This window comes from Corvus moneduloides, chromosome 8 (genome assembly GCF_009650955.1).
Source record: "Corvus moneduloides isolate bCorMon1 chromosome 8, bCorMon1.pri, whole genome shotgun sequence".
Classification (NCBI taxonomy): domain Eukaryota; kingdom Metazoa; phylum Chordata; class Aves; order Passeriformes; family Corvidae; genus Corvus; species Corvus moneduloides.
Window position 1 is genome coordinate 16957301 of NC_045483.1, and position 68667 is coordinate 17025967.

Below are 68667 nucleotides of genomic sequence, written 5' to 3' on the forward strand. Positions count from 1 at the left end.
ACAAGGGAAATGACACCTGCTATTTAATTTCACAGATAAGATAGATGACAGGCTTGAGAAAGCCCACATAAATTTGACAATTCCTTCAACACACTCTGTATCTCTATGTAGATGAGTAGCAGGCTGGAGAAAAGCCTGTTGATTTTGCCATGAGTTTGAAATTATCCACACTGAAAAGTGAGTCAGAAATAATCCACATACTAAAGCATCAAAAAGGGATATGACTAATGTTGCTTCTGCATACATACGGCAAAAAGGCAAATGCAAAACACACGCATACCCATTTCTTGAAATCAATCACTTAGTTTCTGTCAGTGTCACCAAGATCAGCATTCAAACCTTTCTGAAATGGGATAGTTTCACTACAAAGCACAGCAGGCAGGCCCCTATTTTGGCTAAACCATTTATGAATCATTAATGTGGTTGAGCGAGTCCTCCAGCACAGACAGCACCATCAGTTCAGCCACTGATTTGCCAACATGGCAATGAGGGAAAATAAAAACACCCTTGCCACACAAGCTCCTCTTCATGCATTGGACAAAGAAGCTAAAACCCCAATGACTTGCTCTGTAAGGTCTCAGACCTTTTGGAGAATATGCATCAACAAGAGCTTAGTTCATCAAACGCACACGCTCCTTAGAGGAGCTTACAAGTGCTTACCTCCATGCAGCATGGTGGCTCTGCAGTTGGTGGACACAGCTGCCTTTGCTTCGCTTTCTGACAGGCCAAACAGCAAACCTCTGTCACTGCTGCTCAGGATCAAAACACATGGAAGCAACAAACAGAACAGGGAAGTCTCTCTGCACGATAGGTTTGCTTACTCTGCAAATAACTGGGAATTAGCGAAGCTGTAACTCAAAGTGACATTTTGCATAAGGTTACCCAGAGGCGGTGAAATGAGGCACCCAATTCTCCTGGCTGCAGTTCCCCAGCAGCCCTCCTGGAAAGCTCCTGGCAGCGTTGTGTCTTTCCAGACAAGAAGCTGTACTTTTGAAAATAAGAGACTGTCGACGCAGGAACATTTTAGATGTGCATAATCAAGCAAAAAAATTACCCCACAGAAAATTTCAGTTTTGGGGACATGGCACTGTCTGATACAAAAGCATTAAGCTGAAGTTTCCAGCCACCTTAGCAGGGATGACATCACATTAGCTATGTTAATTTGGGTTGAGCCTGACTGCTCATTTTAAGAGGGAAGAAAATGTTGTGCATAAAATCCTTCCAGGCCACACAGCCTCCCACACAGTTCTCATGACTCAGAGCATGCTCCTTCACTTTGAGGGACAGGCCAGATATGTGCTTCTGGGGTGGGAGAGTAATAAAAATGCATCTGAACTCCTAAGAGGAGGGAAGAAAAGACACTCTCCTTTGTTTCTAGAACACAACCTCTTATTTAACATTACATGGGTACCTAAGGACTGGAAAATTCAGAACAGAAGTAGTTACTGCTCAGATGGAAACTTCTAATTTTACATAAATACAATTTTATAGCTTCTGCTACCAAAAATGTGGCACTTAGGAGATACTAAGTAATAATTTCTTGTTTGGTTCACAGTGTCCATAGATTTTTATAGGTTTTATTCATTTCTCTACTTATACCCACCCAACATTAATGCATATCACAACAAAACATTCCTGTAGCTGAACACAAACATCATTATTTACAGTGACTGCTCATGCCACCTCATGACCAAGATCTGCTGCCCCTTCCACACACAGAGCTCTGATTCAGTGAATTGGTCACCAACAAGTACCACTGTATAAAGTTCAAGGACTGTAAAGGATGAAAAGAATTTCAACACCACTTCAAAGTTTCAAATGTTACTACTAACTGCTGCCTTTGACTTCAGAAAAGGATACAGATTAGCAACATCGTAAGGACCTCGGAGTTCTAGAGGCTAAAACAAAACAAAGAAGTTTGGATATGTGAGTGCCCTCGCTTGCAGGCTGACAGTGTGAGCAGGCAGGGCAAGGCTATCAGACAGGCAAGATTAAATGCTATATAATAGCAAGCTACTGAAGGTACTAGGAAATCAAGCAAATGTCACTATTTTGGCAAACAGAGTCACTCTGTCTGGGAGAAAACTGTCATGGAAAATGCATTTTTTTGCAGCAGCAAAAAAATCCCCCAAAAACCAACAAAACAAACCAACCAACCAAAAAAATCCCCAAACCCACAATACAATTCTTTGGTAATGGCAATCATATTTAAACTTACAAATTTTATATGTTTAATATGTAATTAAAGCTGTATTTTCAGCCACAGATAAATCTTCAAATTGTTCTGACTTTAAAAAAAAAATCTGGGACTTACCCTTTCAGCTGCACTAGATATAACTATGTTCTGGAAAACAAAAGAAAACAAACATTCATCTGTCAGACAGCATCAATAAATGAAAAAAAAAAATTAGCAAGAAGCAAAGGCTTCATGAGCACTAGCTAAGTTCAGGCTCAGGGCCCACTTGAACATCAGAGTATCTGATGCCCTCAGATGAAGTGAGCTCTATTCAGGGTGGGCATCTTAATTTGGGGACACAACTAAACTCAGTTATTGCCCTGTCCCCTACACAAAGAGGGGCACAGGCACAAGCCCTCCCTTGTAATTACAAACCTCTCACAGCCAGACAGGAGATGAATAAGTACAGCACCTTTTAGAGGGACAGACTAAGCAGTGTAAGTGTCAAGAGTGATGGTATTAAGCAAGCACCTATTAGCCTGTATCTCTCATAGAGGACTTCAAAGCGCCCTTAAGGGTAAAGAAAAAATGCAAAGCTGCAGGCACTGTGTTAAGAAGTGTCCCCTTTATTTACAACAGCTGAAAGAGGCCCAATACAAACAACTCACCCTGAGCTGTAACAGAAATGGATTTAGGAGTCCAGAATCCCCCAGAAGGAGCTTACAGATGGTGCCTTGAGACAGTTTGGTGCTCCCAAATTTTCAGCCTATACTGTTGCAGTATAACTCAATGCTAAGCACTCACGTTGGCCTTGACCATACTCACACTGCTTCCGGAAATGTATCTACACCTAGGCAGTGGCTGCCTCTTTGCGCCACACACTCATTTCCCTCAACACTGGCACCCCTGTGAAAATCACCAGGCAAAGAAATCCTTCTCCCTTCTCTCACAAAAGGTTTCTGCAGAACACGTATGTGACTACACAGGGGCTGGCAGATCCCACAGCTCAGCTGCCAGAACTCTTCTGATGTTAAGCTTCCAAGGATGCTCACCTAGGGGAAGCCTGTTTTGCATAGCTGGTAACTCTGCAGCAGCAAAATCTCCTTGCACCTTTTATGATACTGAATAAAAGGCTTTCGGAATTCTTGCTTGAGTGGGTGAGAATGAGAATTGTGCTGAGGCAGAGACAGACTTTCCCTCTCTGACGTCAGTACCACCAACATATCATGCCATCTCTGGTTTCAAGGTGGGGCTTTAGATCCCTTCCCCACTCTGCTTGGCTTCTCCTGCCACCTCCCCAGCACAAAGAGCTGGGCAGGCACTGGAAGAAAATGCCCTGTATGCAGCTGGAACTCAGCAGCTGGAAGACCTACATGAAAATGAGTGCATGTTCACACTATGCCCAAGGTTTCCTTGTGTGCTGAGGAAGAGAGGATGACTCTGATGAGGACAGATTACTCTGCCTTACCATAAGGAAAGCCAGAAGCAGAAGCAATATATACATCAAAGTGACTTAACAGCACACATCCAGATGGAGCCTAAGACATTTTTTTTTTCTGAATAGTTCACCTTTAAAATGACTACACTATGGATCCCAAAGGTGCTTTTGAGCCTCAGTGGCGCTGACTGCAAGAGTTTGCTGGGAAAATTCAAGTCTCCTGCTCCAAACTGTAGAAACTAATGCCTGTTGCCCAGGCTCAGAGAAGCTCGCAGAGCAGCTGCATGAGACATCTCAAACCAGCACGGAATTGTGGATCACATCTGCGCATTGGAGATATGCTCTGCCTGGTTCAAAGGCAACTGGTTTCCATTAGGGGACGGGTAAGATGGAGGAAGGAGACAAGAGCAGACAAGAAAAGCACTCCTGGCAAGCGAAGGAGAGGCAGGCAAAGGCAAATCCAAGAGAAGAGCTAAAGGGAAAAACTCAAAGGCAAAACACTGTCTCCCCAGGTAAAGCAGACAGCAGCTGTTCAGCACACTGCTCCGGGCAGCCTCCAACTCAGTTACCAAAACACGGGAGGTGAGGGACTGTGGCTATACACACCTTCTGTCTGGCAAGGCAGGTGAGCCTCTCCTTCATTCCCTGCACATTTTAATGTTTTAAAGACGCTGCTCAATGCCAGCCCTGAGAACACCAGTAAATTTCTGGAAGTTTCTCTGCCCTGCTATAATAGAGGAATAAAAGGATCCAAAAGCTACTACAGGTTCAGCAACTACACGTTACAGAAGGTAAGAGTTGCATGCCAGGTGCCAATGGAAGCAGCCTACGGACCAGCCATCCCATGTCTCATTTAAACAAGGGCCTTTACCTCACTGATGGAGGCAAACTCTCAGTAAGGGCTAATAACCATCTCTGCTGGTCCACAACCTACTCAGTCTGGAGGCAAAGAACAAAGACAAGCTAGCAATCCTCTTCCAGTGCCTAACAACAACTTGTCATATGCAGCTCCAGCTGATTTACCTTCCAGGCACAGATGAAACACTATAGACTGACAGACGCAGAATGAAAGGGCACCGTGCACAGACTGAGCGCCTGAGCGTCTCACTTGCCCTGTGACATCAACTCAATTGGTGCTCTCCAGTTCATCAAAAACCATGTGAGAAGCACATCTTGAACTGCCCAGATGAAAGGGGAGCAGCATCAAAAAGGGTATCTCAGAGGAAAGGGGTCTAGTGCGTAGAGAAGTCATGTCCAAGTCAGTACTTCATGTCATTAACTGCCAGAGCTGGGCTTCTCAGGAAAGGCTGTGCAAATATTTCTTCTGTAGCACCAAGGAAATTTATCTGTTTGACCCACCCTGCTGTCCTACAAAAGCTGCCATGCTTGAGGAGAACTGAGCTAATGATGGATCTACTTTTAATTTGCCTTCCAAGCTCTGTATCCCACTTCAGATTTTCCAAATCCAGCTACCATTCAGATCCAGTTTCTCTGGACAAGCCACATGTGGCAGAGGCCATTTACAATGCAGAAGGGGGAGCTACAATTTCTGTTAACTTTGATATGTATTAGGATATGACCCCCTATTAAAAAGCATGCCCTGAGAGGACACAGCATAAGAGACAGCTTAACCTGGTAGCCTGGGAGGAGGTAAGTTATGAAAGCAATGGGTTACAGGCATCTCAAAGTTACTTCTTCCTTGGGTTTCAGTAGCATGGAAGAATGCAGTTCATCTGACTGCAGCCAAGCCTTGGCTGACAGCCAGCTAGCTGTTAGGTCTATTTTGGACACAGGGAATTTACTAACCATTTAGCAAAACAAGGCTTCTACATTCTTTTCTTACTGTTTTCTAGCCCCCATATTCAAAGTATAGAGTCAAAAAAGAGCTTTTGGCCTATGAAAGGGAGGATTTTAAAGAAATACATGGATTTCAGTTCTAGTGCAAACCCTTAGATGTTTGGTACTTTATCCCCCCTCCATCCTCTCCCACCTTTGTTTTGGGAATTGCATACCATAAGAACACATGGATTGTTCTGGAAAAGGAATCTAACGGCTTGATATCTTAAGAAGAAAGCATGCACTGGTACAAGACTGGAAGTATCTGGAGCTAGAATGATTGTGTCCTTGTGTTAGTAGGCCAAGATTAAGTCACAGCTTCAGATGCCCCAGCATCACACTCATTTAAAATGGCTCAGTCTGTACAACTCCAGAAGTATTTGAACTAATTACCTTGTTTTCACTTTGAGAGCTTACCTTTCCTTTGCAGATCTGCATCAGGCTGATGGCATTTGAAATTGTGTATCTTCTCATTGTGGAGTCTTTGATGGCAGGCGTGTAAAGAAGTTCAAAGTAAATGCCTCGATCTATTGCCTTCACATGAAAGAGAGCGATCAAAAATCAAAAGGAGAGAAGCCTAACAATCTAACAACTGCTGTCTATTATTGATGTAGCTTATTCTCAGTTTAACTGTGTCATATACGAAAAAAAAAAAAAGCAGAACTGTTCCAGTAAGAGCACAAGCATAGCATGAAAGAAGAGCAGGGGAAGGCTTCACTGTACACCAGATACATGTGCATAAATCTTCGGATGACAGATAAATGAGGTTTAACAAACAAATACCAGCCACTTATTTGCTGTAATTGGCTATCACTAATATATACATAGTATCACAGAGCCGAGGAGACAGATAACCACTGCTGGTTATCTGCTGCCTTGAAACTTTGAGGACTCTACTCCACTAGGCCCACACCCTGCTGTAAGAAAGATCACCACCTCCCTCAGTACCCATGTCTTGCAGATGAAGAATTTCTCCTTGCACAAAGCAGCAATGAGGACCCTTCTTCTGTCTCTCAGCACACTCCGGTGTTTGTGACTATGTTAAATAACAGTGAGTCACAGGAGAAGTTTCAAATAGTAATACTGATAATATTTTCAGCTGCTTTGACATCCTTTGCTATCTGTCAAAGTGCCTCACCAAAAGCCTAGTATTCTTGTTTTCGCAAACATAGAAAGGTTAAGCAACTTGCACACAGTGTGCTAGCGATAAAGACACAATGTAAAGCCAGGAATTCCTTGTTCCATGGCAATCCTACGTTTGCCTGAAATGACACTCTATGTTTACACAAATATTATTAAAATATGCTGCAATGGTAATACTGTAAGAGAGTCCAGTAACTGAATACAGCTGCAATTAATCCAGCTCCCACCCATGCATGACCTCTGCACGCAAGCACAACAGAAGCCATATATGCATTGAATGTTTTACACAGAACTGGCCTGATATCTGCAAACAAGATCAGCCTTAACTTATCAAAGCCAAACAGGTGATGGCAAAACACCAATTTCCAGTCAAGGTGATTTTTAACCTCATCCCTACCACTTCAGCTGCCTGCTACTCTGTCTGGCATCATAACAACCAAAACTGACTGCGCCAGGGTGCACAAATCAGTCCAACAGACAGACTGCCTTGAAGCTGGGAGTGTGGAAGATGAATAGCAGCTTGCAAGGAAAATGTCTCCCAACACAGGGCTTTAAGATCCACATAGCTCCTTACCTGGGTCAGCTGCTGGAGTTTTAGCCAGCTAGGGTGCTTTCATACAACATTGTTATTCCAAGTGGAATGTTGAAATCCACAGTTTATAATAAAGTCCAATGTATTATTTTTATTCTGTCTCAGAATTAATTCTAGTTAATATTAAATTCTTATTCTAGGTCAAACTTTCTGAGAAAAGGAAGTAGGATTACTAGCCAATTCCAAATTTAAATTTTTAAGTACTAAGGACTACATCAGCCAAGAATATCCATCTGGAACAAACCTTTACATATATTCAGAGGAGAAAACAAGTTCCCCTAAGAGTATGTTCAGATTAAGTTTTCTGGCAAACTACCAACAGCAGGCAGAACTACATTTGATCCACACTGATAGCCATCTTGGGTCCCACAGCACATATTTAGCAATGCCACATTTGGTTCATTTACCAAGACATTATTTTGTCCAAGTATGGATTTAATACAGTTGTCTTTCAAGTAACCAGCACAACATCCTTCTCCTAAATTAACACTGCCATTCACATTTCCTGTCTTTTAAATCAAATGGCTGTTTATCTATTCTGACACAGCTGTACCATTTCTGGTTTGGGAAGCAGCTTAGTCAGCAATCACACCATATCTCCCTGCTTAGCAGTGTAGTGGCCTTAAGGCTCTCTTTTCATTCCTTGGGAACACCACTTCTGCCTTCTTAAGTGGGGGACAGGAGGAGAAAAAGAAAGAACATACATCACTGTGTATTAAATGCTGCTGTGGAGACCCTGAAGTGAAGGACATTTGAAACAACATTATATATTATGCAAGAAAATAAAAGAACCACTTGGATAGGAATGGTGGGAGGAAGGCTGTAGGGAATTTGACTCAAATTCTGTATTTAATGTCAGTCTAACAGCAAGAAAACAATTTAGATGTAAATTTACCATATTCACAGGGGGCCTTCGGAAGTAGAATGGCAGCTTTTCTGTTACATTTATGCAGACCAGATCCACATCTAGTGTTGTGCAAGCAATCTACAGCAAAGAAACAGGAACAGATTATTATATATGCCAAAAAATGCATAACCAATTTAAGGTGCACTAATAGTCTCCTTCATTTCTTAATGCAACAAATGTCTCTCCAGGGTGAGCTCAGTTTTAAAATTAAGAGGTACTATGCCTTGCAGATATGCCAATAGAACAGCAGGACTATAGATGCAGAGCTTGAGCATTTGAGATTTAAAACCCAAGTCTTCCCTTTCTTATAGAACTAATTTTCCAATAAAATAATGGCCAACCCCAAGGCAGCATTTACTTTTTTTTTTTTATAATCTGACAGAGGACATGCAGAAGCAATGCTGGGAACTAACAGGTAATACCCCAGTTTACAAAGGGAAGAGCCCAGGAACTGCCCCTTGTCCCATCATGCTCTGCTTCCAGTACAGCACCTGTTTGTTTTCAAGATCAATTACTTAGACCAAAAGCAAAGAAGAAAAGACTGAAAGAAAAGCAGGATGTTAGACAGTGACTGGTGGTGCCACACACCCAATACTGGAGACCAACCCCCAGAGTCTCAGTTTCCTGGCTGGGTGGAGAATGTGCAGCTTCTCCTGACAGCCATGCCTCTGGCAGAGTCTGGAGACAGCACTGAAGGCTACAGTTTCAGAATTTGCTTTGAAGTTACACCACAATTTACAGGTGTGTAAGAGATGGAGGGAATGAACAAGGGGCAGAGGCTCCTCACAGTGACATACAGGGAAAATTAAGGTTACCTAAAAGGAAGTCCTTGATTTACATTGATCTCATGCACACAAGGTAGGAATTATGTATGCCTCCCCTGCAAGGATGATTACACAGGGCCAGACTAATGTCTGTAAGCAGTGTTGTTACAAAGAAGATAAGATAGGCTGAAGAAGTTGAAAAGGCATTTTCTGTGTGTAGGGGAACACTCTGCACTCAGAAACCTGCCAACAACTGCTCCAAATACACCTGGGCCAGGTGCCAACCATTCATCCATCCCGCCTCCCAGCAGAACTAAAGCAGTGGGGGCTGTGAGGAGCCCCAGGGGTAGGGGCTGCTCTAACACAAGGCACGCTACTCCTTAGCAAACTGGTCTTCTACCAGTTTGTTCACATGGAATTTGGAGGAGATGAGAGCAGAGGCCCAACTTTAGGAATGTTTCTTAGCTGTTGATAGCATTCTCTCCTAGACAAGAGAGCCACAGTACACATGGCAGGCAAACCAAGAGGTTTTTGAAGTTAAAATGTCTCTGCCAGGACATTTAGACTAAACTTTTTCTTCATGCCCTACCTTTATCCTCCATTAGGCAGGACACAGTTGGAATCCATGGCACAGAATTAGACTTGCATGTGGAAGTTCACCCTACAACAGCCAGTTTTCCTCCTTTGCTTACAGGAGGTACAAATTACTACACAGAAGTGATTTATCGGAACATGCACAGAAAAAATAGCTCTGAGTCATGCCCTAGAAAATACATCAGTGAGGTCATAAAAAATTCAGGAAAAGATAATGCTGGAAATTAAGGAAAGCAAGAACGGACATCAGACACATGCAAGTTGCCCTATGTGATGAGAAATCGAGCCTTCCTAATCAGCTCCAGAAACACTGGAAAACTCTTCTCCATTTTGCCAATTAAGCACAGTGGGAGAGGGAGTGACTCAAAAACCAGGATATATACAAGATTCCAGTGACATGACCATTTCAGAAAATACCACCAAAGAAAAACAGACTCATACTTCCCCATGAGGATTTCCTGCACTGTATGAAAAACTGGAGAGCAGATTTCTCCAAGAACTGTAATGCTCAGCCTAGCTTTGGCTCCCAGACAAGTCAGACACGCAGGCAAGTTAAGGTTACCCTGCCTGCTGAAAAGATCTGAAGTGCAACAACTTCATCCAGAAAATATCACGCAGCAGTTGCACAGCCCAGCACCCGCTTGGCAACACTGTGGGCAAGAGCCCCATCTACTGGGAAAGCCCAGCCAGCCATTAAATACATTTGCTACTGTTTGGATGCTCTGAAGCAAGCTTTGGCAAACATTTTAGGAATAAACATTGAAATTTGACTTTGCCCTACACCTTCAGACATATATGTAAGTTTTTTAGATACTGGTGATGTACTAATTGCTTACAAACAGCAGACAGAGCTAATTAGTACCATTAAAACAATCAGAAATCTTAGAAAGCAAAATTTTTGAAAAGCAGCAGGTACAGACCCTATTACCTGCATGGAGTGGGCATTCCTGTTGCAGGCCAAAATAATCTTTTTGGGAGACTTAAACAATGAACATGTTCTACAGTTGGCAAACATGGCTTCCTCATGCCCTTGAGGATATAAATTATTTGGAGAATTTAAGCACATCTTTCAGTACATGTCACTGCCACACTCAGTCACAGAAGAGCTTCCCTGGCTTGTGACAAGAAGGCACAGACTAGTTTTCAGCCATGCTAAAATTAGAGGACATCTCCAATGGTCATGTAATTTTTTCAGAACAACATGAAAAATCTTGTTCTATGGAGAACAATACAAATGCCAAAGTGTTGGTGAGAAAGTGATGCTCTTGAGGTAATATTGTCACCAAAAGCCAATAGGAAGTTTATTTGTCATGCAAGACCCACTCTTGAAGGCTTTATCCTTAATAATGCAACATCCATGAGTTGTAAGAGCCAAACTGTATGTGCTGAAACCCCCTGCACAATGTCACTTGCACCGGACTCCCTGTGTGATACCTCTATGAAACTGACCCAGCTCTCCATAGAGTCACACATTCTAAAATCTCTAAACAAAAGCCAACCATACAAACCTGCCCTGAATGTGAAAATGTAAGGATGAAGTCTTTCATCTCATGCAGTTTGCAAGAAACACGCTTGGGTTCCACCCCCAGTTCGAAGTGCTGCCAGCATGGAAGCAAAGGAGATAATCTCACTGACAATCCTGCTTCTTTCCCCACACCCTGTCCATCACCTGCCAGAGTGTCAGCTTAACCAGGCACTGTCTGCTCTGGCCTGCCCAGAGCACCGCCACCCGCTTTGCGCTGGCACAACTCTCCGCGTGGCTGAGTGCTGAATCACGCTGGGAAAGCGGATCTGCCTGAAAAATAACTTGGCAAAAACTCTGGTTACTGCTCAGCCAAAAGCAGGCTCCTCAAAGCAAACTGCCATGCAGCTAAGCAAGCAAGCAGCCTCAGCAGCAGGGCAGACAGGGACCTGCAGAAATGAGTGGCTGTTTATGCCAGTTTAAACACCACCACAGCTGGACATCCAACTGCAGCAGGAGTCGTGACATGGCTGAAAATAAACAATAATAAACCTTAAGTGAGAGAACACCCTTTTCCCAAAAAACAACACAGCACACCCCTGCTGATTACCTAGTTTCAGGTGCTTGTTTAAACACTTGATAAACTAATTGAGCTCACTTGAGAAGTGAGATTTTATACTATTGCCAGAGATCAAAAGAAAAGTGGAGAGTGGCCCATGAAAATATTTTAAACCATCTGCCTCTGTCACATCCCTAAGAGTCCTAAAATCTTGCAAGGGAAATAAAATTCAGAAATTAGTTTCATTTAGCTGTAACTCTTATAATTAATGCTTGAATCCTGCTGAAAAGTTCTTTAAAGTTCATGTTCTTCTACAGCCTCTTGCTTTGTACTTTACTTGGACAAGTCTTGAAAGAGGAGAGGAAATAACGTAGAAAAACAAAACAGAAGAAAACAATTTTAATGTGGCAAAACAGGTACTCTGCAGTACTAGAAAGTGGCTTTAACTTATTTTAAAAAAACAACCACCAGACTCATTTTAACTGAGAAGTTCCCTTTGAAGGTAAATTCTTCAAAGAAACTCACTTTTTTTTTGCCGTGCCTGTGCCTCCTTCACACTGCTTTAAACTGCACACCTGCTTGCTGCCTGCCAAGGCTAACAGAGATGGGACACTTCCACCTACTCACCCAATTCAGACTTAAGGTTATTATTTATGAGCTTACAACAGGTCAGACATCACAATTTCGGGTTTTGTAAGAAAAATTCTGACAAAAACGTAACTTGCTTCAAGGTGCTCCACCTGATCAGAACATCGACACCAGCTGTTATCAAGTACTTGAGAAAATTTAAATAAGAATATGAAGGAAATGGAGGTGAACACCTATCAGGTAACTCACAGAACCACATTAGCTCCACTTTAAAATCCTCCCTAGCATTTCAGAGACCAGGAACAAAGAAGATCGCAAGCACATTTTAGGGAAGTTGCCAAGAGCTTGAGAAGTTAAAGCTCAAGACAGACATTTTCTATATGATGATAGTACACATATATTGGGGGAAAAAAAAGATGTTTTTTCCCCTCACTAGAGTACAAGGAACACAAAGGCAACCACAGTGCAGAGGCATACAAGTCCATTCATCAGGTAGATGAGGTAGATGTTTCAGACTTTAACCTGTCACCTCAGGGTCTTGCAGCCTCCTGCAAATCCTCCCAACCCCCCCCTCAGCCTATTAACTGACCAGACAGCCTATAATGCTTAATTAGGTCCATGAGGTCTTTATAAAATGGGAAATAAAATCAAAACAAAGCATGTACTTGGCACAAGGCACAAAAAGTTACTGAATGAGCATTACCGATGAGATGATTGTACTTACATGGAACAGTTTCTCAGTTTTTGGAAATACTGCTATGATGTCATATAACCTTATATTTGCAGATGTTGATCTCTACAAAAGGAGCAAACAATTACTACCTCGAATTCTGGCAGATGTCAAAGCTATGCACAATGATTATAACCAAAACAATGAGAAGAAAAATCCTTTCTCCCTGTCAAGTACTAAAACAAAGCCAATAATCATCCAATTACACAGCAGGTTTCTACAGTGAAGTCACTCATTCTCAGTTTGAGGCTTGTCCCACCCATCTACCAGGACACTTACACCATTTGCTTCGAACTTGTAGCACTAAAACATAACCAGAGACAAGGCTTGCTCATGGTCTCCTAGTTTATGCGCAGAAGTCCAGAAACAGAGGACCAGAACTGTTGTTCCATACTGACAAATGATCAACAGAAGCCATATCCAGTCTTGTAAGTCTGCATCTCCTCATGATCACATTATTTGTTAAAGATGCAATCTGAGCAATCACTGCTGAGTGCCCTATAAAATCCAGGTAGTTCTACCCGTAGAATTTCCAAAGTTTCATTCATTCAACTGAGAAAAGGAAATGAAAGTTAGAAAATTGATTGTTAAGTATCCTTACCAAGAGATTGCAGTGGGAAGGATCAGAAACAACAAGTGTTAGCCGGGTCAAGACTTTAATTCTTTTACATGTCCCCTACAGAAAAAGGAATAATAAAAAAATTTTTTTAAAAACCCAAAGCAAAAATTTGTGGTAATTTCCACCCAGTCTGCTATAAAAAGCAAATGGTGTCATGCTTACAGTCTTGCTATACTAATTTTCTAAAGTCTGTAGTGACCCTTCCCTAATTTATAGCATCTCTTTGATATTATACCTGTCCTTACAAAGAAGGACTTACTGTGTTTCTCTGGGGAAGGATGAATAGAAAGGAAAAAGAAGAAATAAAGAAAAACAATCGTGCAGAAAAATTGGGTATGTTTCACTACTGCTGTGATTCCCCAGGCAGGCCAGAACTGCAAGGAAAAGCAATTCTTGAATTAACCAATATCAGTGACCCATAACACAGTATTTGTATTTCTTTATATCCAAATTTTGCTCCATCAAAACCACAAAGTTATTTCCAAAACTTAAATTTCAAGAATTGTACTGTAATTATTCAACTACAAGCAGATTAAAAATTCACACAAAGCATTTTCTTTAATAATTTCTAAAATAACGAATAGAGCCTACCCTGATGCAAGTGTACTATTCTTTCAATGCTTGGTGTTTTAACCATGAAATAATGGACACATTTCTCTTTTTTGATTACCTCCTAATACATAAAATCACATATACAAACACACAAAGGTAAAAAAAGGTAACTCAGAATAACTATCTATCTATCTATCTATCTAGACATATATATAACGTAACTAGACATACTTGTACAATAGGTAAAGATGGAAACAACTCTGAAGGAGATACTGGCTTGATGATTTCCTTGAAAGAGAACAGAACAAAGTTATTAAAAATGTCATGGGTGAGGTTTACAAGTAAACAAAAATTGTGTTCCAATCTTAAGAAGAAACTGACCAGGCTAACAAGACTATTTTTGTGGGACAGTACATGAACCATATTAAAAATTAATCCCAGGGCAGTTCTACTGAATTATAAAATGTACTTGTCTCTAGATGTGCATTCTGCAGCTAAAGCTATCTGGGAACATGCAATAAGGCAGTAGGTTTACTAAAGAAACACAGCAAGAACAAATAACCCCAAGAAAAATTACCTGTTTCTTTTCCTTAAAATCGATGACATGATTAAGTGCAACTGCAGAATATCCCACTGAAAAACACACAGTAAGAATATTTTGTCCAGCAAACAAAAAGAAAACAAATCCAACGGGAAAACTGTAAAATACTCATTACTTAAATGTCTTTAAATTAATAATCACCTGCATATTTAGATTTCACAATATTTTTTAAGAAGACTGATTCACCCAAAAACTGCTTTAAAAGAGAAAAAAAAAAAAAAAAAAATCTGTTTGGCTTTTAACACAGCCCAGGCCTGACAACTCTTACTCAGTGGCAAAGCTTTATGAACACGAATACTTGGGCTTGGGGTTCCCAAAGGTCTGGCCTAGTTTGGTCCTGTTTATGACTTTATTTACGGAAAACTGCTAAGTACATTCAGGATAGTTGTTAGAACTGCGGACAACGCAGAGCTGGGAGGCATACTGCTATCGGAGAAGGCGAGGCCAGCATTCAAAACGATGCCAAGTAAACGGAGGCGAAGGTGCGTTTAAAGGGTTCTGAGGAAGATGATACGCTTGCCAGGGGCATTTAAACCACCCGCCCCAAACACTGGACAGGCAGCACGTGGCTGTACAACAGTTCTGCAGGAAACGACCCGGGCCGTGAGGAACTGCAGGCGGAAAAACTTGTCCATGTTGGGAAAAAGCCAACTGTTACGCTGGGATAAGCGGGCAGAGACAGAGCTGCAGGGCACACAGGAGCTTCCCCTGCGACCCAGTCCCGGGCAGACCCAGCCCGGGGCACTTGGCTTGCAGAAAGCTGCGGGCTGAGCGGGGAGAGCGGAGAGGCGCCGGGGGAAACGCGCCCACCGGCGGGGCTGGTGGCGAGGGTCGGCCCGTGCGGAGGGAAGGGAAGGCTCATCCCGGGGAGTCCGGCTTGTGCCCGAGCCAGCCCACAGGCTCCGGCTGTGCCTCCTGAGCCAGGGGAGCCGTCGCTCGCGTCCAGCCGCTCTCCTGGCCAGGGCCGGCCCGCCCTCCCCAGCTCAGCCCCACCGAGCCTCGGGCCGGCCCCGCTGCCCTCCCCGCTCGCAGGACTCACGGTGCGCCGCGGCCTCCAGCAGGCTCTGCAGGGACTTCTTGTCCAGCCCCTGCGGCAGGTTCAGGTCGGCGAAGCCGGCCATGCTCACGCCGCGGCGGGCGGGGCGGGCCCGGGCACGGCAGCGGCGCACGGCAGCGGCACCGCCCCTGCCCGCCCGCCCGCGGCAGCCTGGGCCCTGTAGTCCCGCCCGTGCCGGGCCGGCGCCGCTCTCAGTCAGCACAGCGGCGACAGGCGGGGCGGCTGCTCCACATGGCCGCGGGTGCCTCGGCGGTGGCCGGGGAAAGCCTGTGGGGTGATTGCTCAGGCCTCAGGCGGGACCCCTGAAGGTTCTCAGGCAACGCATCCCGGGCTCTGAGGGACATTCCCCCCGACTCAGGGGATCCCCCGGCTCTGCCGCTCTCCGCCGCCGGCCAAGGCTCGCCGCGCCCCTCAGAGCCGCCGGGTGCCCACCAGGTGGAGCGTTAGCCCTGCTCCAGTGGCGTATTTATCCCCTGTTAATCTGGTTCAGCTCCACCTGAATATTGCCAATGAAAATCAAACCCAATCTTTTCTATTTATATAATTCTAGAGTTATTTTCTTTCCTGCAAAGCCCCGAGTTGCCATGTCAAAGATATCCCCTGACACGGAAAAGGGCTGAGGAATTATCACAGACACAATAACCAGATAAAGTTCACTGTGTAGCACTGCTATGAAAAGTACAAATATAGTTCTACTGCTGAGAAATAGCACAGACTATGTAAAATACAAATGGAAATTCTCAGTAGGTGGTTTTTGGTGACTTAGAGCAGCTGCTGAAGACAGCAGGTCTGCAATTCCAGTCCAACTTCATGTGGCCAGGCCAAGGGGTGCTTCACTTTTTCTATCTTCAAATTGGGCTAAATGCTCACCAGGGGAAGTCTGTGGGGGGTATCTGGAGTCCCGAATTCTTAATGAGGCAAAAATGCTTCTAGCCAAGGCCAAGGCTGCTGCCAAACCCTGGAACATCCCTACTTACAGAGTCTGACCTTGATGCAGCTTGTGCCAGCTGTGCACAAGGGACTTCTGGGGACCTGGCTCATTTCTGCCAAAAAGATCACTTGTTTAACAAAGTATGGCTGAGAAACAACAAGTGCCTTCTTGGCCTGTTTCTGGACTTGCTATCTGATGAATTACAAATACCTGGGATGGTGGTAGCAGAGAAGCTACTTGTGGGCTGCAGACACTGGACCAGGAGTTGAAGCAGCTTTGAGGGGCAATAGAAAACAGCCTGCCACATCTGGATGGCAGGAAAAAACCACACCACTCTGAAAGGGGTAAAAAACCCCAGCTGGCAAACCATCTTTGTTCATACCACATCTATGGCAGCATTTTTTTCTTGATTATTAGGTCAAGATATTTTAGTGAAACTTTGTTTTAGTCCATCTGCATCTATAAGGTGCTTGCCTCTGTCAGAGACTGAAAATAGTTCATGCCTCAAACATTGTTATAAAGTTTTGCTCATTATAAAGAAGCTACAACCGAAGAAGCTTCCCTGAAGCTTCCCTTTTGAACTGAAAGTCAAACTGTTGATTAGATAAAGGGAAATGCATTTTTCAGTTATCTCAGGCTGAGGGAAAGGTATGCATCCACAAAAGGCCAAAGCCACCAGCTGCGACTGTCCCCAGCTGAGTTTGGGGTGGAGGGAGAGCACAGCTCACAGAAGCTAGGTTGACACAGACTCCCCCCAACCGAGGGGGGAGGAGGAGGTTTTGGGTGCATGGTGCAACCTCTGGTGAGAGGCAATAAACACCCATCCTCTGATTACACAAACTGGCCCAGATGTGGAACCCCCAGCCCCACAGGCCACATGCACGGCACTTTCACGTGAGAGGCTTTGCCCCACAGGACTGCAGGGGATGCAACAGACCCAGAGTCTGCTGTGAGAGACTGACCCCCACCCCAGGGGGACGTGGCTGGACATGCCCACCCAGCCTGAGCATGTACACCCATGGGACTCTGTGCCTTTTGAGGGGACCTTCACCACCGAGAGAGCAGCTGGAGAAGATCAGTGAACATCGCTGGGATCCACAGAGTGGTGATATTTTCCTTATTCTGTCCTTGTCACTCTTTCTGTCCCCCTCACCTATCTTCTACTTCTTTCTTCCTTTCTTTCTTTCTCTCTCTCTCTCTCTCTCTCTCATATTTACCATCAAATAAAGCCCTTACTATTGTCACTGGCATATGGTCTCGTTTGCATCTTAATTCAGGCAGAGGCACTTCTAAGAACCTTAAAACTGGATAATAACAGCCTGTTATAGCAGATCAGTCAATATTGCTTCTCTGCCAGCCATTTGAATAAGCAGCACAGCCTGAATGGTATTGCCAAGGTTTTTCTTCGATGTGTGTGAAAACCGAAGAGCTCGAGATATTATTCCAGGTTTTCTTTGGCTCAGTGTGTGATGTAACTTGATTTGTCTTAATGAACGTAAAAAGCAACGCAAAAGCATGTATCAGTAATTTTTGAATGGCCCTACTGCAGCAGCGTTCAGACACACCGAAGAGGATTAAGCAACCTTTGTGTTTGGCAATATACAAGCAAAAGAAACCTTTCCTTGAGGTGCTTAAAATGGAGGACATCTAGACAGATCTTCATGCAGAAGATCTGCAGAACCTTATTTGCTGTAATGGTGTAAGAATCTGAGTATGAAGCACTTTAAGCATCAGGCATCATGAATTGTGTACTCAGAGCAGTGCACAGCCTTATTTTCTATGTTATTATTTAGATATTACTGCTTTTATTTATGCCCCAGTGGTCTGCTTAGAACTTCCTTGTACTCCTCACTGTTGAGCTGCAAGCTTCTAACATGCTTTGTTTCATTGCTGTCCTGATGTTCTCCTTGGTGAAAACAGATCTCCTCACCCCAAGTGTTTCTTTCTCAATACACTTAGACCTCAAGGTAGTCGTTTCAGTAAATTTTAATGCAGAAACTGTAACAATTCTTCTAATATTTCTTCAACGGGCAGCCCATGGTAGCAACTGTTAGGTTTTTTTGCTTTAGTTCTGCATTTGGCCCTTTTAGGGAGCTAAGATATTACTCAGTACTAGCTGCCTCAGCAACTCAGTAACATGAATATCAGTCATTTTTATCATAACCTTATAACCTCAATAAGCTCCTTTGTAAAGGTACAGACGGAATTTTCAGAGTTGGGAGCTCTCATTTTGAGTGATACAGAATTTTAAGCAAAAATGTCATCTTAATTATTCATTTTCTTTTCAGATGCCAGCTTGCTGTTGTTAGTATTTGCTGGTTCCAAAAAAAGGGAAGGCATAATTTCATATTTAAGTTTCACAGATGCAAGTATTTATTTTGACAAGGATAAGAAATGCCAAATACGGGAATAGTTACCTCTCTGTTTTACTGCCACAGAGTGATGATGATTTATCTTCACAAAGACAAGAAAAGGCAGAAAAGAAAAGTGCAGCTGCGACATATTTGCTAGAAGTTAGACAAGAGTGTTATTTGCTAAACAGTACATGCTGGGAATAAAAATTGAGGTTTCAGTAATACCTCCAGCCAGTCTCTGGTAAAATATCCTTAACGTTTTGACAACAGTATTTCCCGAAGGCAGAAGAAATATATACCTATACTTTATTTATTGTTCCCAACAGTAGGTCCTCACCAATCTTATATTGGTTTCTAAGGAAAAAAGATGAAAAGGAAAGAAAAGAAAAAAAATACAACAGACAAATAAAAACAACAGTTCAATGAGATAAGCTGTCTTAGGCAAGGAAAGAGAAAAAGTGGGATGATAAGAAAGGAAAAAAGAACAAAAAAATTTTCTGATCTGTTTATTTATTGCATTGCACACTCATGTTACCTTCCTGCCATGTATACAATATTGAATGGTTTAAGAAGGGGAATGTAGCAGTGCCTTCAACTCTTTAAGCTAAGACGAGCAGGGCTATTGTTTTCTAGAGGCAGCTGTGTGAGGGAAAGTGCTACCATGCTGGGCTGTCAGCATTTTCTCCTTCACTGCTGAAGCTCTTGCACTGCATTCCTTGACCCATTTCAGTCAGGATCCTCCAAGTTAGCACAGACCTGCTGTCTGCAAGCATTAAGTCCTCCAGGGAGGGATGAAGGAGCCAGGATTTAATGTGAGGTTTTTCAACACAAACATTTTGATAGATACAGTCTGGCCCCATTAAATCAGCATGTGCTTGGGAAACTGTATTTCCTTGGCTAGCCCTGATAACCTGTCTTACCTTATCTCACTAACATGGGGGCAAAGAATTGATACCAATACCCACTGCTATATTATACACTTAGTATGAATGACAAATGCTGAAGATGTTATGTGATTACCACTATTTCTGGAGGAGAAGAAAAAGTTAATCAAAGGAGTTAACTACTTTGGGAGAGGAAAAAAAATCAAAGTAAAAATTCTCTTACATTTTTTTTTAATCTGAAACTTTTCTATATAACAACAATAAAATAACAAAGGTTAGATTTGCAAATAAAGTACATTATCAAATATTTACAAATTAATTTAACTTCAATAAGTGCAGAAAGAATGAGGGACAAAGGACTTAGCACAGAATTGGAGGTATGTAGAAATATTAAGAGGCTTTTATGCATAGAGAGCCAAAATCACTCAAAGGACAGGATTTTACTAAGCCCAGCCAGAAAAATGATTTGATGATATTTATTGAGGCCTAATGGAAGGTGAAAAAGTAATTTCTTGGGGAGAGAACAAATGTCAACTTGTTATTCTTGACACCTAATTGGACATTTGTTTCACTTCTGTATGCTGTCTGGAACAACATGTTAGAATTTCTAAACAGAATCACTGAAGACAAAAGTGGGATGTACCCTTGGAAAGATCAAGTCCTACTTTCATGTGGTGTTGTTTTAAGCATCTACAATAGATGTTGTCTCATGGAATGATGGAGTCTCTGTGCTTTCCCAGACACTGGCCATGTGAGACCCTCTAAACCCTCAAGAAAAGCACCTCACCAGATTCAGCCCAGCCTGGGAAACCAGAAGTTAATTTAGGTGTGTCCTAGTAAAAAGCTTTCAAGGAACATATTTTAGAGAGGTGTGAGCTGCTTTTTCTTGATAGGATTTCACATCTTCTCTGCAATAGTACACAAATCCTTTTCTATAATGGTACATAAATTGACTTAAATTGCTTTGTTTCTTCAAAGGTAAGATTACAACAGCAAATACAAAGAATGGTAACATATGGCCTTTGAGAAGGAAAGAAATCAGGGGATTAACTTCTGATGAACGTTAAGGGAATTGAAGATACAGAACAAAAGACAAGGTTCAATTCTACTTTTGGGTTGGAATGGGTAGGAGTACACACAAATGATCTTGTGTATCATCCACTGAGAACATTTAGAGAGTCACATTCCAGAAGTGTATTGAAAAGCTGTCAAGAAGAATGACTAAATTAATGAACTGTGTTAACACATTTGCAGGAAGCACCAGATTATAATTTGCTCTGCCTTAGTGACATTTTAAGCAACTGAAAAATTGCTTTTACTGGGAGTATTAAACTGTACAACTTTTTCAGCTTTTGTGATAAGAATCTATTTTGAACAAAATTTACTAAGTTCCTAACTCCTTAGCTGTACTTCAGACACTATTTTTAAAAATGTGTTCAACCAATAAGGAAACATTCTCCTTCCAAGTTTTGCCTTAATGTTTTAACTTAGATATATCCTTGCCATTTCTAAAGACCTTTTCCTTCCTAATATTTTCTTAACTGAGGAGGACAAAGGACTTGATTTATCACCTGGTGGGGTAACTCACTTGAAGCTTAAGGCTCATGAACACATTCTGGGTGGTTTAACAGGGATTTTTATTTTGTGCTGTTACTGCTTTTATTGTGATTGGATACAATAAAGCAACTAACAAAGTGTAGGAAAATACTTAACTGAACAGGAAAACACTTTCAACTTCGTAATGGTCAAAGAACTGCCCAACAAGATTTCATCCTTATCATTGCTTATTTTATTATCTTAGTCAAATCAAGCTGTGGGGGTGGAAGAGAAGGGCAGCAACTGAACTACCAAATCCTGCTGCGTTTCTGACCTCAGGAGGCTCTCCCTGTGCTTAACTTGTGTCAGGCTCAGCTGAGCCCAACCCCTCAGTCCGTGCATACTCACGTATGGGCCAATGCAGAGTCATGCATGTTGGAAAGCCCATCTTCCAACAGGAAGAAGGTGGAGAAAACAGGAGATGCTGACAGAATGGAAGGTTTCATTAAAACTGAGACATTCTGTGAGCCAAGTATGGAAGCCTCAGTTGCCATGGATTTGTGTTTCAGTAGTCCATGTGACTGTCAGTTAAGGGTTTTGGGTTTTTTTTTCCCAATAGCTGGATACTTATTAGGTCTGTCTTCAAAGCAGATTTTTAAGTCTGTGTAATATGTGTTCATTCTGCAGCCTTTCTTACTACTGAGCCACACAAATGGTTCTTCCCTGTCTGGTGCATACTTAAATAAAACTTGCTGTGTTTTTGTAAGGTCTCCCCTCATTCCTACGTCGTGGTCCATGGTTATTGATACATCTGGGACCAACGGATTTCATTTCCTCTCCTCTAGTTCATCTGGCTTCTGTCTCATGTTGAAAATATGAGGGACACTCAGGAGCAGGTGTTTCTTATTCCAGTCCTTACTGTCTGGCATGTTACTATACCAAGGTGTGTGACCTGCTGGCATTCCATGGGTAACTCACAATTCAAACAGTTTTCACCCCACTTAGAGGCAAGAACAGGACTTAAAGAATTGAGAAACCTAGTGAGTCTCAGAAACTGGCTTGTATCTAAGAGTCCAGGGAATCTTCAAGAAAAGCAGGTAATTCAAGCAATGGGAGTTTGTTGCTTTTAGCTTTCCTGGAGGAATTACACATGGAACACTGACAAGGGTATAAAAAGATTAATAAAAGAGAAAATACAGGTGATGGTATTCACATCAACTTAATATGAAGGAGAATCTGCAAGCTTGGATACACAGAGAAGTGCTTCAGTGCTGACCGTGTTGTTGGAGATATAGATCTTAAAAGGTGGCCACTATCAACTCTCCAGGCAGCAGCCGCCAGGGTGCTGCTGGCCCGAATCCCTCGGCACGGACGTGCCGCAGGGCTTCCGAAGCAGCCGATGCGGCCACAGGGCTGTGCCGGAGCCGGCAAACCGAGAGGCTCGTACCCAGCTCCGGCCGGGGCAGCTCAGCCTGCGGGAGCCTCTGCGCCCGCCGCGGCCACCTGCCCGCGACTTCCCGGGTGCGGCCAGTATGCGCGTATACATATATAGGTGTATACGTATATACATATACGCATGGGGCTCCCAGAGCGCCCTTCGCTTGGGGCGGCCGCAAAGGAGAAGCCGGAGGAGGAACCGGCGCCCCAGACTGCGGGGAAGGGGTGCACTCCACCTGCAGCTCAGAGGGCAGAAGGGAGAGGGAGGCGGAGCGGTTCCCATGCCGTCTCCTGTCGCCTTCGGAAAGCAGCCGCAGGCGGGAGCGGGCGATGGGCGCAGGTGGGAGGGGAGCGGCCGCCGCCCCCGCCCGCCCCTCTGCCCGCGGACTGGGGGCGATAGCGCCGTGCCCAACCCGCGGCCACCCGGGATGCGCCGTGGGCGAGCCCGGCTGCCCCGGGGGAAGTTGAAGGCTGAGCCCCGCGGGCCGCTCGGCCGGCTGCGAGGGGGAGGGCGGCGCCGGGCGCCCGAGGAGGGGCCCGAGCATCCCGGCGCCGGGGACAGCCGGAGAACGGGCGGCGGGGCTTCATGGGCTGCTCACGCCACCATGGTGCTCGCCCTCAACGGCAGCCACCTCTACGGTAACCTCCGGCCCCTGGTGCTGGAGGACCCGGGGGCGCTGAGCGGCGGCAGGATGATCGCCGGCTCCTGGCCCCCGCGCAGCCTGGCGAAGCTCGGCCCGTCGCCCCCGCCGTCGGCGCTGCCCACGGCGAGCCCCCTCCCCGCCAACGACTCCCAGTGCGGGGAGCAGATCCTCAGCTACGGCAACGCGGAGAAAGTTCTCATCGGGGCCGTGCTCTGCCTCATCACGCTGCTGACCATCGCCGGCAACTGCCTGGTGGTGATCTCCGTTTGCTTCGTGAAGAAGCTGCGGCAGCCCTCCAACTATCTCATCGTCTCGCTGGCTCTGGCCGATCTCTCCGTGGCCCTGGCCGTCATGCCCTTCGTCAGCGTCACTGACCTTATCGGCGGCGAGTGGATCTTCGGGCGCCTCTTCTGCAACGTCTTCATCGCCATGGATGTCATGTGCTGCACAGCCTCCATCATGACCCTCTGCGTGATAAGTATCGACAGGTGAGAGAGCCCGGCGCCCCGAGGCTTGCCCTGGCCTCCCGCCGCTCCGGGGGACCGGCCCCGCGCCGCTGCCCGCAGCCCCGGGCACCCAGGACGGCCGCCGGCCCCGGCGCGGGGACCCGCCGTGAGCGGTCCCACCAGCGGTCTCCTGCCTCCTCCTCCGGGTCCCTTGGAAATGAGCCGTGCTCAGAGCAGGGAGCGAGGCGAGTGCCAGCCCGCAGCCTCTCTGTTCGAAGGAGCCCGCCGGAGCAGGGTGAGCTGCCGCCCGTATGTCAGCCCAGGTGCCCGGTTGTCCCTCTGGGTAACTTCTTTGCTGTCACTCGAGGGCTAAGGTGTCAAAACAAAACTGGACCTAAACTGTCAACGTTTACCATGACTCTATACAAGTAATAGGGCATTTCCAGCTGCTTTAAAATTTGGAACATATGTCTTTAAACTGCTTTATACCACAGGTAGATTTGGGCTGATTCTTTCAAAGCTGGTGACAATGTAACCTCACTGGGTTCAGTGGACTTTTACCAGACCAGAGAAGGAGGAGAAATTATAGTTTACTAAGGTTTTATCTTTATTCTAGGACAATCCCAGAATAGCTCAGTTTCATTTTTGACAAATAATGCTTTGTTTGAAGGAAAAAATTACTTTCAAATATTTGCTTTTTAAAAATTTTTACCTGCTGTCTTAAAAACCCAGTTATGTTCACTGACATTTAGCTTTTTACACGAGATACAACGATCACTGGGGCAACAAGGAGGTGTGTACACACTGCAGAAGATTATCTTAGGTATTCAGTTCTGATGTCAAAACCATACCTAAGTGCCCACATTTGCCTGTATCAGAGTTCTCTGCAGAACAGAGAACTAACAGAAGGCTAACAGATTCCTTTTTTTCCATGCAGCTCCTATTCTAAAGTAAGTTGCAGCCTGTAGCTTCCCTTTTTCACAGCCTAAATTCTATTCCAAGAATTTTAACAGCTAGAGAGTAACTTTCCATTACAACTCCACACAATTGGCTGAAATTGAAGAACTTCATAGCTAGATTGTAGAAGTAGTTTACCAAGTTCGATATCCAACAGCAGCCTTGACTGTTTACTTCAGAAAGTCTTCAAAAAGGCTCTGCATTAGGTTTCTGGAAAGCAACAGTCTTTCAAAAGAGTTTCCTACAGTAAATGGAGGTTGTTTCATTCCAAGGAGCATCACAGTTTGTATTCATTTCAGAACTTTAATTTCTGTACAAGCATCCTCTGCTCCAGTGCTCTTTATTTTGTGACTTCTGTATTGGTCAGCAGTTACCTGAATGCTGCAAAGCATCTTGTAGCAATGAAATCCACATACAGACTTCGACAGTATCAAAGGGTTTATGGTGGTGGTTTTTTGTTTTGTTTTGGGTTTTTTGTTTGTTTGTTTTTAATTGCTGTTACATTGAAATTTGCTTAATTTTAACTTAATTTATGTAAGTTAAACTTTTAACTTAATTCCTGTATTGCAAGAGAATATAAATAGACTTATCTACCTTCCCAATGTTATTCTCTGCTTTTCTATACTATTTGTAAGATAGGTGATTTCATTTTTCCACTCTCTCCCCACAAAGTATTTCTATTCTTTGATTTTTCTTATGTCCATCTCTGAGCTCTCCACCTCCATTTCTACTTACCTCTTGAAAACAGGTTAACATAATTAAACTTTCTTAAGGATGTGCGAGGATTCACACTGTAGCACTGGGGTTTTACTCTTTTCCATTTCTTAGTTTAACATTTGAGGTCACTGCTGTGTGCTGAACAGGGGCTTTGACTGAACTGGTCATACTAATGACTGCATCTCTTGTCTTTTTCAGTTTTTCCTCCACTCCTTTCTCCCCCTAAAATTCTAACAAGGGATATATCTCTGTATGAGAAAGAATATAACCCCTTGTAAATGACTGATTTTCACCAGCTAGTGCTGATTTAAACTAGCTGGATGTTTATTGAATGCCATCTCTTCATAATTCATTATACTGTTGTCTACTACCTACTTGAAATTAAAATTCTGTGACTTATGATGCCTTAACCTCTGTCACCCAAATCCATTATATAGTTAAGTACGTAGGTATCATAAATAAAAGGAGACAAGTCACCAATTCATTAACAAAATGTCTCTACTACTCGGCAATAAAGAATGTAAAAACCTCCATGATTTGTAATCCTATTTAAAAATAATTAATCATATACTATTGTAACACTGCTAAGCCAGGTTAAAGATTAGTCTGGGATATTAACAAATCTTTGAGTAGTGCATGTGTACAAAATATGCAAACCAGGGAGGCATCATGAAAATCAAATGTGAATGATGAAAAGTTGCCAGTATAGCTTTGATGGTAATGATGCTGTCTTAGCAGCAGTTGTTCTTACATGTATGTAGTTAGGAAATCCTTGAATGATCAGTGAAGAAAATTTATCTCTGAAAACACATACCTGCAGTTTAAGTTTTGTTTGTGGTACAGGAGCTGCAAATCACAGTGTATATAGTGCACTAGAGGGTCAGACCATTTTCACAGGGTCCATTTTTGCAAGGCTTTGGTGAAAACAATTCCATGTTTTCTGTTATGTAGGAGGAGATTACCAATGATACCTCCCTTACCAGCCTTACTATCTCAGGGCAACTAATACAAATACAGAACCAGGAAATTTCAATAATAATTCCAGAAGCAGGGAAAGTGAATGAAACTCACCATCCTTCAAGTTGGCCACTATCCTCAGAGACATTTAGATGTACTTAAATCTTGTAGATCCTGGGCTCACATGAAAGACATTTGTTTAGGAGGAAGGGTTAAGACAGGACAAAGAAACATTTTTGAAATACAATTAGGAATTGCACTGTCACCTGGCTCTTTAGGGCACTTTATGAAACCTTTGTTGTGATCCAGTAACATCTCTCCTGAAGTAAAAGATGAGGCTATTGCAGACAGTGCAGAGAGAGCAAATAAATAGACTATTTTAAAATTTTTTAAATCTCTAGGTTCTTCCTGAAGCAGATATGAGAATCAGGTAAATAGCTGAAAGAATATTACTATTGAATTAATCTTAAAATACCAAGTTTGTTACAAGCTGTTAGGGAGAGCTTGTAAGGAGAAATAATAATACCTTTTATTAAACAAACAATTAAGTTAGTAAAACAGAGGCTTTGAGGAGCTGCCAAGCAGGATAAAGTGAGTAAATTGAAAAGGCTTTTTGATTTGTTTCTCTTGCACAAATATGTGCTACTCAGCTTATGCCACTGAGAGCCCTGAAATGCCAGCAGCTGGCAAGCCCATTGCTCAGAGAGATTTTGCTGCACAGACCTTAGTGGTGGATATGTTTTTTAGCAGAGTCTATCAGTTGGAAAGCTCTGAAAAAAGCATGTTATCATGGGGTATACAAATGGGCTGGCTTTGTCTGTTGGAAAACCTTGTATTTTTTTCCTAGTTAGACACACCAAGCACTTCTTGTACTTTTGAATTTGCTTCTATTCTGAGTTGTGTAAACAATGAGGGTGCAAAGTAGATGTTAGTGTGCTATTATGGGGATATCTAACATTGCACAGGGTGCACAAGGAAGAAGCCAGCTTGGACAGGTTGTTTGATCATTCACAAAGATCTAAGTTTGCAGAGATCATGAGATAATGTCCTTGAAGTTACCAGGATTTGGACTATTATGCTTTTCTTCAGATCATATCTTCCCTTTTGTTTCACAACGTAAAAACCTTCACAGATTTTATCAGGGTGACCTGAGATGAACATATTTTTTAGGCATCTCTGTCTTATTTAAGCCTGCACTTTGGAAGAAGGCTATGTGCATACAGGCAGGTCTGTCAGAACTAAAGCAGATATGATGGACTGACGAGTATTTTTGCCTTTTCAAATTTCACAAGGATTAAACAGGCAAGGAAGCTTGATACTCAGTCAATAATTACCTTTGCTGTTCTCCCCATCTGTGATACGAGAAGTAGCTCCGTAGAAAGGTAGGACCTACAGAGACTTTTGCAGGATAATCAGGTCTCAGTGAATACTCTTTAAGTATTTCCTATTAGTGTGTTTGGATTTTTTTTTTCTCTTGCTCTTAAGGCTCCACTTTTCTGGTTCTGAAATAAATAGATTATATCACATTTAAATTCCTTTACGTTCTTTACATTTAAGAGTGAGAAAAAGTTATGAGTGAATTATGATGGATGGATACGAACCATATCTTAGTGGGGAATGAACAAATAAAGGGAATTAATTGTATTTGAACTGGTGGTGTTTTCATGCTGAGTCATCATGCTGTTCTGACCCAAGATAGCTACAGAAATGCTGTTTTGGAGAGTATCCACAGGATAACTGCATAAGTAGCAATTTTTAATTCAATTTAAAAATAGTTCTTTGGCTTAGAAAGTGATAAAGAAACATAACTACTCAGATACAGTTGAAGAATTACAACACTTTCCCCACACCCACACAAGTAATGAAACACTTTTTTGGGAACTTTTCCAGTCTGTATCTTGGCCAACAATTCACGACTATTCCAGGCTTCCATTAAATTGATGAGGATTTAGAATTTCTGTGCAAATAAGTGGGCCTTTTTGTTGATTCTGAGATTTTTATACACAAGAATCAGCTCTCTCTCCTGTTTTGCAAGGCTCCAAGTATGAGTACTTATGCTTCTCCTTAGAACGTGTCAGTCCCAAAAGTTGACTCGCTCCTCAAGTCTTTGTTCCATGTCTGGGAATTTCACAGACCTCAAATTTCCTCAAAGGAAGAACTTGGAACTCAATTTAAATAAAGATTTAAGCACTTTCAATAGAATCCAGGTGTCTAAATTCTACCTACATCCCAAGCTGATAATATGACCTGAAAACTGTTAGAAAACTGTTAAACCTAATGGTACCTGATAGTCCTGTGTGGCTTCCTATTTGGTATGAAGACTTTTTCTGCCTCAGTGCCATGGGTGGAAAAGGCTGCAGTCTGTTCTGCCATCCCTGCTCAGATCATTCACAAAATCCATGTAGAATAAATATGCAGAAATAGCTGTGAAAAAATCCTCTATGTGATATATTTTGGATCTAGAATAAACATAGGCTGCCACCAGTAGTTCCACTTGTGCGATTTTGTTCGATACATATATTTACACAGAAATAACTGAGAGAGGAGAGAAAAACCTAAAAGGAACTATAGGAAAAGTGTGTGATGGAGTTATTGCAGTTAAGGTCTATATTGGAGAAGAAAGTTTTGAGATCAATATGGCAGCTAATTGCTAACAGCAGCCACCCTCACAAGAGCCATTTTTTTCACTGTTTAGTCTGATAAACAACAGTACTCTTTCTGATCCTGTAAATAACTTGTCTAGCTTATGAAAGACACAGACAGCATTAATAAACTAAACTAAAGTGAAAAAGAACAGATTTGATCTTAATCCTTTCCATGTAGTTTTTCTAATGTAGTCTATTTAGAGAATGTTCCTTAAGCTGATGCAGTTTCTTTTTTGCAGAGAATTTATTGCTGAACACTTATACAATCTCCATTTCATTATTTATTTGAAATAAGATACAATATAAATTTTTGGTCCAAAATTCAGAGATGAAGAAGTTCAATTGGAAGTTGGATGCTTTAAGTAGTATAAGGCAGTGCAATGTGTATCTGTCACTGAGAACCCACTCCAAAAGAATAAATTAATCTGGGGTGTTTTGTTGCATTAACATGATCCCATTTCTTTAGGTACCTTTCTGTGACATCCTTGGGTATCTTCCTGTGTCATGTAGGCAGCCTGAAAGAGATGCAGTTACTTACAGAGTAACCAGGTCTTAGCCACAAGTATTGTTGTATTATGTCTTTGCAGAGACATTGTGCTTCATGCCAGATACACAATGAGTAGGTGGGAATTAACAGATAAAAGTTATTTTACAAAACCGATGGACTATTTTGTGAAAACGTAACACAGGAAAAAAACCTGGAGTTTTAACATCAAAATGAGTGGAAGTTTTGTTCTTTTGCAGAGGAAAAAGGCATAAGATCTGAAGTTGGGTGGGTGTATCTTGTGTCTGCACTGTAGAGGCTGACAAAATTTGGGAAGCTAGAAGATGTTATAGAAAAGAAATCTGTAGATTGATTATTCTATTGCTGTTCTGTACTGGATGCATTTAAGCAGTGTTACTGAAAGGGAGTCACAAAGCGGGGAGATGCAAGATAACCCAGAGGTGGCAGTGCAAGGGTGACTGCAATTGGTAATTTTTCAAGGTGCATGAATTGGGAATTATAGTTCAGTGAGTAGCAGGAGATTTGAGATTAAACCACATTTACCTGAATGCCTTTTCTTGAAACTGGATGTTGCATTTTCCCCCCACATTTGAAACTATCTTCTGTTTGCTCCTACCAGGGTTTTACACTGGATGAGTTTTCAGAAGTGATTTTGGGGTCTCTAATTCTTGGGGGTTCATCCAGACATTTCAAAGGAGCCTGATAAGTCAGAGGTAAGGGAACACTAATTCACATTTTTGCCAAGCAGGGCACTCCGGAGACATTTAAAAAGTGATTTCTTTCCTGTCAAGGTCACAAAAATAGTTTCTGTAAGTAAGGGTAGATTTGCTTGAAGATTCACAGCAAAAATGCAGTTCTAGAAACACTCCTCTTAGTTCATGAAGGGAACTTTCAAAAATATGTCCTAATATAAATCACAAAAATGCAAATGCATATCATACTGGTATGATGTGTAGCGTAACCTGATTACACTGATATCAAAATATATTTTCCTAGTGTTTTTCTTGAACTGGATGAGTATCATAGAATGAAACATCAAAGCTTTTTCAGTTTTGTACACTGAAACAAGATTACTGTATCAGTAGTAGCATGCTCACACAAGAGTCTAGAAAAACAGAAATTAGTCAGGGAATGTTTTCACTTTCCCTGAATAATTTTCTCTGAAAATTATTTTTAGAACTCCCTGAAAATTATATAAAATATCTTATTCCTTTTAAAGAAACACAGTATTATTTTTGATATTGTTGTTGAGTTTGAAATATTTCATTGGAAGTGTTTGTGGCAACTTTTGAAACTTTCTTCATCTGCAGTTGATATGTACATATGGTACTGTCTGTCAGCTGCAAACACCTCTTTTTTTTTTTCTCTCAATATATAACACACAGATCTGGTCCTTCCTCTGTGGACTAGAAAGTCTGAAGAAAGCTGGCCATTGTAGGCCTTGTATGAAAATAAAGAGCTTCAGAAATAGTTGAGTCTGCTGAGGTGCGGCTGTCATAGAAGAAAGACTGGGGAGCAAAATCACAAGTGTGATTTTGCATGTCCAAAGCACAAGTATCATAAACCTGTGCTCACTGCAGTTTTGTTCTAATGGTCACTACAGTCTATAAGATGAGGATAATTTCTTCCAGCTGGAAAACTTACAAGTTTCAGTTTTTCTTGTTGTAGTGGAGAGGCAACTATTTCTAAAGGATTGAATAGTATAACTCTTCCTATATATACTGAAAAGAGGCAAAAAAACAGCTGAAATTTTTTGAACAAACTCTTACTGCAAATTTTCATTTTCAAAAGATCCCAGGAGTAAATGTCATAGTGAAAATTTGTTTTTATTCTGTTTGAGCTAACATAGCAAAATTAGAGAATGAGTGTCATTGGTTTTCTTTTTGTACCCTGTTGTTTATTCAAGGCTTTGTATAGAAATCTAGATTATCTGATACATATGGGAGGTTCTGTACACATTAGCATGTATGCAAATCTGGTAGTGATTCACTTCTAACAATAAACACGGCTTTGGGGTAATGTACAGACAAGAATGAATTCTCTAGTAGTGCAGAACAGAGATGTGCATGGAAATCAGATCAGTACTGAATATATTCTTTCTGTCTATCGTGGCCTTTGCTGTCAAATTGGAGCTAGCACAAGACACCACTGAAGGGGATTTACTTCATCATTGATAGCTATTTCACTGCTAAATGGTCATAAGTGTTTAAAAAACAAGCCAAAACACAAAGCCAAGAGGGATATTACAAAAATAACTTTTTTAAATTAAGGAAAACCGGAGTGAAGTCTATTCTTAGAGGTACATTGTGTCTTGAAGAGAAAATTGGCAGCAGAGTTTTTTCCTGAGATGTATCAAGGAAATGGGTGGGGTTTTGGTACAGTTAAACACCTAAAACCAAGTTTTTCAGCTTGTAGAAGTTTAAAGTATAACCACAAGGAGAGTTGGTAATCCAATAAAAATCCATTTCTATGTACAGTTCTTATGTCTCTTAAGGAGATTGTAGGAAGTTGAGGCAGAGCTGTATGAAAGATAACATTTTTCTCACTCTAGAAATTATTTGTTCTGCATGGTATAGCAGGTTGAGGGGCAAGCAGCACCTTGCCACGCATTAGCAGTGGTGGAAAAACTGGTGAGGGATCAAGGGAGAGTGGACAGAGCTTGTTGTATCTCAGACATTCACCAAGTTGGGTAAAATCAGAAGTGGCAGTAAAGGCTTGCCTGCAAGAGCACTGTTTTTGTGGCAGACTTACGTACAAACTTTTTGCTTTTTATTTTTTGGCTGGAAACTCTCCAGTCTTTTGAAAAGAGACAGTAATTGGAGATCAAGGCAAACACGTGACAAGGTCTCTTCCCAATAATCTGGCATGGAGATGTGCCACCTTCACTGCCACTGAATAATGCTGATGCCCTTGGTGGCATTCAAATCATAATTTCTTGTCACCCATACAAGTATCTGTAATCAGAAATATGGCCTATTGCTGCTGCAAGTGAAATTGAGCCACCCATAAAGAGCTTTTTTAAAGTACCTTATTTATAAACTGTTTGCTTTTCATGAAATATGTTGAAGACTGGGGACAATGTATTTCAACATATGTTTTGCAGATCTGCAGAGAGGGACAAAAAGCGTAACTGCAAAAATCCCAAGCCTGGGGCAGTTGCGTCTGTTCACTAGAAGACTGTTCCCATATGAGAAAGTACAGGAACTTTTTAACCAAAGGAAAGAATAGTGCCCCAGAAGATTTACTCTGATAACAGGGATTCAGAAATTGTCAGTAGGTATAAATACTGGAAGGTAGAAATGGAAGACATAAGTACAGATAGCTGAAGAGTGTGCTATTATCTAAATTTATTGAAGAATTTACAACGTAACTGTCATCATGAATATAAACCATGAAAACATGTTGTGATTGTCATGAAATATTTCATATATGCAGTAACATTTGCCAGAATAATTTTCTCTGAGCAGTTCTCCATGTGGGTTGTTAAATTTTGTTTATTTGCTGTACAAGTTGACATTTAGAAAATAGTTGAAATATTTAATCCCTGAACAAAGGGTGTGTTGTCTGGCCACAAACTACTTGGAAATATTTATACCCATGACCCAAAACAGCTGGTGACAAGATGCAAAGCTTTTCTTTGATAGTCTAATAAGATGTTTTGATGCTTAAAGTGGTACAGCTTTGGCTCAAAAGACTTAACTTCTGAATTGTTATGTACTGCAGTTTCCTTTTTACCCTAAGTATCTGCATTTGAAGACCCACTTCTCGTCACAAGCAGTTTTAGCAACAGTACTCATTGTAGTGTCTCAAGCATGTATTGTCCCATACTAAAAAAAGATATTTTTTTGCAAAATGAGTATGGCCATTAACAGAACACATTATTGGTTTTTAAAAAACATAACTGAAAATAAAATAGCATAGTGGACCATTCGTCTATGAATTGAACAACACAAGAAGCAGCTTAACATTTCCAAAGCCTGTAATTTAACACAAAACTTCTGCACTGCTCCTGAGCTGTTGAAAAAAAGGGAGGATCCTGTCAAATTTCTCAAACACCTGCAGATTGCAGTGAGCTACCTGAGATGTCCACAGGCCAGCTGTGGTGATTCATCCCACACTGATGCCAATGTTCTGCTCCTAAATTCAAGTGAATGTTTGAAGTTTTCAGCCTGGCAATGAAAGCTGTTATCATTGGAAGCTGTAGTCACAGCAATGAACCTTAGGTAGTTCACTCTTTGTCCACACAGAGTTGATGCCACCATACCTCAGAAGAACATTAGAGTTGCCATCTTGTTGCTGAGGAAAATAAGCAAAGGAAAGACATGCTCACTGAGAGGTGGGAAGAAGGGCTTCTTTCTGCTGATCCCACTTGTTCCACTGCTTTCATGTGTGGTGTAGCAACTGTAAAATGAACATAAAAGAGAGTTCTGGGATCCTTGATAATCTTCACATCCTGCTATCTTTAAAGGCTTTGGAGGAGATGATCTATCATTGGCTGTGTTTCTGTTTTAGCATGAATATATAATTCTAGATTCTGAGGAGCATGAAAAGATGTTATGAAGGTATTGTGACCACACCGAGCTGGACAAATGGTTATTTGTGAATAATCAGTAGCTGAATCTGTCCTCAAATTTTGTCATTCTGTACAGAAAACTCAGGGGAAGAGAGCCAGAAACTCCTTTCTTGACAAGAAAAAAAGCAAGAGGTTCATTTTGTAGATTGGATGTACTATGTTTTCATGCCTGTGAAGTTGGTGGTAACAGTTTGTGTTGAAATGTGTTCTGTATTTTAAAAATATTTAATGTTGCAGATTTTGCATGATTTTTAAAAGAAGGAAAATGTGAAGGATGTTGCTGAAAAAAAGAATACACTGTAGTGGAAATTTGCTGTGGGCAGGCCTATTTTCAACTAGACAAAGAGGACACACTGTCCTGAATAATCTTTTTCCAGGTTTCCTGTCTAGTGATCTCTAAGCCTGCTTGCAGCTACCTTTACAAAGGTAGACCTGGTGACATCTGAAATGGGGAGTATGGATTTCTGGATTTGGATTAAATGTTTCTGATGCAGCAAGCTGAAAAAAGCCCCCTATGTGGAACCACAGCCTGGCAGGTCTGGGCAAGACCCAGGAGGTTCAAAGTTCATGAGAGTGTGGGATTTGTTAGCTAGAAAGAAATGGTGTCCATTTGGCTGTTACTTTCTTCATTCCCAGGGCTGCTGGCAAAAATGAATAAGTATTATGACAAATGAACTACTAAATATTGAGTTTGGGAAAGGCTGAATATACAGTATTACCCACTGCAATTTGGATTTAGCTGCAGTTACTTCTCACTAGATCTTTCTCTCCTTCAACCTTCTCCTTCAGTTAAAGGTCACCTGGGGCTCTGTATTTAGGGATTCTGAGTGACTGCAAAGGGAAGAACTATTAAATTCCTGGAAATTTTCTATTTCCAGTTAGTATAAGAGAACTCAACCTGACCAATTTATTTATTGATATTAAATTTCAAAATTTCACTGAATGACACATTTTGTGAGGGAAATGACAGCAGGCAGAAGAATTACATGTGAAGGGAGAACTTGAGACTGGGTGTCTAAGTATGCTGTAAGTGAATATGTTAGTTAAAATGAGTGCTAAGGAAATAAATCACATATGGTTGAGAAATGTGGTAGCTACAGTAAACCTTACATTCATTGGCATGAAAGATGATGAGACACGATAACCTCATTCTGTACCACATACTGAGCAGAAAATATACTACTAAAATATCAAGAAATGACAAAAAATTTGCTGTTTATATAAGTTACAGGGAAGGAATCACCTTATTATTTAATGATAAGTCACTGAACCAAAAGTTTCTGCTGGAAAGGACTGTGAACAGCAGTTTTCTAAAAGGTTCTTGAATTGTAGACTCACATTTTGATCTAACCTCCTGCCTTCCTTCCTTGATAGCTTCCCCTCATGCTGTGCTCTGTCCAGCCCACAGCCTCTGCTTCCAAAACGAGTTGTGATTTTTTCCTGTGTTAAGAATTATTCATATTAGGAAGAGAGAAATTATTTTACTGCTGTAGGAAAAGCAACTCCAGTGTGCATCTTTAAAAAACAACTAGATAAACACTATACAAGATGCTTTGCATATCCCAAAATTTTTGAAAGAATATTCTTAATTAAACCTGCTTTGGATTTGGATTTTCCTGTGTATCTAACACCGTTTATTGATATATTTTGTATTTTGTCTAGCCAAGCGAGGGCAAACAAGTAAAGCTTGAGGTCAACATTTGCAATTTTCACATACCTGATCCAGTGGAACATAGGAAGACTTTTGTGTGATTTTTAAAAAATTCAGATCTGCCTTCAGGCCAATACAACTATGGACGGAGTCAAAAATGTCTAAGTAGGTTAGGTCTGTATTGAGATTCACCCATAATGACTGTACAGGTGTTCCTTAGGGCTCTTGCAGAATTACTGTCATGAAGAAGCAAAAAGGAGAATTTGGACCTGGTCTTTCCAGCATTTTTCCTGTCTCTTCAGAGAGAGGAAAAGAAAGAAGGGGGAGGAGGGAAGAAGTATTCTAGAGAGGGTTGTTCCTTAAGTGCTTTGTCTGGAGATACTGTGTTTAAACTGTTTGTATTCAAGGAAGGAAGAGAGGGGACATAAACATCAGCACATTGAAATAGCTATTCCCTGAGGATACTTTGTTTTAATATAGTGGTATTATCAGTTCAGTGTTTAATATAGTGGTATTATCAGTTCAGTGGGCTGTAATTTTTCATTTCATTCATCACTTATACTATGGATATTTCTGAAATGTTTAATTTAATTGTACTGAAGACATCAGTCATGATTTTCTAGTTAAAGTTGTGGGAGGCTTTCATTTTGAAACACTATTATAACTTTCAAAATAATTCCTTTTAAGCTGATGTTTAATGTCAATCCAAGCGTGACTCATGTAGTGAAGTTGGAGAAAATCACCTTAGCCATTTCCGCTTTGTGGTAGTCGGATGAGGGTTTTCTTCTTTAAAAAAGAAAAGACAGTTTTTCATAGCTCTGAAATTGAGCCTTCACACGTTCTCTGTCGATAACCCCGGGTGTGAGGGACAAGAGGGTTGAGATGGGGTGAACATGAAAGGAAAATGAGGATTTTTTGGTTCCTATCTGCAATACATATTCTTTTTAATTTTTGCTCTTTGCTCAGAAACTGCCTCTGTTGAAAAGAGGAGGGATTTCATCTGAGCTGGTGCTTCAAGAAACCACATCTTTAAAGGGGAGAATAAGTCCTCTATAACACTATTAAGCAATATTCCAAGTCAAGCCTCATCCTTCCTCGGATCATTTGGACTGTGCATTCATGCTCAAGGTCTCTGCTGCTCCTCAAGCTCACTGACAGTACCAACTCCCTCCAGTCATGCCACATCATTTACTCAGATTCATTTTCCATTTCAGACTTACCCAGTTCTCCTCTAACATACAAAAGGCCATATGAGATAAAACCTCTTCCCTAGCCTTTTCCAACCTAAACTATTTTCCTGCATGTTCAGTTGCTAATGAACATTGCATCACAGCCAGACAGAAATAAACAAGAATGTGATTCCTCTTTAATTATTTTTCTAGAAACCTTTTTTTTCTATCTTAGTCTCCCAGGTAGTATTAGAAGGTTAAATATCTTCTCTGCCCTCTCAAAAAGAGGCCAGGCATGTTGTAATAACTTAATAACATGAACTACTGCATCATACACATAAAGATGAAAAAATAGTCATGTAAGACAGACATCAGTCTACGTGTAATTAGATATACTCAGCTATAACAGTTGACATGATGCAATTTCACTGCATTTGTTTCTGTGAGCCTGCAGTATTTTGGGATAATAAAGATGTTCTCAATGTGGAATAAGTTGAAATGTGAATTTTAATAGAAATAGTGTTTTCTGATATGAATCCCCTTATTGAATATAGCAACAAACTGCCATCCTTGAAGAGGTTTTGATTTTCCTTCTACTTCTTGATTGATAAAATGACTTAACAACTACTGTGAATGATACCACAGGGTATGAGGCTGTATTAACAAGCTGCACTTGTGAAGCAGCTTGTGTGTATACGAGGATGAATTTCATGAAGATTTTTTCAGTAAATTAGATATTTCTTAAAAAGCCTGAGAAGTCTTTCTCTAGGCAATGTTCCTAAAATGTTACTAGTATGTATTGCAAATCATACTTTATTCTGTATTTTGATGAATATAACTTTTTATTAAAAAACAAAAAAAGAGAAAAATGTAGGGAAAGCATTTTGACTCTCTTCTCACTTCTTCCACAAAAATAAATAGATCGGTGTTAAATAAAGGAGCTTGCAAATCTGGGAGGGGGTGCACGTGTGTGAAAAGGCAGAAGTGGGTAGTATGTCCCTGACACAGTTATGCATTTTCTTTTAGAAAAGCGTGAGTTTTTATTTTCCCTCAACCTTTCACATTGTTGAACATTGTAAAGAAAAATGATTCTTCCTATGTGCGAGTTGCCTGGATTTGGAGAGCATTTGAAGTGTTACAGATTATCTATCAAGAAGTGGGGTGAAAAGCACTTTTGAGCTCGGTATATAATTAATCCTATTTCACTCAGTAAGCAAACCACACTTGTACACAGGAAACTAGTGACGATGAAACCCACAAAGTTGCAGCTCAGATATTTTGAAAAAAATTAAAAATAGTAATTCTTCCATTACACAATGCAACTTAGTTCTAAACAATTTGTGTCCAAAACCTTCTCAGTTTTCAAATGTATCTGGTTTCTAGGTGGCTGGTGAAGTATTAATGGGCTGAAATCCACCTCCCTTCTTATATCTCCTACCTTAATGTCTCTGTTTATGGTAGAGAAAGGAAAATATACAGGTACTGTTTCCTTCAAAGAGAGTTAATAAGAGCATTTAATCTATAATTTAGAATATTTATAAGGGTAATTGCAAAATATTAGGTAGGAAATACATATTATCTAGCATTCAGGCTGTGTTGCAAGGTAAACATCAGCAACTACACGTTTGGACCTTTCTTTCCAAGCAATGTATAATTTGCAGTGGAAAATGAAAGGCTACTGAGCTGGTTTGTCAAGAAGCTGAGAACAAGATGTGACAGGTGATAAATGCTTTGACAGTCATGCAGGGTGAACATGAAAGGCAAAGGGTGAGGGCAGGTGAAAGAAATTTGCCGAGGTCTGAAAGTAAAGAGCAATATGGTTTCAGAAGTACAAGTAAGGTAATAGAAGTTGAATAGAAAAATGTTGCACATATCCTGACAATATGGTTGTCATGTATTTCTTAGAAAAAGAACAGAATGCATTCCCCTATCTATGGGATGGATGTCTAAGATTAGTAAGCAGAAATAAAGAAGGAAAAATACAGAGCAAAAAGAGAACGAGAAATAAGACAGCAAGAAGGTGAAATAAAAATGAGTGAAATGAAAGAATGAAAAATGAGCTAAAATAAATATGAAAAATATGAAGCTGTAAAGTTATACAATATGAGAGGAAGAAAGCCCAGGAAAGTACAGAGAAATGAAAAGAAATATAAAAGAGGAGAAAGCAATCTTCTACTATGCAAATTACATTCCTTTAGAATGAACAGATATTTAATTTTGATTGACTTAATCCTCCCCCGCTGCCAGGAACACCTACACTTCTTGAGTTCATCAAAAATAAACCCCTACAATGATTTTTGAGAAAAAGAAAAATCAAGTCAGAACATTTACGATGTAGAATAAATTCAATATGTACCCACTGTAGCTGTAGAAATGATCCTATTATAAAGAGAATTTAAGAAAATACATTTAATTAAAAACAAAAAGGGGAATAATGTAGAGTGTTAACCTTACTGAAAGCAAAACAAGTATTTCATTCTCGTTCTTCCAAATATAAAAATTAACACATCACCATTTCAATGATAAGAATAAGGTTGAAATTTTATGAAGTGTGAAGCATAAGCAGCTAGAAGAATCGATATAAAAACATAGATTTAACATCTTTTATGTTTGTTCATTCACCATCAGCTGAGAAGGATAAAGTAGAGCTTTCTAGGATTTCTAGCAATTAAGATGTGGAAGCTGACCACTGTGCTAAGACTTTTATAACCTGTGTACTAATTCACAGCATAGGAAAGATGCAACATTTAACCAGATAGAGCATAAAATTAGTCAGTCTTTTTCTCTCCACTGAGTAGTGTTTTGATTATGTTAGTTCTCCTGTCTCACTCTACCATTACATGACATTTTATGTTCAGGTTTTAAAGTGACCCAATTCATATTCTGAAATGTTTAATATATGCATTGAAATTAGTAACTTTGCTCATTTCTGCTAAGGAGAAAAATATTTTACTGCCTCTGAAATATCCTCCCAGGCAATAAACTGGCAGTGATCATGATGTGATTATGAGGCCAGTTCTGTATTGCAGAAAGGCCAAGTACTATTGTACAGTTATTAGCAAGGTAATTGTCACATTATAGCACCAGAGCTGTGCACTGCAGTGCTCATGTCTCACCATTTAGGTCTTCTTATGTTTCTGTTCTTTTACTTCTGTCTCAATTACTTAAGTATGTGATAGGAATAGTATTTTCCTGGTAAATCTGTATGTTTGTATATCTTGTTCTCTTTAAAAGGATGTCTGAGGGACAGAGCATCTCTTGCATTGTGTAAACACATCATCTTTGAAAAGAGAACAGTATTTACTAGGTGTTTTGACATAGCCATAACAGAAATATAGGATTTGGTATTTGTTTCAACTTTCTACATTTACATTTGAAAGAAAGGGAAAAAAATTATTGAGATATATACTAGGGAGAATATTTTTGAATGATGGATAGCTTTGAGGAATGACATTTTGCTCCTCTTCTTGCGACGTGTCTCTTAATGTTGAGCTGAACCAAACAGAAAAACATTAAGAAAGATGATGAGAGAATCATAGTCAATGAAGAAAAGTCAGTAGATCAGCATCATTCTTGAGAATAAGTAATTATTTCAGGTGAGATACAGGAAGGGAATCTATAGCTGTGGGTTTGCAAAGAAATCCGTACATGGAGATGTGCATTGAAGACAGAAAGCTTCTGTGCTAAAGAAAGAGAGAAGCGAAGGAGTAAGCATTGTTGTGCCTTTGGAACAAAGCAGTTTTATGACTCTTAAAATACAACAGTAGGAGAACTGACAGAACGTCATATTAAGCACAACTCCTAATCAAATAGTAAGTGATAATAAAGCAGTATGTTGTGATTCCTGGCAGAAATAGCTGTAATACACATCTGTATAATTTCCAGTATAATGGTTCTAGTTTTGTTCTGTAGCAGTCCAATCTGCTTCATAAAAGCAGTCAGACAGTGAAAGATCTAATTTGACTCTGGAATCTGTTAGATCAAGTCAGTGAACGCTAAGGAACGAATGTGGACTAACTAGAATGGAATTCTATCTGCCTATAAAGTACATGGAGACCAGAGACAAAGGAGTAACACGTGTAGTACAAAAGTGGTGTAAGTGATCCCGATGTCCTGGTGTATTCAATTTATTATTGAGTTGGGCAGGAAGCTTCAAAATTATTTTAATTCTTTGAGATGTAAGGCTTTCTATTGCTCTATGACTTTGCTCACAGTGTCAGGCAAGACCTTTTACTCTTTATCTTTTAGCCATATAATGGGGGTAGAAGAGAAAGAGTTAGGACACATGATCACATATTGGACCATCCTGTTATTATTTTCTTTCTATTGTTGAAGTCAATGTAGCTGTTAAGTCTCAACTTGTTTTCTGGATATTTCAAAAGGTATGAGGACTAGACCCATCTGCCTGTCCGATCTACAGTTCAAGTGACAATAGAGACTTTTTTAGCCCTGCAGTATAAAAAGTATTCTGTGTGGTCATTGAAATGGATCAGTATCAAAAGCCAGAATGAAAAAGCCCACAAACTGAATAATCTCAGAAACAGACCTATACAGTTATAATGATTTTGCATTAAATTGTCTATGACAATTTCTTGTCATTAAATGCTAACCATTTAGAGATACTGGGAAAGAATTCTACGTCACAGGAAATCAGATTTTTAGAAAGGAAAGGATTTGTTAATTTACCTTTTCCACTGTTGGTGTTCGTTGTGTGTGGCAAATGGCAACTGTGTACAATGGCTGACTAAAGGAGGGAGTTCTTTACCCCCTCCCCTTGCAGGTTTGAACAGAGCTCCAGAAAGAGGATGGCATGCAGTAACTTTTCCTCCCCAGAGCTGGGCACACGATGTGTGGACTGCACAAAGAAACCAGTTTCCAAACCCCCAGTGGGGAATAAGGGACACTGAAGAAATCATAAGAAACCAACCCAGAATCAGGACATGCTCATGTGTTTATATACATTCATTTAACAAGAAGTTTACTCTGCCCTTCACCATTTAACATCATTTTGATCTCTGCTGTTTACTTTGAGCTCTTCAAGCAAGGGTCTGTTTTCCACGAGTGACGCAGTAGAAAAAAAGTTCACATCATCCTTTTTTGCTGTATCCATTAGATAGTAGTGCCAGATTTTTCCTTCTCACTGTTTTCCACTCACCCAGCATCCTTGGAATGGCAGCAGGATGTGACTGCTGTGTGTGTTGTGCCTTTTCATAGGGTTGCCCAACAGTACAGCATCCTGCACGTCGGTGTTCTGCATGCAGCATCAGGCAGTGCTGAATGGAAAATTCTGGGGCCACTTTAGAAGAAATAAAGGCTATTCATCGGCAGTACTCTGCTGTTGGGGAGTAACCTAGATACAGACCTCACTGAGCTGGGTGTAACATGGAGATATGCCCTGTCTGGCAGAACCATAGAGTCAAGAAATTTGGAGCAGGAAGAATACGAAATAGCATTGCCCTTCTTTTACAAGTGAGAACTGAGGCACAGTTTCTTCTCCACCAAGATCAAAATGAACATCTGTGGCATGTGAAAGAAACAACTCTCAGAATAACAAGTCTGAGACACTTCTTTCATGTGGAGGATAGCTGAGACACATGAAATGGGCTTTTTAAGGACTCTGACTTCATTCTTTCCCAGTAATAAGACCTCAAGGTGTTACTTATACTTGAATATGTTAATTTCAGCTGATTTACATTTAGTATTTTTTTATTAAAGTACTAGTTTAAGATTAAGCATTACAAAGCATATTTTCCTACTGAATTTGACACAATATTTTTGAAGTTCATGAGTCTATTAAGCCCTGAACACTCTCTAGTGTATTAGGCAACCGTAGTGATTTACATTATTTTGACATTGCAAATGAGTTTTCAAGGGTAATGGATTTCGTATAGAGAGATTAAAAGATAACGTTCCTTAATTTGTGCCTGCTGACTTCTTTTCCCCTATCATACTACATTTAGCAAAATGAATAAGGCAGAAAGGATGCTGGTGTATTTTTATGTTAATTAATGTATTTTAATTTCAAATAGCATTTCTGAAGAAAAGATACTCTCCAAAAAAAGTGATGCCAGGGCAAAACTAATGAATTTAAATTCTTTTCAGTATACTTATGCTTTCATGAATTCTTTTTGTTATATTCTGGTGCATGAGAATGCATCAGTAGGCAGAGTATGCAGCCCACAGATCTGATTTTTGCAGAAATCCAGCTTAACTTTTTTAGCTACATAATAAAGTTCACCTCAAAAGTGTGTTATTTTTAGTGACCAGTTGGGTAATAGCTAGAGAAGTGCATACTTCAGGAAGGCAAACCAACTTCTTAAGGATTTTTTTTAAAACAACCCATTGTAAATGACAAGAAGTCTTTGTGCACAAAGGATGCATTTAACTGTTTTGTACCTAAATTGTGCTATTCTTAGACAAATTTTAAGGGTAAGGCCACTCTTGTCCCAGAAAGGCTGCAGCTGATAACTCACCCTTGCTGCAATTGCATTGCTTAAAGCAGTATGATGTATCCTTTAAGTAGTTAAACTGAAATTTCACTGCACTAACTCTTCTCTTCTGTATCTTGGAGCGCCTTGGAAAACCCTCGGCTCCTTGGGAGTGAAAATGGTTTTGGCCATGGTGCTGTAAAACAGAAATCTCCATGGTCTCTGCATGATGCCTGTGGCTGCTGGAGCTGGGCCAGTGACCATGTTCTAATGCTGGTGCTGAGGGGCACAAGAAGCAGCCCTTTTTAACAGCATGGTCCATGGATTGCACTGCTCTGATCCCAGACAGTTCCAATGAGAATTCTTAGTTCATGGCCTCTCCAGGTGCAGACTGGCAAAATACTGGCCTGCTGTAATTTACTTGTGCAGCCTGTCAAGAATAGGGCACAATAAACCAGCCTGTCCTTTGTGTAACACTTGTCATAATAGCAATATAAAACCAATGTCACGGTTGAGAAGGATTGTTGATACTCATCAGAACAGATCATTAAATGATGTTTCTTTTACTTCCATCACTGTAGCATACCTGAGTGCTTGTATAAAGCAAGAGCATTGGCCATAATTTACTGCATTGCAGTAAAATCAACAATGCAGCATTCCACAGACCCAGGCAAATCTCATATTTGATGTGCTAAGTGAATAGACAGAGAAGACGTACTCCCCAAAAATATTTTTAATTACATTACTATAGTTCTCATTTGTAACTCTCCAGAACCTTCACTATGTGAGTAAACCCTGGTAGCTCTTGAAACCAAAACGTTATTCAGAAACTTGATTTGAAATAATTTCTTTTACAAGTAACAAAGCAAATCACACTGCTTTTCTCAAAATTCTTTTGGAGGAAGTGAAAACGAACAATTTGAGAAGTTAACAGTAACTCATAGGTAAGTTCCAGCTGAGCAGAAGCCAAAATTGAAACTAAAAATCTTAGGTCTAAATAAAAGCATCTGATTCCATCTAAGAGAAATTCCCATTGTTAGAGAGGAAGTACAGACATTTTCTATAGTTGAGAGTAAATTCAAACCTAGAATATTCTTACCCAGCTATATAGAGCCATAGTAATACTTCTGTAAATAGAAAAAGATACTTAGTTTAAAATACCACAAATTAGGAAATATAAAAGTTGTCAACAGACTTAATTTTTTTTTCTATTGAAAAATTGACCCATTATAAATATTTTTCTTGTCTGTAAAACTGTGTTTTCTTCCCCAGGTCTTCTGGAGCTGTGATAGACTTTTATTTTGTTCAGTAAAAGTTTGGACATTTAATAGACATTTTTTTCTAATTAAGTAATGATAAAAAAATTATTTTAGTACTGAAATAATCTACTCTTGGTATAAGTTTGCAGTTTGTTGTTTGTGTTGTTCCTGAAACATGAAAGAAAGAAAGACAACCCAATTATCTCAGCTTAGTGGCAGGGCTCTTCCTAACTGTTGAATACATCAGAAGAGTGAAGATGAATGCTTGCTTGTTATAACCATCCACTCAATACAAAAAGTGGATGGCTTTGTGGAATGAGCATTTTTCTATAGTCCAAGATTTCATAAGGTAGCAAAACATAATTTAGGCTTCAGAATTTCCTTAAAAGCCGAAATATGCTTTATGTGCATGGAGATTGAACAAATTCATGAAAATCACATTGTTATGGCCAATGGGAGATTTCCTTCTGGAATAAAAGACCTTTTATATAGAATACTAACATTGTAAATTTTAATGTGAAAGACACCTGAATTTACAAGTTAGTAATACATGCAAAGAGAGGACTGAAAATTAAGAAACAGAAAACTTGGCCAAAGGTTTTGGTTTAGGGTAGGCTACGTGAAATAACTTTTAACAGTTAACCCCTGCCCTCTGTGGTAACTCTGTGTTATTGTTCCAGGTACCTGGGAATAACAAGACCTCTTACGTACCCCGTAAGGCAGAATGGGAAGTGTATGGCCAAAATGATCCTGTGTGTCTGGCTTTTATCTGCCTCTATCACCATACCTCCACTCTTCGGCTGGGCCCAGAACGTAAATGATGAAAAGGTTTGTCTCATCAGTCAAGACTTTGGCTACACCATTTACTCCACAGCAGTTGCATTTTATATTCCAATGTCAGTGATGCTTTTCATGTACTATCAGATTTATAAAGCTGCCAGGAGGAGTGCTGCTAAACACAAGTTTACTGGCTTTCCCCGTCTGGAAGAAATAGAAGGGATTTCTGTGAATGGAGTTGTAAAACTGCACAAGGAATCTGAAGAATGTACTAATTTTTCACGACTCCTAAAGCATGACAAGAAAAACATTTCCATCTTTAAAAGAGAACAGAAAGCTGCTACCACCCTTGGGATTATTGTTGGGGCTTTCACAGTCTGCTGGCTGCCCTTTTTCCTCCTCTCAACTGCAAGGCCCTTTATCTGTGGTACAGCATGCAGCTGTATCCCACTCTGGGTGGAGAGAACATTTCTATGGCTGGGCTATGCAAACTCTCTCATTAACCCTTTTATATATGCCTTCTTCAATCGGGACCTGAGGACGACCTATCGCAACCTGCTGCAATGCAGATATAGGAACATCAACCGCAAGCTCTCAGCCGCAGGGATGCACGAGGCTCTGAAGCTTGCAGAAAAGCCAGAATTTGTTCTGTAAGGTTGCTCATCCTCTACTGTGATAATTTGTTGTTTTATCACATTAGCTTTTTCCCCCACAGATTCGAAAGAAGAGTTGTAGGAAGAACCAGGCTTCTTGAGCTCTGTTAATGCAGTCATCAAGGGAAGGGAGCAAGGTAGAGCCCACCAGTCCTAATCAGCCTGGCAAAACAAGACCACCATCTAAAGAATTTGGGTGAAAGAGGAATATAGGAAAAGAGGAATGTGGTGCAGGATGTTTGAACTGTTAGTGAGGAAAAAGCAAAGTTGGCCTAACCTGTTTGTTTGGCCCAAAAAATGTTTAGTAGGTCTGAATGTTGGATGCATCTTGTGTCCTAGAGATTCTTTACTGTAATAAAGACTTAAGAATGATGAAAAGTTCATTTACTTCCACTTTGTTATTACAAAAATAAATCATTTAAGTAGAAGCTGGATCAAAGATCTTCTATTGCTTAGAAGTATTCTTTATTATAGAACCCCATATGTTCATTAAGCATTAATTTATTGGATTGCCTGGAAATGAACTACGTTGTGAAATTTAATGTTGCCTTTGCACAGCAACTCTGGCACTGAAAGAATATGTTACACTTCCAATGTGATTATAGGAGTTTGAGTAAAGTCACATGGACCAACATCCACTGCTGCATGCAGCCATGCAGCGCAGGTAGCTGCAGTGCTGCTGTGCCAATCACACCAGGTAATCTTGTACTATATTTCTAACATAACAAATGTGTCTGATTACAGTTTATTTCAGGATCTATCTGGTCTTTGTCCATCTCTTCATTCTTTAATTTTCTTGGCCTTCTCAGCTGAGCACTTCTCTAATCTGGATGGAGACACTGTCTGTGCTCAAGTTATTTCTGTTGATGTATGGCTAGTCCTTATTCCACTTCAGTAGTTAATTTACTGTCTGTTTGAAAGCTCTTACTCTCTATTTGAAAGCTCTTCTACTTTTTGGGATTTCTTTCTCTTCTGAAGTCAGTAAGGAAAAAATAAACATAAGACCTTATGACTTCAGAGACATCTGGACTTTATCCTTACAGCTAATTTTAATCATCACTTGTGCTTGAAGTGATTTAAAGCCTTGCCCTGTGTAAGAATAAAGATAATTTAGTTTTTCTGGTTCTAGCTTTTTCTACCACCACTCCAGTTTGTCCAAGTATGTGATCCTACTTCTCCTGACTTTGTTAACAGATCTCTTCCCTCAGTGGAGCAGGCCCAAATATTATAACAATGATTTTATTTAAAAATTAATAATAAAGATATTGATTATATTAATCTATTACTAATAATGTATTAATAAAACATGCAGTGATTGTGTAAGATACTACTATAATAACTTAAAATAATAATAGAACAACTCATAAGATCAAGATGAGTTCTTTGGCCCAAGTTTGCACTGCACACCATGTTCCAGCTGAAGCAGAGGGTGGGGGTATATTAGTGAACAAAGACTGCTTTGGAGCTTGATCTACTTTTTCAAATATCAGGACATCAGTGAGGAGACATATTCATTATCAAATTGCCTCAGCATCAAATCACACTTTAGGCTAACTTCTGTCCCTGCTTTCTCAACTATGAAGCCAAAATGACTTAAATGAGTTCAGTGATGTTAATTTGGGCTAAGTAGTGAGAAGTCTGTGCCAGATCCCTTGTTCCAAGCACCCAGACATAACTGCAAACACTTGAGCCTCTAACTGGCACATAGGTAAGACCTGGATTGATGTGCTGAGCTATGTGTACTGAAACATGCTTAAGTCATTTTAGATGCATTCATACACTACAGTAGGAAGTACATTTTGGCCTCATTTTCAGAAGAGAATCATAGTTTTGTAAGAGTAAGAGAATGTATCGCAGCTTCAAAACAGTTTTCTAAAGAAGTTTCAAATTGATTTGGGACAGTCCTACTTCTTTTAAATGTTTTAATACTATGCACAGTGCCAAGAAGAGATTTGGGCCCAAAATATCCACAAGCTCTGGAGTACGGAGTAGAGCTCATGTTAACTCAAGCATATTTTCCATATTCAACATGAAATTATTGTTGTTTCTTTATTACTTACAAGAGTAGCTTTTCTATTTTTTTCCCAGCATAAGTGAGAAATTTTTAAGGCCTTCTATAAGGTTTTTGTCTGTGTAAGGATATACATGGGTATAAAAAAATAGATGTATCTGGGAAGACTCCCAAGTGGGACTATAGAACTCTGAAGGTGATTTTAGAATTCTGGACAGAAGTTTCATCATTTTTACTCTGCAGGAAAGTGTGAGAAACTGTGTTTCCTCCAAATAAGATTTTTCCCTTTCTTTTAATGAAATATGTGTCTTGTGAATCAGAATTTGACATTTGCCCAGCTGTCACTAAAAGCAATTGCCTTCCTCTGGGAAAACATCCTGCAGGACTCCAGCTTTCCTCTACCATCTGTTTCAGGTAATGAGACCCCAGAAAGGAGTAAGAGTTGTTATGGCGTGTGTATACTAATCCTTGAAGTTTTTGGAGATAAACAGCTATAGCTGATCTCTGGATATGTTTGGGAAAAAAAAGAAAAACAAAACAAACAAACAAACAAACCCCAAAAAACAACCAACCAACCAACAAAACCCCCCCAAAAAACCAAAAAAAAGACTACAAGGTTTCTTCATACACCCAAACCAAAATATAGACAAATGGAAGGTGGTTTTAGATGGAGCTATATTTGAGGGGAAAAGTAAAGAAGTTGAGAAGATTAGAAGAATGCCCCATTGCCCAGACACACAGAGAAGAAAAGTTGAGAAGAAGAGAAAGTTTTCAGACAGAAGTCTAATGGAACGTTGCTTTGATAAGAACAAGAAGGAAATAATTGTTTGCATTCATGAACAGGTCATTTCACTTTTGAAAAAGATAAATAAATAAATAGAACTGCATCACACCATCTAACTGCAGAAATAGCATTTTTTAAACTTAAATAATTCACTACACATCTGAAAAGGGGGTGATAAAAGAATGGGTGAATGAGAAGCTCATGTCAACACGTGCAGCCTGGTACATGCTTTCATCAAACTCAAGAAGAGACTGCACTCTTGTTCTGTGTGTTCTGACGTGTTTCTAGAGGAAAGCCAAAAGGGTGAATCAGATAGAAGGGGTTGTGAAAAAAATGGTAATGAAAGGCTCCAAGAACCAGCCAGAGCACAGGCAGGCCATCATAACACTGACTAAATGAAGAGGGGGAAAGTGAGAATTGTACTCCCCCTGCTTGCTTAGCACTGTTTTTTAGAGGGAGACTGTCTGTGGCAGAAACCTCACTCCTAACACTTTTTCCAGCTCCCACCACCTACCAGCCTGTACATCTAATACTGTAACACATTATTGGCACTTGCCAAACTCCTCTGTTTAGTAAGAATCTTACCAGGTAGTAACAGAAATAACGGAGTAGTAAAACATGTGACTTGATGGTAATATCTTACTATTGTGCATCTATTGCTTCACATTTCAGTTTCGTAAAAAGAAAAACAGTGTCTTCCATGCTCTGTTCAGAGCTAGCACCGCCTACAGAAAGGTGTGCCAAAGAGTGGGAAAGAAATCTATTGCAATGAGACATAAAGAAGAGAATCATTTATCAAATTAATACTATAAATAATGCAGAAAAATACATTCACTTTTGCCCCTGCTTCATGGCAGAACAACAAATTTCCAGGCATCCATTGCTCCAAACAGTGCAGCATTATTAGAAGAACATTTCTGAGTTAGATTTTTTGATTCCTGACCAAGATGCTGTAGTTACAGAATTGGAAGGTGTTGGAAGCAATGCCATTGGTCCTTTTGCTTTCCCCCAGCTATTAAATTAACTCTTACCATTATTTTTCTAATCCTTCACGAAAAAAAACTATTTAAATTATACTATTCTCAGAAAATGTGCAAAATCAACAAGTCACCAAATCCTCTTCATAGTTTTCTTAAGAAATAGTTTTTGTCTTTTAAAACATTTCTCAGGAAGACACAGAGAGAGAGAAGAGAGAAAATGAAGAGACTTGGGGAATGGTTTTAATATGAAAAATTATTAATATCCTGGAATAGAAGAAACCTCTTATTTCAAATGCTGAGAAGGTAGGGATTGTGTGAGGATTAGATTTTTTTTTTTAAGAGAAGGACAAAAGCAAATAAATTTAAAAATAGCCTAAGAAACACTGAATTGGAAGAGCAATCTCTACGATTTGCAGGAAACACAAACTTAGGTCCCTCTTCACGGTTTTAAATCTCCTAAGTAGTTATTGCCTCTAAAGAGTGGGTTCAGAGTGAGTTTGAAGAGAATTATATATTCTACATCCACTTTGTAAACATTTTGCCACACGGGCCTGTCATTCCCTACATTCACTATTCAGCTGCTCTGCTATTTTCCTGAATACCTTCTCACATAGTGAAATTTCCAAAAGGACAGAATGGCTTTTATTTGCTGAAAACTGAAAAGATGCTTATGATTCCCAGATTCATTTCTCACTGCTGCAAGCTAAAAAACCCCCATTGAGCTATTTCTAAAAGATATTAATATATGGTGATTGTTGGGGTAATATTTTGATGATTTGTGTAACTTCATGACTTTACTGACTGAAATTATATTTTCTGTCATTTGTGAGGTTTTGCACAGAGCTAGTGAAGTTACTTCAGGAAAAAAAAATGCATTCAAATGTATCAAAGTTTCCAGAAGAGATCATACAGTTTTATAAACCAACATACCAGACTGAATAAATATTTTGCTTTTAGTTTTCTATCTACTCAATCAAAACCAACAATATTTCATTAATTCAGTAGTTGTGTGGTCTTGCTAGTTCCAGAAAATTGTGTTTACAGTACACTTATTTTTACCTTTTGCAAGAGAAGAGACAGCAAGCTACTGAAGTATACTTAGTTCAGCCCTTTTGAAAAAATCTGTGGTTTAAAGCATGGAAAAATATAAAAGAATGCATCTGGATAAACTCACTGTTGCCCCAGACAACTTTGCATCTTTGGCTAAACTAACCAGGTCTGAGTTAAAACAGCAGGGATTCCTCAGTCAAATCTACCATCCTGAAGATGGTTGCAAGGAAAATAAAAAATTGGGCAAATTAAATGAACATTTACTTCCCAACAGTTGCAAAAGCTGACAAATCCATAAATTTTATTTCTGTCTTCAAAGAATGCAGTAAATGCAAGTGACAATCATGTTAAGGACCTTTCACTTGTCATTAAAAGAAAAAAAATCAGAAGTTGTATTATGCAGGTAAAGTTAATGCTGCATAATAACATTTTTTTTTAAGATCAGCATTCTCTTTCTGAAATAATCTCTTGTCAGCCCAGAAAAGAGAAAAACAACATTTTAAAGGGAAAATTATATGAAGTCCAGAATTTTATTCTGGCTTTAAAAAAAATCTACAATTACCTAAAACGTAGGATTTAAAATACCTTTATCTCTCCTTTATATCTAGTTTTGAACTTGGATATAATTACCTGCCTTCCTTCAATTTGGATCATTTTTTGCCAGGACGTTTTTACATGTAATAAAGTATTTGAAATAGGTGAGAGTGCAGGTTTGCCTGTAAAAATGCCTGCTCCTGATACAGTTAAAGATATGATTAATTCCATAGTTTCAACAGGGAGGCTATAACAAGACAAATTAGTCCCCTGCTGCAAGACTGGAGAGGAATGCCCCGAAAACCTGTCTTGTATTCTTGCAGATGTTTCTGTTACAGCATTTCAGCCTGCTTGCTATACAAGAGTGGTTCTCCCCTTCACCCAGCTTGAGAAGAGAGGCAGGAATTTGTGTATTACATGCAAAGATTTTTGCAATAATTCTTTGTCTACAGACAATTTTATGAAAGCAAGGGAGAAGTCTTCATTATTGCTCTGTCTCCTTTCTCCCTCTCTCACACGTGTGAGGTCTCCATGGGCAGTGTAGGTTTGTGCTGCCACCAGAGGCTGGAAGGCTGGACCAAATGCAGGGCTCTCAATAAAGTCACCTGTATTTAATGAAGGAATTTAGGGCTTTTGCCACTGGTTTGTGTAAAACAGACTGAATTTCCTCACTGCTCACAACAACCCAAAATATGATGAGTACAAAGGACTGAAAGCCCCCGGAATGCTCCACTTTCCCCCAGCTTCCTCCTCTGTATAGGATTTTAGAGAATTATCTCAATGATCTAATTGCCTCTTGAGAAACATTTCCATTTATTTCAGTGGTATATTTGGTCAAAACTTTTAGTTGCTCCAGGATATTTCTCATCTAATTCATCCACTTTTTTAAAAACAGGAGAAGTCCTGATTTCTCCAGGGAAAAAGAGTCATGATCAAATGTGCTTCAAAGCAGCCAGAAAAAGCCAAGCCAGAACAGGAAGAAGAAAAATGAAGAGTTGGCTTTGGAAGAGTTGGATAGATTTATGAAATGTACTTCATCTTCTTTTGATGGGAATGTGCTAAAAATACTCCATGAGCCTGATACATTGCATTAAATACATTTCTGTTGGAAGTAGTCACATCTTGTTTGTTATGGAGGAAAGTGATGCCATATACAAATGAAAATAGTTTTCTGCCTGAGAAAGCCAAATAATTTCAGCAATAAGTTTGACACAGAGGGTGGGGGAAAAAAATGCCACTAAAACTCAAAGATAAAGGGTTGTACAGATTTCCACCACTTTAAACTACGTAGAAGAACATTCATATGTTTACTATATTTATGGATCCTAACATTGGTATTCCTATTCAGGGATTGTCAGTGTTACTGAATGTATTTTGCTGTACTAAAAGAAGAGGTCAATGCTGTCTCTGTGGATGCTTTCAGAGCTTGTACTAAAGAGATGCTGTACACCTGCAACAGGATTGAGAAAGACAACAATAAAAGCCCAATTTTTTTAAAGCTTTCTGTTGTATGAAGTAAATATCTGTTACTTGTTAACATACATGTGGTTGGTTCTCCCAAACTTTTGTAAAAAGCTGCTTTCATTTACGCTGTGACGAAAGTTTAGGGACAGAATTAGAATGCATGTGTATTACACCATGGCTAATTTACAAATATGATTGCTTTGCTTTAATGTAATTTTGATGACCTGCCAATTTATGAAGTCCTGTCATTTCAACTCAAATAAGTATAAAAGGCTGGAGAATTTCCATAGTACTTTGCTTTTTGTCTTACTGGCTAGCTAGAGAGAGAACTAATTATAATTTTTAAAAATGTGTTTGAGAAGTGTTATTTCTGCCAATGGTTTGTTATAATTTAAACATATCCCTTTGGCTTGATAAAAATTAAGTAGGCAAGTATTAATGACCATTTGTCCCAGGGAAAATTGATTCAAAGGATAGTTCCTTAAACATAGCTTTTAACCTTTTTTTTGAGCTTCTCATATTCCTTTCCCTTCTGAGATTCTAAGCTATGTGTGGTTATAGAATGCACAATGCAGAGGCATATCCCATTCCTAAAGGCTGTCTTGCTAAAGGTACACCTCGATGAGCACTTGCCTTATTTCCATAGCTGTGGGATTTGTGATAACTTAGTCCCTTACCCGCAGTTTAACCAAAATGCTGCTGGTAAATCATCCAGTGGCTACATGTGCCACTGGGGCTTTGATTTCCTTTGTTTAAATTAATATGAAAGTTCACTGTGGCTGCCTAAATAAGGAGGCAGACGTACCGGAACAGGCCAATTAATTTCTTATTGGCAAGGGATCAGCATGGGAAGCAAATCAACTATATGTTAAGCCTATGTAAAACCTAGAACAGAGAATCCTTCTTCTACACACTATCCTGACACCCTAGGATAACACCTGTGCTTACATGAGAGCACCAGAGTGGCATATTTTCATTTTACCAGGTCAGCAAGGCTCATTTCAGTATTTTACTGATATAACTACTCACTGTGAGCTCTGCATTTGAAACAAAATGAGTCTTACAGTTTGCTTTATTTTCCAAAGGGAATGTCACAGAAATGCTTTTTACTTGGTTAGCCTGAAGTACTTAACAGGAAATGGGACAGTTATTGTCAATGGCCAGTGGACCAGTTCTGGTTGCATTATATGAGAATCCATTCAGAGAAACTCAGCTGAAGGCAAAAATACATTGGCAAGTAATATTATAACTGAACCTGGTGAGAAAGGGAGATAATAGGTTCATAACTGTAACAGTAAAAAAAAAAAAAGGGGGTGGGTGTGGGTGTGTGTGTTTCTTTTTTAAAAAAACCCCAAGCCTTAAAATGAAGGGCAGTGGCCATACTCTGAAACTCATTTTCAAGCTTTATGGTCTCAGTTGCATGTCCATTTCACAAAAGCAATAAACCAATCTTACTTTGATGAATTAGACTGTCATTTTACTTGCTCATGATACTGTGTCAAAAACCTTAACTTGAATTGAAATGGAAAAAATTATATGTCATATGAATATTTTAAAGGATTAAAAGAATATACTCAAATTAAAAAAAAGCTACCAGTGAAATTGTTCTATGAAAATTTATAGGGTTTTTAATGTCAATATTTTAAGCTTAAGAGAAAATGCATATTTTAGGAGGAACTTAATAGAGGGCAAAAGAGTCAGAGATTTTAGCTGCTAGGGAGCTACAACTCTAGACAGATATATCTGATACACGTATATATCACACACACATGTCCCTTGTATTTTAGGGTGGTTCTGCCTCATAAAAAGAAGGTAATGAATCTATTATTACCTGATAAATATTTATTTAACTACCTATTACATTCCTAGAATCTCACAGAAATTATGAGGATGTTTTAGGATAGGTTGTGGCATCACAGACCTGCAAAGTTGCAGTTCTACCTGTTTTTTTCCACGAAGAGTTTTTCACCCAGGAATTTTCAGACACATAAATAACACAGAGAACATTAGGAACTACACGATACTGATACTTTTCCATAGAAGATGAAGCTTATTTTTTTTTCCTGCTGTAGCTGTCAGGTCTATCACCTCTTAAACCAATGCACAAGGCCACACAGTAACTAGGAGAGTCACCCAAGGCTAAGTACATATTCAATACCAGCAAATAATGTACACTATATTTTAGAGGATTAGGGAAAAAGTAGGGTTGATCAAAAGAGGTCAGGAGAAGAGATGGCCTATTGGGATAAGGAGTTGAGCTTTCAATAGTTTCTGTAGCCCACAGTACAAGGGCAGCACATGGACCTGGCTCACACTGAGATAATCCAAGTCCCCAGGCTGTGGTTATAACAACAGCAGAGGGGATGATGCCAGAAACAAGGCTCAGAATCACTGTGCTGGATCTGCAGAGGATGCCTCTCTGGCTCTGTCACTTAACCTGTTCAGGGATGACACAGTGAACAGTTTGCTTTTTTGCAGGGCTACCTTACAGTGGTTACCACTGCATTTATCAGTTACCATTGTCATTTGATAAAGTAGATGACTAAAAAAATTGCATAGCCCTTGATCTTCCACTATCCACCCAAGACTGTCTTTTTTCCATATACTCTTGTGGTTAAAAGACCACTGATATATTTTGTGGGCAAGCCTACTACACCTTTATTAAATCTCTCCTGCACTTCCCTTACTGTCTGTTTTTTTCCCAAATTAATCTGTTCCTTTATTGTACAATCTTAAAGCCTTTTCCTAGCTGTCTCCTTGGTTCTACTGTAAAATTCTTGCTAAATTATGTAGCTTTATCAATATGACAAAGTGATTAATTTGCTTCAGACCTAAGCAAAAAACAAATATGGTGATAAAAGAAGAAAGTTTTTCTTATTGTCATAACATACACTGATAAATGAAATTACACGAAAGCACGAAAAACATATCTACACATAGTATGAAAACAGTCAGATGGTCTCAATTTTAACAGACAAAAGTGAATTTTATTTATTATTTCAGCCAGCTAGGACTTTTAATATGCAAAATTCACCAGAGTATGGAGATGGAAATCTATTTTAGGTCACATATTTTACCTCCATGAGGTCTGGTAAAACATGAAGATGGTTAATAAAAGAGACTCTTTTCCATAAATATCTTACCAAGAAATACAAATTTAATGAAGTTAAGCTCTTCAAGTTCTAAGTGGCCTGTGCTGAAAACATTGAGTATCTTTTGTTGTAATATGAGTCTTATTTGTAATAAAAAGAATTGCTGCCACTTGCATTGCAAATTATTCAAATTTATACAGCAGACTGATTTAGCAGAAAAGGAAATAGGGTTCTTCTGTATTAGGTACTGAGTTATATTACGTTTTTAAAATGTATAACCCCAGAGGAATATTAAAATGTTAATTTTGATAGTCTTTAAAAGGTAATTACTTTTATACAATAAAATAAGAAGTCTGCTGAATACTAATCCCTCTGTCATGTGCTTTCTTTGAACTAATGCTACATTAAGTAGAGAATCCATTTATTTAAGTGATTTTAATTTAGATTCATGGAAGACATTCTCATCTACAAAAATGTCTGGGTTTTTTCAGGTCAACTAATATAAAATCCTTACTGTATTAAAATCATTGTTGAAGAAAGTACTTACACTTGTTGGATAGCACTGAACTGAAAGAATGAGAAATTTTTAATGGCTCTCCTGAAGAAAGTGGGGTTTGGTTTGCTCACCACAAGTGCTGCTACAAAGGGCACTAGCAGGGGACGTACGGAGCAGGTCGAGACTGATTGCTCCTAAACAAAAGCTGATTTCATCTATTCAAACCTTTTCAGGGAAGGGTGAATGCTCAAAAATTTTATTAGCATTTTGGTCCAGAAAAGATTGCTAAAACTAGAAAGCATATTTTTTCCAATTTCTTGAATTATATCATCTAACCTCTTGTCTAGTATGATCTTCTCAATGCACAGAGGGCATCCATCTTGGGACATCCTCAGAAAATGATATGCAGGTGTTTTATAACATATTTCATTTATGCTAGTGTTTTCTTATTTTTAAATCTGTTGAATCAATGCTTATTTCTTTAGCCAGAATCTTTTCCTATGGTTGACTACCTATCTGAATTATTTTGTTGAAAATATCACTTATCTAAGTTGGACATTTAGCCAAATAAATAGAAATTATTTCCAGCTGAATAAAAATAGCCAATAATGCTCTTTGATTTGTAAGAAAGAGATAATAATTTGATTATTTTTTTCAACATATCATAGAAGACATTTTTAGAAGACAGAGTATTTTGAAACTGCTCTCAAAAAATCAGTTTTTCACGTAACCATCTGAGTTGTTCTGAGCAAACTTCTTCTCTCATGGTTTCAATTACCAGATTGAGGAAAGATTAAAGACACAAACAGCAGCACAAGCCGTGATGGGAAACCACATCAGAGAAAAGCCGTATTTGAGACACTGAGCATGTATGTGCAATTTTCCAGAACAAAGGCAAACCAAACAAGGAGGTTAAATCTGTGTCCTCAGTCTAGAGCTACTTCCCAGTGCCTGAATCCAGATGTACATGTGGGCAGCATGCCACAAGGCAGGTTTCCTCCCCAGTACCATTCCCTGCTCCATGTCCATGGGGAAGGGAGCAGAGTGCCTGGGCACCAGGCGAGATGGGGCACACACCAACACATCCCCTGCCCTGGGCAGCCCTGGGCACACCACGGGGCACAGCTGTCCGCAAAGCTCAGACTGATGGGGACTAACAGCTCAGTAAGATTTATTTTCAAGCTGGATATCTATTAAACATGACTAAATTTTTTAGCAAGAATATGAAGCCCTTTTAAAAATGATTTCTGATCAAGTTACAGCCAGTGCAGATGAACCGTGCAAGAGTCTTTCACATGGTGAAACTCACATTGATCTATGCTTAAAATGAGAAATGTTAAGAACCCCTCTGCTCTCCTAGGCCATTTACATATGCCCACTCTATATTCATTAGTTTGACATTTACTGCTCTTATTCTGTCAGCAGAAAGATGACTTGATTTTCACTGTTGCTATTACAGTGTCACAGGTATAATAGCACTATGAACAGTGCAACAGATTTACCAAGTGAATAAAATATGATTTCTGAGGAGTAATTTATGGTAGAAAATGAGATTTTAATAACAACTTACAACTGGATGGCAATTAACTAAATATATTTATTTTATTAATTATCATGAATTATAGATGACTCATTAGAGAGAAACCCCCAACAAAAAGCTTATCTCTCATTTGAAACATTATGAGGATAAAGATATGGTGAGTGATCATTTTCTTGAAAAGGACAGCAAAAGCAAGAAGCAAGCAAAGAAAAAAACTGTAGAAAAGCTGCTGCCTGTTTCAAATCACTAAGAGCTTCCATGCTGGAAAAGCTTGCTTTCAAATTTGAATGTGATAACAAAGGGAAAAAAAGCTCTTGTTTTGATTCGTATATGAACAAAAAATAGTAATTTTTGAGCAGAAATACGGTGTATCTAATAAAAATTACCCTGAGGCAAAATTTTTGTGGGATTGAATGAAATATTTCTGGAATTGTGATCCAATAATACATTACCTAGCTGCCATGGACACATCTAAACCACCCCTTCTCTGTTCTCGGTAAGCTCCTGCAAGGCACAGAAGTCTGCAGAGCCAGAGCCAGCCCATATGACCAGATGATCATCTGTCCAGGTTGCCAATCCAACACAGCCTGGGAACATGGACTGTGCATCCAGCAGAACCAGACCTCTGCATGTCGCTGGTCACCTCCTTTTGGAGATGGTTGTGGCAGTATCTATGTTTCTTACAAGGTTGTCAGATCAGTTACTCAGCACATGGAAACCCATGATCAAGGCTGACATCAAACCCACAACCCCTTACTCAGAGAGTGAGTGTATTAGCACTCTCTTCCAAGTGACAGAAGCACTGTCTGGCCCTTCTGGGGAAGAGCCTTTGCAGAAAGCAGTTCAATATATTAATCAGGCCAAAATGGAGCCAAAGGAATACATGACTCCATAGCCTACTACTTCAGTTGTTAATTTACATTTAGGAAGTTCTTTATCCAGTGAATATTTTGTAGAAGTACAGTCAAAGTTGTTGATAAAATTCCGGGAGCAGAAAGCAGAACTCAAGTTTACCATTGTCCAGATGTGCTTTACATCATCCTACAGAATCATTAAGCACAACATGAAAAATATAACTTACTGCTCTCCTAGGGAGGGCTTCAGACCAGAGGCACTTCTTCAGCCATAACATATTGATGTGGTACTACCTGCTTCAGTGAGGCCTTATGAAGAATATTTGACATCCTGACACGCAGCAGTTGGAATTTGTGAGAAATTGGGCAAGCTCTGTTATTTGGATTTGTCCAAGTGAATTTATCCCTGATTCCTAGATATCCACAAAAGTTTAGATAGCAGAAATACTTCCACTTTCACAACTGAAGCTAAAAACGTACCTGTTGCATCTAATAAATGAATATTTTACCTGCTATAAGCTTGGATTTGGCAGGGGAAGCCTATGTAAAACTCAAAAAAAAAAAAAAAAAAAAAAAAAAATCAAAAGGCAACCTTGAAAACCAGAGAATTTAACATGACTTTTATAATGTATGGTCTCAGTCTTTTGCTCCAATATGACTTTTCTGAGTGAAAGATCTTCAGACTGTTGAGCATAAAAGCTTTTTTATCAAAGCAAGTTTTAAAATGTTATTCAAAATTGTTCTGTTGCCACAAAGGAACATTCTAGTCTTTATAATGCTCCCTTTAGAACTGTCCCAGATAATTGACAGGGCAAAAAAATGTTGTTTTTAAAATTAGCACCTAGAAGAGATGGTAAACAGATTATAATTTTCTCAATTTCCATGAATTGGCCTACCTAATTCACTGGTTAAGCAGCACAGCAGATTGCAGAAGAAAAATAACCTGAATGAGGTCCAAAAATACATCTCCCTTTATCTGCTATAGTTCCATAAACTGCAGCTCACATAGATAAGTCCTTTTCCATTTGGACTTCAAGCTCTTATCTTCACGTTACAGTCTGTAGAGCCTAAACTGTGATTTAGTGAACAAAGTAGTAGAAAAGACTGACTAGTTCTGATAAAACACAGAGAAAGATTAAGCCTTTATTGGAGAAAATGGTCCTGAGATTACTTGGGATACAAACTCATATAGGTATCTCTGTCCTCCAACTGACATTTGATAATATTTCAACCTTTTTAATTTGTAGTACAGATTTTACTTCTTGGCTAGCAAAGGCTTTGAAAGGAGCTGGAAAACATTGACCCTTTGTGGATTATAGTGGAAACAAGCAGCTCTGTCTCTTGCTGTACCATGCAAAGATCAGTGCTGGCTGGCTAATTTGGATCCACGTGGGCCCATGAAGCAAATTTTTTCCAGTTGTTGTGCATTAGAAGATGGAGGATTAATTTTTTCCCTATAGGAAGAGAAGACAGATCATACTTTTTGTTTTTATTATGGGTTTTCTCCCAGCACACAACTAGCTCAAGTTGATGGGCCTGTGATTAATAAAACATCCTGTGGGTTGCATAGTTGAGTCTGGATGCATCTCTCTGCATCCCTGTATCCTCGTACACCAAGTCACCTGATAGTAAGTTTTAGTGTATGCTTACTGAAAGGTCACAAAGGTCAGAAAAGTTTCTCTTCCTATGCTTTCTTGCTCTTCCATGGTGATGATTCAGCACATAAAAAAAATTATGCTTTTGTAAGTTCACTTTCTCTTTAAAATTAGTCTAAAAATCAGCAGCTAGACCAGTTTTTAGCTGTTGTGCAATACTGGTGAACTGAAATTCTTAAATGGTCTTTTTGCTCAAGATTTAAGCCAGCAAACAATAAATCTAGAGTTAACAGATCAGTTTTGGTCTTCATGTTTGTGCTTCCTCCTGTCTTTGAAAAGGAGTAGTTCTCATTAATTAGAAATTATTCACATATATAGATTTGCAGATAAATTTATTTTAAGTCTTTACTTTAAACTTGATACTTGCCTTTGTTGACCAAAAGGATATGATACAGATGTTCAAGAAGTTATATGATTTAATGCACATGTACTCAGAATATTAACATTTAAGTGTTGTAATAGGTGAATGACATTTGTAATTAAATGTTAACAGATCTGAGCTACAGATTAAAGCTCTTTTAGCTGGTGTTATTCATCCAACTGTGTTTAGAATGGAAACTGAAATTTAATGGATTTGAAGAAAAACAACATTTTATAATTGATTTGTCATGTAACACAAAGGAAAAGGGATTATGGGTGTTTTGCACTTCCAAAACTTTTATTCTATAATAAAACCTTTACTAACCTCTGGTAACAGGACCGGCATTTGAATGAGCTCAAAGAAAAGTTTCCCAGTCCCTCTGTTCCTCAGTGTTTCAGAAGTGGCTGGTAACAAATAATTGCACATTTTGTCTATGGATTCAAAGAAGAAAGGAAGCTTTCCTATTTTTACAGTGAATTCAACTGAGAACACTAAAACCAGGGCATCTTATCTAAGATTTTATTTACTAAGAGCTGGCCTGGCTGTTAAAACCACTGTGGAGTCAGATTTCTAGGTTGATACTTCAACTGACACTATAATATGATCCTTTAAGCTTTGATCCTAGATCAATAGATTTCTAGGAAGCACCTTTGAAAAAAAAAAAGTCAGCAAATATTTTGTAATCTTGTTTTATCTTTTTTTTTTCTTTCTCTGTAATCTTTTCGCATGCATCAGTTCACTTTAGAAGTTGTTCCTTTTGTAGCTTAAAATGTTGTTATCCATGTTTTTCATCTAACATGCAGTATAACATTCTTCTATATAATTTAACTATTAGTTAAATTATTTAAAGTATTAACTTAAATAAAATTCAAAATTAAAAATGAACTTACTCATGTACTTGAATACTAACAGCACAATTATAATAAAAGTGATAGTCTGAAATATTTTGTGAATGTTTGAGAATGGATATAGAAGCAGGAAGATGTAAAGAAGATCAGAAAGCCCATTTTTCATTTAGCTGTTTAGGCAGGAATAACCATGAAATCACATAACTTACCTGGTAGTGATATTGCTGGATGTCAGGAGGAGACAACCATGACTGGGAATCTGATTTTTGCTTTTCTGTAGAGAAACAGTGTCTAAACAAGGTGACAAGCTGGTGTATTACTATCAGCACATTCCCAAAAATGTTTCACTATTAGATATATTTGAAGGCAGCTTGCAGTCATTAATATTAAATATTCTCAAAGTATTTCAGATTAACTACTTTTTGTTTAATTTTGTAAACTGCAGGTACAGTCTGCTCTTCTCACAGAAGTCTTAGTGGTATTTCAGTGGGAGGTGATTAGTTCAGATAAAAGGCCTTTAGATACTTGAAATAAATTAGTTTATATGTCAAGAATGCTGATTTAGACAAAAAATTCTTCTGATTATGAGAATACGTGTAATGAATGATCAATTCTGGGCATTTTGTGACCCACGTACTCTATTTCAGATGAAGAAAAATCTCACTGTTGTCAAAAATATTTTATGAAAGTCCCGGAATTTCTGAATTACTCCCCACTTTATTAATAGTTTCAACAAGCCCTCTGGGGGCAGTAGCCCACTTTTAGGCTGTTTTCCAGATTTTGCTGGTTTCCTTTACCTAGTATTCAGAAAGACTATGGCATCTTTCTGTCACTCCACCCACAGCTCCAAGATCTGAACACATTATGTTTAAATTTATCTTTTTTAAACCTTGACTCTACCAACTTTTTTCTCTCTATTCAATAAAATGTCACTGAAACAATTTTTGTAGATCCTCTATGCTCCACCATCTAATCCTGTGCTAGTTGCCCTTTTGTCCCTGCAAGCCTTCTCATTGCCTATTAAGTCCTTGTATCATTTGGTCCATCCTAGTCATAACTGACCATTGTGATGGTCATCTCTAACATCATCATGCCAACATCCTTAGTCTTTATAGTCCACCCCTCAGCTTCTCTCATAGGAGAAATTTTATGATTTTTCTCATGATGGCTTTTTTTCCTGCCTGAGAAGAGGTCCCTCAAAAACATCCTTGAGAGTTTCTCCTACTTAGCTCACCTACACACATCATACAGATGAAACTCTGTCATTTACTACTTAGTAAGAAGACAGGGATGTTACATTGATCTCCTGTGGGAATGAAAAGGGCAGCTTAGAGCACAACCATGGAAAATGTGAGGAGAAAACTGCAACTCATTTCCCTCCCCCAGGGACTCTGTATCCACTTGTGAAGGAACAGATCTGTTGCTCCTTTAACTGTCAAAAAGCAAGTGCTAAAACTCTCCTCATGCTGCTCCAAAGCAGCTGGTGAGGTGGTGGCCTTTTAACTGGAGCAACAATATCACAGCTCAAGCTGCATCTTAGGGAAGAGAGTAGGGCACCAGCAAGAAGGTGGGAAAAGACTTGTAGTACGACAGAACAAAATAACTGGAGGAAGAACAAAGCTGTTAATCTTAATTAGCTCAATTTTCATCAGTTTGTACTTCTGATTTTCTACTTGAATGTATTCAGCTATATACTATAGAAGTTTCTGTTTTCCGTAATCCAGAGACTTCAGCATACTAAGTAGACAGCTGAGGACATGCTCTCCTACGTAATGAACACACTTTCTCAGTCTGTTCTTCTGGACATTAATGTTTTACCCACTTGAGTTTAATCCTATTGACAAAATCTGACATATTTGGGAAAGTGTCTGTGCTCCCCAATATACACTAATATTTCTTACATGAACGGCAACCAGTATATTGTAGGGAAATAAGCTATGATATATGAGATTCTTGTTATAAAGAAGACAACCTATAAAATGACTGCATTTGCAATGTAGTATAGTAGTTACATTCAGCATCATAAAATAAACACACTTATAATGTTTCAAACATGAGAAATGAGGATTTCTAGCCAGGCTTTTGGCTACTCCTAATATTTGAAGGAGTGGTACCATGTGGTTTGTGCATTCATATCATCCTGCATGAGCTGAAATCTCTGGGGTCTAACTTTGAAACAGCCCTACACAAACAGCTCTTGCACTTACTGGAACATCCAGGGAGCACAAGAGGAAGAGCTGCGTTCTGTGTTGTGTACAAGCAGTCATGGAGTAGGCTTGTGTACAAGCCTTAGTTTACAATTTACATAAGATAAACTTAATTTTCTTTAAAAGAATTGTAAATATATATTACTATTCCACCTTCCGTTTGAGGTACAACTATCCCTCTGATGTGTACTTTGCCCCAAAAAGGCATATAAATGCATCTGTAATGCTACAGTGTCTGAAGAGACACATTAGCATTAATTAATAGGAAACACTACAGAAAGATTACTTTAATGTTTATCTCCTCTCATTGTTATTCAGCTCAGTGCATAGTTACCTTGCAAAGGAGGTTTTAAGTTCCTATTCACAATGTTTAATTAGAATTTCGATTTGACATAAAAAATATAGTTACATAGAAAATTTCACAAAATAAACATTTTATCCATTGTACAAAAAATTAACTCTTGCTTGTGATTTTTCTGTGTGATACTGACCTATGCTGGAAATGCCAATGCTCACTGGCAGCACCAGAACACTGACAAGCCTAAGGAGAAAAATAGTGTACTTGCATTGGATATGATGCTGAATAGAAAACAGTCCAGAAGAGAAACTTTAATACTAATGTTAGTCCACTAACTAAACAATCATTTTAAACCATTTATCCTTGTTACATTCAGTAAAAAATCATTAAAAAAAAAAAAAAAAGGGGGCAACACTTAAGAAGTTAGAAGTTTAATTAAGTGCTTTAAAAAAAGCAATAGTATTTATTCTGGTGCATATTTTACAAGAATGGTGCAGTGCTAGAAAATGTTCCAAGTTTAAAAAGGCTATATTTTGTTCTTTGGCTTTGTTTACATGACTTTACGTGAATATTATCACCAAGGGATGCTTTTCTTTCTAAAGCAGGATTTCAACTTTTTCAATTAAAAGAACACAAAAGCCCTGTTTCCCTGTGCTAGCTGTATTTTGAGGAATTACTGAGGAATGCAAATGGCAATAGACACATTTAAACATTAGATAACAGATAATACTAGATAACAGATAATAGATACCATTTAAAGAACCAGCAGCTGTAAAATGGAGGAAATCTACAGAGAAACACTAAACTACAGTCACCAGAGGATACATTTTTATAATTTAACCATCAGTTTCTGTTTCCCTGATGCCACTAGAAAATATTTGAGGGGTAAAATGCAGCAAATCAAACTAGATATGCTACTTGCATCTGAATTAATTTGAATTCTAGAGTGTGATAGTTTCAAGAGCTTCACAGCTGAAGGAAGGGATGCCCAGCACATCGCTACCAACCCCCAGCTCTGGACAGAGCACACAGCTAGCTGATGGAATCTGTGCTGGGGCCGTGCCTCTCCAGTTGCCTGCCACAGGTAGTGTCAGAACCACGAGTACCTTTTTTGAATACACCTCTAACGACTTAGGTTTCAGTAGGTGTCTGCTCCCAGAGCCAAGAGCCCTGTCAGAGAGGCTCACGTGCTGGACCATGAAATCCCCGGAAGAGTTACTCACCGCGAAGCTAATTGCAGCAACAACAAAAGCAGGGAGGCAACATTTTATGCATAATCCATATGCAGCACATCTAAAATTAATCCAGCAACAAAAAGTACAGATGGAAAGAGCCCAACTGTTGCTATTCTGATGCTGACAGCTTTCAGAAGAGTATCAGCGTTTTTTTAAAAATCATCCTGGGCTCTTTTGATTGGAAAACATTTTCAGGCACAATCTGAACCTGCTGCGATGTGATTAAGGTGGATAAACCATGGTTTTTCAGTGCAGAACACATTTCTGGTTTCCACCTGAGGAAGGTGTACTATTAAGACTGAAAGTATGTAACACACTACAGCTTTCATTCAGAAAGTAGGGGAACACTTCTACCAACTCAATTTTTTCTGGTATAGATTAAAATGTTGGGAAATTTGATACATACCAAGTGCTAGTTCTGTCCAGCTCTGTTCAGTCAACCTTACTAACTGCTGGCTTTGGGAAGCAAAAAATGTGAGTGGTTGGCAGAGCCAGTGACAGGGAATTACATGATTGTCCCTCTGTCTTAGATCCATGCGAGATGTAGAAAATGTTGGTTATTTGTCAGGCACTCACATCAAATTGACACATTGCTTAGAGCATACAAATGTTTAATATATTAGAGCTTCTCTGCAAAGCTAGGATAGATCATGCAAAGAAACACAACTTGAAAAAAACCCAACCAGTTGCAAAATAGTTGTGCTCCTGGAAATGAGAGGCAAAAATAGAGAGAATAGATCATGGCAGAAAGGTAAGAGTACATTACAGAGGTAAGAGTAACTAACTTTGCACTTAATGCTTATTCCATGAGGAAAAAGTAGAGAACATACATAAATTTAAAAAATGTGACAATGTTTGCAACGGCCTACAAGTGCAAAGATTTCTCTTCTACACCCTTTTCCCAGAAGCTCATTCTGAAACCCAGACCTAGCACTCCAATGCCCCAAGCCCCTCTCAGCCCAGCAGACAGCAGAGCAGGCCACACCCTCCTTTCTGGCCAGCACAGGTCCAGGTCAGACTGGTACAAACCAGCAGTGTCACCATCACCTTATCGAGCACAGGAGCACATGCAAGCTTTGCTCCATGTATCCCCTCAATTCCTTTCCACAATCTAAGTGTAAGAACTCATATGTGCTAAGCCTGACAGGAAGGAACAAGAGCTACCTTTTGCTCTTCTCCACGATTTCTTAAGATTGCTCCTGCTTGTTCAAACATTTGAATTACAAATGTTGCTGTGGTACCTCCTGAGTAATACAGCTGGGAGCCTTCTGATCTTATCCTGACAGTGCCAAGTCTTTATGCACATTATATATCCATGCACGTGGCAAAGGAAGCGAGACACATCTGGGAATGCCTATCTGAGTATTTGTCAGCTACGTGGGCCACAAAAATCCGTGAGACGTGAGCAAAGTAAAATACAACTCCTACAAGGCATTACCTCAGCACACTTCACTTGCAGAATCAGAGGAGCCTTTTGCATGAACAAGGAGCAGCACTTGCTGTGTAAAAAAATTAAGTAGCCAGAAAAATACACTTTGTCCAGCACTACATATAAAGGGCTGTCCACTTACTGGAGGTGCCCCGCCTGCCACATTGGAATCTACAGCAAGGGAGGTGCAGCTGGTTTCTCTTTTGCTTGGAAAGTGCAGAGTAAGATTCTGGTGTCTTTCAGGGAGGCTGCCATCCACTCTTGTGTCGTGGTGTGTTTGACCAAGAAATCCTGAACTTGAGAGGAGCTGAGTCATTTGGACTGTGCTTCATCTCCTTCCTGCTTGAGAAATTCAGGTGAAGTCTAATTCCTTAAGCAAGCATAGTCCTTCTCAATATAGGTATTCCTAAATCCCACCTCTATTTGCATATATATTGCTAGACTGAATAATTTGTTAACAGGAGCAACAAAACTTAATGTGAATAGGCTGAAATTGAATAATTTGTTTTCCTTTTGTGCTTCTTTATTATGACTAGTACTCGTGTATAAGTCATGAATCATTATATGGCCTACAGATACCATACACACCCACAGTGAGCCATATGTCGCTTGAACATATTTTTCACAGGCAACAGACTGCTTATCTCAGAGACCTCTGCTCTCCACAGAAATTCTGACTTCAAATGTTGCTTCTAAATCACTGAACTTTCAAAACAAAGCTCATTTACAGTGATCTACACTCTTATGTTAGAGATACTCCAGTAGTAAGAAGCTACACTCATATTTTTACACCCAGCAAAAGACTATTATTCTAGCAAATGACTTGTTTTACTATATTTTATTATCTGGGAATTATTCCAAGTGAATAAATGTTGAGGAGTTTAATTAATTTATCATTCTGCAATTAGTTTGATTTTGTAAAGATTTCTAAATCATCCCTAGAGGGATTTGCCCAAGCAATAGTAATTCAATTTTAATCTCAGGGCAAACCAAAATAACACACATTATCAGAATAAAACATTAATGGACAAAACAAGAGTTAGGAGCTTCAGAAATGTCTGGACAAAACATAAAAGCTTATTTAAGGGACTGTCCTCCTACTTTTGGAGTTCTGCTCATCATCTTTTTGCCTCCAAACAGAGGCTATGGAACACATCCTACCAAATGGTTCTGTTTTTAAATGGCTGCAAAAAATGTTTATTAAGCAACTCGCTTTGCATAAAAATGTCTTCTTTTAAGCAAAGAATAATAATAATAATAAAAATAGCAAAGCAGATATTTTGTTCAAAATGTATGACCACTTCTTCAGATTGATATTAAAAAGCTGCATTTTTCGAGTTGAAGTGGTCTATCAAGACTAAAACTTTAACCAAAAGTTGCAGCATCTCCAAATGCCTTTAAAGGCTGAATCTATGAATCAGTACCAGCCCTCAAAACACACAGATCCCATGCAAGACAGTTAAATGAGAAATGTCATTAATCTAAATCCTGATCTGTTGGATCTGAGAAGCTGGCATTAGAAAAAAATTACTTTCAAAATAAGTTCTTTCAGAAAAAAAAATCAACAATCTACAATAAAACAACTTATTTGTCTGCAAAATAAAGTAATGCAAAAAAAAAAAAAGGTGCTCTGATATGATGAAAGTATTTCCAGCTTAAGCCTGTCTCCATATAAGACAAATCTTGTA

General features: G+C 39.4%; 2 protein-coding genes across 6 annotated transcripts in view; one reads left to right on the forward strand and one right to left on the reverse strand.

The window, feature by feature from the left end:
- Nucleotides 1–15724, reverse strand: part of RPP30 (ribonuclease P/MRP subunit p30) — an 18366-nt gene extending 2642 nt beyond the window's left edge. Inside the window, exons 1-11 of one of the 3 annotated variants that reach the window (XM_032115941.1) lie at nucleotides 15601–15722; nucleotides 14538–14593; nucleotides 14192–14248; nucleotides 13391–13465; nucleotides 12784–12855; nucleotides 10959–11048; nucleotides 8081–8170; nucleotides 5868–5984; nucleotides 2315–2344; nucleotides 1861–1898; nucleotides 661–740 (exon numbers count right to left, since the gene is read on the reverse strand). In XM_032115941.1, coding sequence (XP_031971832.1) covers nucleotides 661–740; nucleotides 1861–1898; nucleotides 2315–2344; nucleotides 5868–5984; nucleotides 8081–8170; nucleotides 10959–11048; nucleotides 12784–12855; nucleotides 13391–13465; nucleotides 14192–14248; nucleotides 14538–14593; nucleotides 15601–15682 — 787 coding nt within the window. In that variant the 5' untranslated portion in view covers nucleotides 15683–15722. The other 2 variants (XM_032115942.1, XM_032115943.1) reach the window with 2 other exon arrangements.
- Nucleotides 15725–22777: 7053 nt separating this feature from the next.
- Nucleotides 22778–53002, forward strand: HTR7 (5-hydroxytryptamine receptor 7). 3 transcript variants are annotated; one of them, XM_032115938.1, is made up of 3 exons: nucleotides 22778–23892; nucleotides 45392–46138; nucleotides 52396–53002. In XM_032115938.1, the coding sequence occupies exons 1-3, from the start codon at nucleotides 22856–22858 to the stop codon at nucleotides 52430–52432; spliced, it is 1821 nt and encodes a 606-aa protein (XP_031971829.1). In that variant the 5' UTR covers nucleotides 22778–22855; the 3' UTR covers nucleotides 52433–53002. The 3 variants fall into 3 exon arrangements, 1 of the variants encoding a protein (XP_031971829.1); XR_004241497.1 differs by having other exon boundaries at nucleotides 22780–23892; nucleotides 45392–48566; XR_004241498.1 differs by having other exon boundaries at nucleotides 22780–23892; nucleotides 45392–46838.
- The last annotated feature ends 15665 nt before the right edge of the window (nucleotides 53003–68667 follow it).

What these genes read in the sequence shown, in the direction of transcription:
- HTR7 (XM_032115938.1), top strand. Translation starts at nt 22,856, where the DNA reads ATGCGCGTATACATATATAGGTGTATACGTATATACATATACGCATGG. An exon ending in TGCGTGATAAGTATCGACAG is followed by an intron (nt 23,893 to 45,391) that starts GTGAGAGAGCCC and finishes TTATTGTTCCAG; the next exon opens with GTACCTGGGAATAACAAGAC. An exon ending in GAAAAGCCAGAATTTGTTCT is followed by an intron (nt 46,139 to 52,395) that starts GTAAGGTTGCTC and finishes TTTTAAAAACAG; the next exon opens with GAGAAGTCCTGATTTCTCCA.